General features: G+C 34.4%; 3 protein-coding genes and 2 long non-coding RNA genes across 9 annotated transcripts; 1 reads left to right on the forward strand and 4 right to left on the reverse strand.

Moving 5' to 3' along the window:
- The first annotated feature begins 5,425 nt into the window (after positions 1-5,425).
- LOC108459289 (MDIS1-interacting receptor like kinase 2-like) lies at positions 5,426-8,701 on the forward strand. The gene is made up of 2 exons (XM_017758634.2): positions 5,426-7,751; positions 8,010-8,701. Exons 1-2 carry the CDS (start codon positions 5,522-5,524, stop codon positions 8,441-8,443), a joined length of 2,664 nt encoding a protein of 887 aa, XP_017614123.1. The 5' UTR covers positions 5,426-5,521; the 3' UTR covers positions 8,444-8,701.
- Positions 8,702-24,387: 15,686 nt separating this feature from the next.
- Positions 24,388-29,368, reverse strand: LOC108458101 (ISWI chromatin-remodeling complex ATPase CHR11-like). Of its 5 annotated transcripts, XM_053019202.1 has the most exons (12): positions 28,934-29,368; positions 28,641-28,775; positions 28,140-28,328; positions 28,036-28,067; positions 27,852-27,928; positions 27,712-27,775; positions 26,959-27,049; positions 26,706-26,800; positions 25,698-25,751; positions 25,472-25,597; positions 25,341-25,387; positions 24,388-24,758 (listed from the first exon to the last, which is right to left on the reverse strand). In XM_053019202.1, exons 1-7 carry the CDS (start codon positions 29,028-29,030, stop codon positions 27,038-27,040), a joined length of 606 nt encoding a protein of 201 aa, XP_052875162.1. In that variant the 5' UTR covers positions 29,031-29,368; the 3' UTR covers positions 24,388-24,758; positions 25,341-25,387; positions 25,472-25,597; positions 25,698-25,751; positions 26,706-26,800; positions 26,959-27,037. The 5 variants fall into 5 exon arrangements, with proteins under 5 accessions (XP_052875162.1, XP_052875163.1, XP_052875164.1 ...); XM_053019203.1 differs by lacking the exon at positions 25,341-25,387; XM_053019204.1 differs by lacking the exon at positions 24,388-24,758 and having other exon boundaries at positions 25,192-25,387; positions 27,712-27,796; positions 27,899-27,928.
- Positions 25,265-26,295, reverse strand: LOC108459290 (CBL-interacting serine/threonine-protein kinase 9-like). The gene is made up of 4 exons (XM_053018552.1): positions 26,164-26,295; positions 25,698-25,751; positions 25,472-25,597; positions 25,265-25,387 (listed from the first exon to the last, which is right to left on the reverse strand). The coding sequence occupies exons 1-4, from the start codon at positions 26,293-26,295 to the stop codon at positions 25,265-25,267; spliced, it is 435 nt and encodes a 144-aa protein (XP_052874512.1).
- Positions 29,369-47,018: 17,650 nt separating the features above from the next.
- LOC128280773 (uncharacterized) lies at positions 47,019-53,133 on the reverse strand. Its single transcript, XR_008270923.1, has 2 exons — positions 53,103-53,133; positions 47,019-47,265 (listed from the first exon to the last, which is right to left on the reverse strand). It is a non-coding gene; the product is annotated as an uncharacterized LOC128280773 (long non-coding RNA).
- A 13,534-nt stretch (positions 53,134-66,667) lies between these two features.
- LOC128280771 (uncharacterized) lies at positions 66,668-68,872 on the reverse strand. The gene is made up of 3 exons (XR_008270921.1): positions 68,714-68,872; positions 67,756-67,797; positions 66,668-66,867 (listed from the first exon to the last, which is right to left on the reverse strand). It is a non-coding gene; the product is annotated as an uncharacterized LOC128280771 (long non-coding RNA).
- Positions 68,873-72,089: the final 3,217 nt, after the last annotated feature.

Here is a 72,089-nt window from a genome sequence, read left to right on the forward strand (position 1 = left end):
TATGTCAAGCAACCACAGGGGTTTGAGGTATCTGGCAAGGAAGACATGGTTTGTAAACTAAGAAAGGCCTTGTATGGCCTAAAGCAAGCTTCTAGAGCTTGGTATGCTCGAATTGACACTTACTTGCTCAGTTTGAATTTCCAAAGAAGTGTCAGTGAACCAACATTGTACATCAAGAAAAATGATTCTGAAACTCAGCTTGTGGTGTCATTATATGTCGATGATTTACTAGTCACAGGAGGTGATGAATCTGTTTTAACAGATTTCAAGACAAAGATGAGGAAAATGTTCGAGATGACTGACCTGGGGCTGATGACATACTTCCTAGGAATGGAAGTAAGCCAGAAACAAGGAAGAATTTTTTTGAATCAGAAATCATTTGCCTTGAAAGTGTTGACAAAGTTTTCAATGATGAATTGTAAGCCAACTCCTACACCTGTTGTAGTTGGGATGAAATTATCGAGCCATGAGGGTCATGAGGAAGTCTGTGAAACTACTTATAGAAGCTTGATTGGTTGTCTCTTATACTTGACTGCAACAAGGCCAGATATTATGTTTGCAGTAAGTTTACTCTCTAGATTCATGCACTGCTGTAATGTGCTGCATTTTCAAGCTGCGAAAAGAGTGCTAAGATACATTAAAGGTACTCTAAATCATGGTCTGTTATTTAGCAAGGCTGAAAAACTAAAGTTGACAGGTTACACAGATAGTGACTGGGCTGGTTCTAAAGACGATATGAAGAGCACATCAGGGTATGCTTTCACATTGGGGTCAGCAATGGTTTGTTAGAGTTCTAAAAAACAGTCTCTAGTGGCTCAATCGACTGCTGAGGCTGAGTATGTAGCTGCTACTAGTGCAGTAAACCAAGCTATTTGGCTGAGGAAAATCTTAGCTGATTTGAACTTATCTCAAGTAGAAGCAACAGAGATACTTTGTGACAACAAATCTGCTGTTGCAATTGCAAAGAACCCTGTCTTCCATGGTAGAACTAAGCATTTTGACATAAAGCTGCATGTGATAAGGGAAATGGAGCAAGCTTGTGAAATAAAACTGGTTCATTGCAATTCGGAGGCTCAAATAGCTGACATTTTGACTAAGGGTCTATGTACATCAAGGTTCAACAAGCTACGAAGACTTATGGGAGTTTGCAGCATGGAGCTCAAGGAGGAGTGTTGAAGCTGATCTCCATGCAGTTGGTATGAAGCAAGTACAGCTGGAAGCTGGCCATGAAAGCTCGTGACAAGCATGCAGCAACCTTGGTTTTGTGTTGTTGTTGGATTTGAACTAATGTTTTGTTCATTTTGAAGTCTGGTTTGCTATAAGCTTTTTGATTGATGTAATTTGATGTTGATGGAGCTGTTAACCAGCTTTGTGTTAATGTACAAGTTAAGTTGTTGTTATTTGAAAAGCTTAGTGGAAGTAGGTATATGTTTAGGTAGAAATTTGACTTGTAAGTTTTTTTTCTGATATATGTAATGGCAACATGCTAATGGTGAAGTATGAATGAAATCATCAGATTTTCTTCCATATGCTCCAATCTTTCTTTGTCTTCTAAGTTCTGTTCTTTATTCTTGACAGTAGCTGAAAGCTTGAGCTTCAAGCATTTTTCCTTCATATTTCACCCGGGTATAATATGTTGCTACTGGTGCTCTGTTTGAAATTCTTACTTTACCCGGTTAAAGTACTCAAATCCCTAACAATTAGGATAGAATCGACTGGTTCCTTAGTGGGAGACAAAATGATTGTCGACCGATGGCTTAATAGGGGCTTTGGTGATTATGCAAGAAGGGTTATCTATTTAGGTTAGAAACCTTAATCAGCAGAGGAAGATTCTTTTCAATTTTCATTTATATTATATTCTCATCTGCATCGTCTTCTTCAATTGCTCCAAAGAACAGAAAGTTAAAAGAAAGCTTTGCATAGGTTGGTAAATATGAGACCCGAGTAGAAAAAATAGAGGATCCAATAAGTTGGTAAGCTTCTAAGTTTTTTTGTACTTGTGAGTTAGAGCAAAAGAGAAGTAAGGATTCCTGAAAAGCGTCTGTATAATAATGGATTCGAGATTTTAAGGTTTGAACACCTTTAGTTTAACCGATATATATAGGTGCCATGTGTAGCTATTAGGATGAAGGAGGCTCTGACATTTGGACAAGCTAAGCTAGCAAGGACGAAGGATTTAAGGTGAGTTTCTACACTCTATTTTGGTTGTTTGCTACTTGAATATTCCACTAGAATGTCTGTTCTGAGTTCAGCTTAAATTCCATGGTTATGTATAAATATGGTGATTGAGTATGTTGCGCATGCATAGCATTGTATAAATATGTAAACGGTTGTAAGAATATTCTCTGGTTGTCAAACGGTTTGAATTGATGTATTGATAAGTGGCATGTTACATGTTATAGTAATGAGTATAATGTATTGCATAATTTGTATGATTATAAAATGTGGAGTATGGAGGGAGTCATTTTGACGGGTTAGCGAAGATAGGAATTTGACGGAATGAAGGAATGGACGGATTGATAGGGGATATGAGGGAGTTCGGTGGCATCATGGAATGGATAACTACTGGTCCTTTAGGGCAACATCGTGTTGACAGTTATCTACTGGTCTTTCGAGGCAACACCTCGAAAGGGATTTATTGATTCTCTGGAATAAAAAATCCATTGTTAGCCATAGCATGATCCAGTGGTGAACAGGTAACACTATGGCGAAATGGAGTTCACCAGGATAGTGAACCAGGAAGCTTGTGAGGGTATAAAAAAGGGAAGTCATTGTATGACTCACACATCAAGGAACCTGACATGATGATCATGGTGCGATTGCAAGCGCAGGCAAGTGTGCTAACAACAGGACCCGCCAAATTATGAAGTTAGGAAGAACTGGTAGAAGCGACTTGAATGCGATCATAACTAAAAAGAATGGGGTATTTCCTCTAAGGTATTGGCAAATAGGTATCCTTCATTAGGAGTCCACTAGAGTTACAAGGTAAACCAGCATGGGCTATGATAAAGTGAGACGATTATGCATATTGTAAGTCCTAAGTACTCATGGGTAAAAAGGTCGCTAGAAATAAAAGGATAATTTATCGGGAAATGTTAGAGGAAGCGGATGTCCGTCAAGGTCATATAGAACGGGGAAGTCCACTTGAGATTATCAAATATGGAAATTGACCAATGGAAATCTAGAAAGGAGACAATCCACCAGAAACTACTTATTAATGAGAGTATCTTAGTAAGAATGGTCTGACATAGGAAATCCTATGAGACTAACTTACAATTACGATACCACTAGGAAAAGGGTACTAATATATCACTCAAAATTCAAATTTTAGGCCACAATTGGGGGTATAATTAAGCAAGACTATCTTAAAAAGAAGGGTTTATGCACAGGCTAAGTCACAATAAGAGAATTATTGAGGTGATACAGAAAGCCTATATTAAATTCAATATGGAATAAAGAGGTTAGGGTATAAATTTGTAATTGTGGCGAGATATCAACTAATCCGCCAATGGTATTTGCCAATCTATAAAAAAAATTGTGTATATAATTATTGTTGATGAGTCAAAAAGAAAAAGGAAAAAAATGAAGTCTGAAATTAAGTGATCAGGGTCAAGTCCTAGAGGAAAGTGTTATTTAGGAGATCACACTTATGACTAAGTCAGTGGATACGTCTACCAATAGTTAGCTTAATGAACACAAGAGAACAGTAGTAAAAGTAAAATAACAAGTGATTCAACCTAAGTGTCTGCCAATTTTCCTTTGAGAAGAACGTATGGCGCTGTTGTTGCCAAATAAACTACAGAACCTCCTAAAATAAATAGGGAGATAAAAAATTATGCGTATCAATCATTTATTTATTTAACTTCAAGTCATTTGCAAACACTATAGTATAGACTCTCACTAAGTTCATGTGAATTTACATGTGTTTTACCTTGAATGTAGGGTCAAGGAGTGACTTGAGGATCGTGTGGAGGGATCAAGCCATACACTTCCAAGTCATATGCGAATGGTGTCATGACTATATCATGCATATAGAGGGGCACCCTGAGAGGCTACACCTCGGGGGATTAGTTAAGTGTATTGTTTTTATTTTAGTTTAAAGTTGTAGTATGTGCATACGTACAAGCTTAGCAGGACTAAGTGATCGTAAAACTTTAGTACTTATATAAAAGTGAATTTATTTAAAATAAATTTTTGAATCATGTTGTTGAATCAAGGAATTCTGTTTGATAAATATGAGTTTACAATTTGGCATTATCTGAGTCTTTAACGAAATAAATTTAGAAGTAATATTTTTATTATGGTTTGTTTGTGACATCTAGTGCCCGGATCCGGTGATCGGGTCGAGTATAGGGTGTTACAATTACCAATTTTTTCAATGTAGCACATAACATTTCCCATGTTATACTACAATTTCAACTAAAAAATTTTTTTTGTAATTTTATAATTAGGACTAAAATGACAAATCTTGTAAATATTGAAGGTTAAATTTGTTAATTTTTTAGGTTTAGGATCAAATTGTTAGAATCTGTAAATATTGGAGGGCTAAATTTGGTATTAGGCCAATAAAATAAAGCTCACATTAGACTTTCGTTAGGCAACCAAGGGAAAACTGACTAAAATGGAAAAAATTAATATTTGGATGACTAAAATAGAATGAAGTTAATAATTGGGTCACTATTTTTGTACTTTACCCTTTTCTTTTTGAAAACAAAATAGCGAGGAAATAGTTTTGTCAAGTAAAGTTGGGGCCACTTCTTTATAGCATTGCTTTTTTATAAACATTTAGGCAAATGTTAAATAAAGGCTAACAAAGACTTTGAACTTTCAAGTGAATAGTGGTAGACTGATTTTGGGAATTTTTTCTATTTGCCTTTCTACTTATGGAAATGGTTATTACTTGTTTTCTAAGTTGTTTTGGTCCTCAAGTATTTTCCAAGGCATCAATTGTAAATAATTAAGAGATATGATTTCAAATGTAATTTACTAGTGTATTAGAATACTGAAGCAACGTATTACTAACTTTAATTGCCGAACTGGAAGAGCATCAAAACTTATTTAAATTACCAATCAACTTGAACGAATTTGGATGGAGGAAATACTAGCATAATTCAACCACTTTGTTGATAATACTAGCAGTAAATTTACTAGACAAACTATAAAAGATTTATGAGCAATTTCTTGCTTTAATAAAAATACCATTAATGTCATGATTTTAAAATGACCTAATTTGAAATCAATGACCATAAAAGTGTATGAACAAGTTTACTAACACAGTCGACAATATAATCAGTGGAGTTTTTACTTCACTTTGGCCCACCACCTTTTGAGGGTGTCTCTAGGAATGATCTTCATGCAAAAAATTCTCATGGCAAGCCGTATCGACTGGGCTCAAACCAAAAGATAGAAGGAAGACCTTGACTTCCGAAGTAATGAACTTGTTTAAATTGGATTAAGTTATTACTAGGCTGGAAACCACTGACATACACCATTATCATAACCTACAGAAATAAGCTCAAAGATGGCTTCACCTGTTCATTTCACTACCTTTGTTCTATTTCATGTTTTGATTGCGGTCGTGGTTGCCATTGGTCCAACTTTGGGTACTGGTTCAACCACATTGGCGACAACATCCTCCCTAGAGATGGAAGCAGAAGCTCTCCTCCTAACTGGCTGGTGGCATTGGGACGTCAATCACACCCAGGAACATTGCGAATGGCAAGGTATATCATGCAATGAAGCTGGAAGCGTCACCCGCATTGATCGTCCATGGTTAAAGCTTACTGGAAGCATCCCGCCTCAAATAGGTGCTTTCTCATCCCTTAAGTACCTCAATCTTTCTCTCAATAATCTAACAGGTGAGTTACCTCAATCTCTTGGAAAACTTACACATTTAAAAGGGCTCAGCCTTTCCAATAACTCTTTTGAAGGTTCTATCCCTTTAGGCTGGGGAAACTTGAAGAGTTTGAAACTGTTGGACCTATCACATAATCAAATTACTGGTCCTATTCCTTCTACCCTGTGCAACTTAACAAACTTGAAACAGTTGGACCTATCTGGAAACCAAATTATTGGCCCTATCCCTTCTACCTTGGGCAACTTAACCAACTTAGAATTGTTGAACCTATCTGGAAACGAAATTACTGGTCCTATCCCTTCTGCCTTGGGTAAATTAACCAATTTAAAAGAGTTGGACTTATCCTTTAATCAAATCACAAGGGCAATTCCTCCAACTTTGGGTGGCTTAAACAATTTGGAATTTTTACACTTCACTTCAAACAAAATTAGTAGTTTCATTCCATTGGAATTAGGAAACATGACGAGTTTGGTTGAATTGCTTCTCAATGAAAACAAGCTGAAAGGCTCAATCCCTCATGAAATTGGAAACTTAAAGAATTTGGTTGCATTGAATTTAAGTAACAACAATCTCAAGCATCGGATTCCTCAATCCCTAACTACTTTATCCAAATTGAGCTACTTGTACTTGGATTCAAATTTTCTACAAGGTCCAATTCCTAGTGAAATTGGAAACTTGAAGAATTTGTTTGAATTGAATCTAAGTAAAAACAAGCTCAATGGTTTGATCCCTTCATCACTAGCTAATTTATCTAGATTGAGCTATTTGTTCCTTGATTCAAATCTTTTAAAAGGTCCCTTACCATCTCAAATTGGGGGTTGCTTGCAAATATTGTCTTTGAGTAATAATCATATAAATGGAAGCATTCCCTCTGAAATTTTCAGTTACGGTCGTCATACTCTTAATCTCAGTCATAACTTCATCGAGGGAGAAATACCGCATCAATTTGATAGCGATGATAACATCAACATTTTGGATCTTAGCCACAACAACCTAACAGGCATGATTCCTGATTTTTCGTGGCGGTTGGAAGAGCTCAATCTGTCCTATAATTCTCTAGAGGGACCTATTCCAGAATACTTGAGTTCTCAGTTTTCATCTGATTCATTTTGGGGAAACAAGTATTTATGTGGAAACCTACCAGATTTCTCTCCTTGCCCTTCTACACCTATCAACAAGTTAAAAATTGTTGAAATCATTCTTCCATTTCTCTGTTTTTTGGCCTTCTTGGCTTTAGGAGTTTTACTCTTCCTTAGATCCACAGCCAAAGATAACATTCCTGAACCAAATGTCACAAAAAATGGAGATTTGTTCTCAATCTTGAACTTTGATGGAAGAATTGCATTTGAAGATATCATTGAGGCGACCAACGACTTTGACATCCGATACTGTATTGGGATTGGTGGTTATGGTAGTGTTTATAGAGCACAATTACCAAGTGGAAAGATTGTTGCCTTAAAGAAACTACATCGTAGAGAATCAGAGGTCCTAGCTTTTGATAAGAGTTTCAAGAATGAGGCAAAAATGCTATCAGAAATACGACACAAGAACATAGTGAAGCTTCATGGATTTTGTCTCCATAGACGATGCATGTTTTTAATTTATGAATACATGGCTCGAGGGAGCTTATTTTGTGTCTTAGCAGACGATGTAGAAGCAATGGAGCTGGATTGGATCAAAAGAGTCAAGATAATCAAAGAAACAGCATGTGCTTTATCTTATCTGCATCATGATTGCCACTCACCAATAGTTCATCGAGACATATCAAGCAATAACATTTTATTGAACTCCAATCTTGAGGCTTGTGTCTCGGATTTTGGCACAGCTAGACTCATTGATCCTGATTCGTCTAATCAAACAATGCTTGTTGGAACCTACGGATATATTGCACCAGGTCAAGTTTCCAAACTTTGAGTCTGTTTTTGTTTTGTTATTCTACTATTTTATCTACTTTGGGTTCTAAGTATGCCTTATAGGTATTGAAAACTAGACCCCGATTCTTAAATCATAATGAAAAGTGGGATATTAGCTATTTTTCAAATGCTTGTGGTTAAAGACAAGCAACAGTTTATGGATATAGTGCCATGAATTATCACGTGCTGAAGTTCTTTTGTTATAAAGACTGTTGATTTTCTTTTGTTGTTCAATGCAGAACTTGCTTATACTATGGTTGTAACTGAAAAATGCGATGTTTATAGCTTTGGAGTATTGACACTTGAAACACTCATGGGAAAGCATCCTGGTGAACTCTTGGTGTCACTATCGACATCATCTTCCAAGAATATGATGTTAAGTGATATTTTAGATCCACGCTTATCGCTTCCAAGTGATCGAAGAGTGGCAAAGGATATTGTTTTCGCTGCAGCAATTGCCTTTGCTTGCTTAAGGTTGAACCCAAAGCTCCGACCAACAATGAAGTGTGTGTCTCAAGAGTTTCTTTCCCGGAAAAGACTGGTAGCAGATCGTCTTCAAGCTGTCTCTCTGTTGCAACTCAAGGACCATGATTTGTATATGGATGATGAAGGCAGAATTCAATCTCAGAATTTGGGGGAAATTGTTGAAATTCATGCTAGTTCTTCAACTTGATTTTCATCTAACAATGCAAGGCATCTTTGCGTTATTTTATCTTTTATTCCAGTCTTTCCATTCAATATCAATACTTCTAGTAGTGAATAGTGATTTAGAAATCATGTCTTATTAATCAGTACTTTTACAGAAGTTCATGGAGATTAGCAACCATGTTCTGCCAATCATTTTAACCTTGCCTAATGATTTTACCATAAACAGATGAAAGTATAAACAAAATCATTGGATATTTGCATATATTTGACAGATTGTTGCGAATTTGGATGTTGCAAATTCAGCAAAATTTAATTAAACAAGAACAATATTCATACACCTAAATAGTATCTAAAATTTCTGTTCGGTTTAATCAATTTGCGCGTCAAGTAGTTGTCGTAACCACGATGTCTGTACGATTTGGAGAATGAAATCTGATTAAAATAAAAATAATAGAATTAATTAAAATAGAAATAAAAGTAAAAATAAACAGAAATAAAATTAGATTTAATAAATCAATATGATGATATTCTAGCTTTAGGCTCAATTCTGATTTCAAGTTCAAACCGGTTCTTTATAGCAAGTGTTCTTCAACCAATAAATCAATTATAGTGATTGAAGATGCTTCAAACCACCAATCCTTTCATGTATAAATTAATTATGAAAACACCCAACAATTAACTCTTACCAAACGAATAACCACAAAACATGTATCCACAATTTAACTCTTTGATAACATTGTGAACTAAAAGTGCTCAACTCAAATTTGGTGTTGTGTTTATATTGAATCCCTAATAGTCAACCCTGTATAAGCTTATGCTATTTCCACATCATATATTTTTTTCTTCATGCGAACTATTCAACACGAGGAAACCGAATCTAAATATTTTTTTAAATGGGTATCCATGTAAAGCCCCAAAATATAGAGGGTTTGATGAAATAAATAATTAAGAAATAAGTCTTAGTCTTGATAGTTAAGTATTAAGTATACTCCCTGAGATCAAACTCCATCTTTCTCATTTCTTCTCTTTTTTTTCTAAGCAACCTAGGATGAATTTCACATTAGAATAAATAGTATTTAGAGTGTAAATATAATAAGTATGGGTAGTAACTTAATTGGTTAGGCCTTTTCATTCCTTTTGTTACATCCAAAGTTCAAGTCATGTCAACTTCACCCATTTCTATTTTATTTTCGGCAAAAGGGGTAAATTACTTAAAAGATTGAAAATCTAGCTATTTAATCCCATTTCCTAATTACATTAGAATTTTGATTTATTTCTTTTATTCCAATTAGAATTTCTCCCTCTAATCTATAAATATCTTCATCTTTTCTTTTCTCCCCCTTTTCTTTTTCATCATATTTCACATTATTTTATTATTGAAAATTATTTATTTACTTACCCTGGATCAAAATCATTTCTTGTGCAACCCGTTTCTTCACTGGTTGTTGAATTTATCATTGATTCCTTCGAAATTTCATCAAAGGTCTGTAAGTATTCTCATTTCCAATAAGTAGAACCCATAAATTCTAAAATAACATCGTTCTTGTTAATCTTTCAACTCAAATACGAATCTTTTACGAGTTTTCCCAAAAATCTTGATAATTTTGATAAATCTTGGAAACTATTGTTGATTCTCATATAAATCTCGTTTGAAGGACCCATTCCAAGTACCATGGATCATATCTAGGCACAAGGAATGACATTCAAGATCCCAGAGACAAGTGTGTGTTCCTTCGCGAGTAAATCAGGTGAAAATCGAGCCTGGAATAGGGCTACATAGCCAGCCACAAGGGCGTGTAGGCCACCCGTGTGGACCACACATCCCTATTAAACAACTATGTCCCCTTAAACCCCTAGAATTTTCACTTCTCACATGGCCTAGAACCCTCCACACGACCTGCTACACAGTCGTGTCTCCCCTATAGGTTGATTTTTCAAACAACCACAGTCTTTCACACGACCTAGCCACACGGTCGTGTACCCCTTCCAAATGGTCCAGTCACATAGGCATGTGTCCTTTGTAATTCAAAATTTACAGTTTTGACCTAAAATTTTATGTTTTGATCAAATTAGTCCCTAAACAAGTTCCGAACTAGTTTTAGTGAATTAAATTATGCAATTAGGTCCTTGATGATATGAAATATGTTAGAATCCCTGATTGATTAGAATCCCTGATTGATCGAATTAATATGAAATTTATTTTTCTTTATATATATTTGTATGAATTATGAATAGTATATGTTACTATTGTATCTATACTTGCAATCGTATGAATGATATGCCCTATGATACTGTTATCCCAAATATATGAAAAGCATGACTTTTGGCTATTGAGTTGATATGTTATAAGCATATTGATTGCTATTGTATTATCCTGTTAAAAGCATAATTAAGTGCTACCATATTAATCTATTTGAGGTTGCCATATTGCATTGTATGGGGTGGGACGATGTGAATGGAGGAAGTTGAGTAGTTTATCTACACCGTTGAGTGGTTTATCCACATCGTTTGAGCAAATTTTATCTGCACCATTTGAGTGGTTTAACCACACCGTATTAGTAGCTTCAATCTGCATACATGTTGTGCATCCACAACCTTCTGGTAGCTTGTTTGAAAAAAAAAATTGTTTTATCAAAAAAAAAACTCGGTAGTTCATCTACCCATTTTTATTACTGGTGGTTTATCCACAATGAGTGGTTCATCCACAACTATGAGTGGTTTTATCCACAACGATGTGTAAAGGTAGAGAAGTTCTGGAGAACTCCTACTGCGATATGTAGAGGTGAGATAGGAACATTTTCTTAGAAATTGAAATTGCATTGTACTTATAAGCATTTGCATTATTGAGAATATTGAGATATTATGATAATAAGTTAATCTGAAATACCAAAATTTCGAGTTGCTATTCAAATTGTGTTTATCCTTTGAACATTGAGATATATTATGTTGATGAATTGATCTGATTTACCGATATTCTATATGGTTACTTAATTATGGTTTATCCTTTGAAGTTGATATTTTGTATGTTTTGTCTATTGTTTGTACCGATTTTCTTGTGATGGAACTCAGACTGAGCTTCATAGCTCACTCACTTTTTTATTTCCATCTTTTTAGATAACCCACCAAGTTAGGACGCAGACTCAACATACGAAAAGCTCGTCTTGGGTTTATTTATTAAAATATTTTGGATTTATTATTTGAAATTTTCCTTTATTCAGGAACTGTAATATTTTATTTAAATCATGACATGAAACTTAAGTTTTGATTTTATTTAGCATGCATGACGTTTAACTTAATTTAAGATATGATTTTAATTTATTAAACATGAAATATAGTTTTAATAAAACTACGTTAAAAATCACTTTTCTGTTGCTTGGTCATAATTAAATTCTATCTAATAAGTAAGCTAGAAGTTAACTAAATTTTCAATGGTAATTATTCTTTTTCGAGAAATATTAAATTAATCGTATTTTGTCAATCCCATGAGTCGTTTTCTAAAAATAGACTAAGTTTTTTTTCCTAAAGATAAATAAATGTTTTAAAATGACTATTTTACAGGTTATCAATCGTACTAGGCTATTTCAATGGTCGATGTAATTTTTCGAATTCGGGTCTAACGTCTACACCAAGTTAAGGAGGTTACAATCCACATTGTTTCCGCAAGTTGCTAAGTAATAGAGTAGTATTATTTTGTAGTAATAGGTACCAGAAAACTTTTTTATTTTAATTTTCTCAATAAAACTTTATTAATAAAAAAAGTAGTATTGAAAGTAGCATTCAGATTGTTTTAACAAAAAAAAGTAGTAATTTCACTAACAATTTTACCATTAAAAAATTAGTAGAAATTGAAAAAAGAAAAGGTAAGTAGGGTGAGTGTTTGGTCAAAATGAGTAGAGTGAAAAAAATTTGAAATTAGTTAGTTTGATAAGTTCTATGATAAACCATAATATTTATGTAACACCCCCTAACCCCAAACCCTCCCTAAAATAGGGTTACAGAGCATTACCGGACTTATCGGACATTTACAATTAATATACACATAAATACCAACACAACCAGATACACTCATAATTTGCCAAATTTAAACATTTACATATTATCCAATATTTAATTCTATTCAAATATCAAATATCATCAAATAAATCAATTTCATACCAAATTAACCAAATTCTATTATATATCATAACCAAACCTAAATCTATTTATTTCATCCTTAAATTTACAATTTCTAAATGAGACACACACAAGACATCCTAGGTACATGCCTTTACCAATAATTAACACACTTTACCTTATTGAATTAGGAATCGGCCTAGGATGCTGATTCAACGTTCTATCATTACTTAACCTGGGCACGGAAACAAACCGTATGCTGAGTATAGGTATACTCAGTGGTATTTCTATAATCTGAACATTTAATAATATAACAAATACTTAAGATCATACTAACAATTACAATTATTCAATTATTTATTTCATAGATAAATTTCAACTACTTACCATATAAATTCTATATAAATCATATAATAAACACAATAACATAATTGTTCAATTCTTAAATAAATCCATTATTATTTATTCCATTCTTTCACTTACTAATCGGTATAGCTTTCCTTAATTTATTCACAATTCAATATCAATAAACTATATTCAACTATACACTTATCAATCATATTCCATTTTAATCCATTTTAATAACAGTCAATTTCATTTATATCATATCAACTTACTATCCCTAATAGCTTTCACTATATACATATGATTCATATATCTCAAATCACATTTCAATTCATCAAATGGCATCATATATCATCAATTCGAGCTCCAATCATTTCATGAACCTTTGGTTCATGTTTTCAATCTCATATCTCAATTTTCAATTCTCAATTCAATTTCTCGTTTCATTTCAATAGCTTGATCAATCAATTTTATTCGATTTATCTTTTCACTTATTTACCCCTATTAACAAGACTCGGACCTTGGCCGATACACGGATCCAACCAATCACACCAGTTTGGCACCCAATGCCTCATCGGATAGTTCGAAGCAAAGTTGACACCCAGTGTCTCATCGGCCTAGCCGAAGAAAGTTGGTACCCAGTACCTCATCGAATCTATCCGAAGAAATATAATGACATCCAGTGTCTCATCGACTCGAGGTCGAAGTATCTCTGAACTCTTCCAATCCTATGCCATGCCAACTATATCCGACCTAGCCTGATACTGTTAATAGGGTATTTGATTCATTTTCTCAATTCAATAATTCTTTCACCAATATAACATTCTAATAATCACATATATTCACACATTTTCACAATTTCATACTGTCGAAACCATTTTTAAATCGAGTTTTGGAAAATGAGAATCGACTTTAAAAAACAAAAATAGGAGTCGCCACGAACCTTTTTAGGTGTGATTGGATCACCTTTAAAACATTTTGTTTTAAACTCATTAGTTTTGGTCTACGCAATAAAAAGAACGGGTTCGGGAGTCGATTCGCATACAAGGAAGGATTAGCACCTCGTAACGCCCAAAAATTGGTACCTAATTAATTATCAAATGTCTTTAAGGTCGGAAATTTAAAATTTTTAAGATACAATCCTCTTTAAAATATTTTGATTTTGAAAATTGGGATTCACTTGTATCAAAATATTGATACTAAGTTAGCCTTTTTGGAAATCCCTATCTCGAAACGACAAAACGCCACATCCAGTAAGTTAGGACACAACGCTTTAAAATTCCAAGACAGTTGCTCGTTTTTTAAAAATCTTAAAAAACTTAGAAGGGTACTTGACTATTCGAACTCAACGAGAAAAGTTGCAACCCAATAATGTAACGCCCCAATTTTCGGGAATTCTGTGAATGTTGGCAAAATTTCATGCTTTAATTTTGTCATTTGTGAGTGAAATTATGAAATAGGACCTATGTGAAAATGTTTGAAAATGCTATAGGCTAAATTGAAGTGGCCAAATAAATAGGAGTGCAAAAAAGGAGGATTTGCATGACAAACCTCCCATTTTACATGAAGTGGCCAGCCATCATGTTGTTGTAGAGAAAATGTACACTTGATATCCATAATTTATGGTACAAATTGATACAAATTGATAATAGGTTAGGTAAATGTTCCATGATAATGGGTTAGGTAAATGTTTCATGATAATGGGTTAGGTAAATGTTTCATGATAAGAATTTCATGTCTTTTGTATTAAAGAATTAAATGGATGAAATATGAAGTTTTATTAAAAGAAAAAGGGGTGAAAAGAACAAAGTTTTGTCCATCTTTGTTCATCATAGCTGAAAGTTAAAGAAGAGAAAGGAGAGGAGAAAGCTCTTGAGTGTTCGGTCACTTAGGGAAGAAAATTGAAGGTAAGTTCATGGTAGTTGGCTTCTATCTTGATGTTCATGAGTTCTTCTTGATTCTACCTTAACTCTTGAAGCATATTTTGGTTTTTGGTTGTGTTGTGAGCATTTGGTCATGAATTAAAATGAAGGAAATGGTTGTTGTTTCATGTTCTTTTGATGAAAAATGGAAGATATGTGAAGTTGAGCCAAACAAATGAGCATGCATGTGCCTTAGATGCTAAAGGGAAAAATCGGCTAACATGTTGTGCTTTGAAATGATGAAATGGAGATTATGCTTAAGTAAAAATCATAGATATGTGATGATTGATTGGTGATATACATGTTTAAATAACATGCATGCAAGATAGGTGTATGAAAGAGTGATTTGGTAATAAATCTGCTTGGGACAGCAGTAGTAACGTGACTTTGGAAAATCACCATAAATTGTGGGAGATGAATTAGAAGCTGAATAAATTATGTAATTAAAGCTTAATGAGTCTAGTTTCAAATGAAATAAACTAGAACATATTTTGAATTCTGTACAATGAGAAATTTGATTTGTAATGAAGAGTGGTCAGATTAGTCAAACAGTGAAACATGGGAAAATTTAAGAAAAATATGGTATTGATTGGCCATACCAAAAATTCTGAAAATTTTATGGATAGAAGATATATGAGTCTATTTTCAGGGAAAATTAACAACACTTGATTTGGAGTTTCGTAGCTCCAGTTATAAATGATTTAGTGACTGTTGCTCAGGAAGACAGCTTGCAGTGAAATTATGATTATGTGGTAAACATTGACAAAATTTGTTAATGAGTTGCTTATTAATTTCTTATAAGCTTACTATGATCTGTAGGTGTGGTTGGCGAATATCGTAAGGGGTTAATCGTAGTTTGTATTTGAATAGTTAGATTAACGTGTTAGTAATCCAATTGTAGGCGGTTCGTGTGTGGATCTCGTCAAGATATCGTCGCAAACCGTGTGTAACTAACACCCTCTTTCTTAGTCTAGATCGGCAAAAGTCGAAAAGTCGAAATGCCAAAACCGGTATTTTGTAGATTTGCAGTGTGCGAATGCTCGTTAGGTAAATCAATTAATGTTTTTGGTAAGCTGCAATGTTTGACTGCAAAGTGCATGATTTTTGTGCCCTCGATATTTTTGGGCTTAATGGGCCAAAATTAGAATGATGGGCCAACGGGCCCAATTCGGTAAGAACCCTCGGTAGTGATTCTATTAGTACGTGAAAGGTAGGAATATGCATGGAAAACCCTAAAATAGATAAATTACTGAAATACCTTTAAAAGTGAAAAATTTACAGTTTTACCCTTAGTAGATAAATTACTGAAATACCCCTAGGGTTAAATTGACCTAAATGCATGTTTGACTGTTGTTATTTACTGCATGCCATGTTGTTATTATCTGATGCATGGGGTTGGGATATTGACGGAGAAAGTATTGAAAGTGGCTTGTCCACGTACTGGAAGCTTTGCCTCAATTTACTGTTAACTAGCGCAAGGGCAAGAATCGTGGAGTGTTTGGTGGGTGGGTTGAGCTATTCCTACATGGAGTGTAGGGCTGGTACAGTGGAGTGTAGTGGTTGGTGGGTTGAGTAGTCTCCTCAAATGGGCTTGCATATGTTTCTTGATGTTGCATGTATTTTGAAATGGGCTTATGGGCCATCTTGTTATCTCTGAATAAGGGCTAAGGCCCGGTTTATTGTAATCTGAAAGGGCTCTAGCCAGTACCACATTACCTTAATGGGCTTAGGCCCAATAGGCTTGAGTGACTTGGGCTTTGAATGGGTTTTCCTTACACACTGAGTTTCCCAAACTCACCCTTTTATTTTGATCCACGCAGAAATCCCCAACCATCGTGGGCTTGGAGTCGTGAGGGAATTGAGTGGCCACCCATTCGAAAGTTTGATTTTCTTCTGGTGAACTGGACATCATTTTATTTACGTTTGAAGTTTTGGGTTTTTAAATGTAATAAGGCCGCTTAATTATTTTTAATGGTTTTAATATGTATTACTAAGATAGGTATTACTTATTTTAACTGTTGAAATTGGATAGCTTTAGGGCGCATTTTCAAAAACAACAGTTGATTTCAAAACAACACGACAACAAGCAAAGCTTCCGCAATGAAAGTATTTTCCAAAATTAATCACTTTTCCTAAAATGACTTAATCAAATCGGTTTCCTAGAAATATCCATGACGTTAAGGTGTGGCAATGGCGGTATGCATGTCTAGGATTGGATCCGAAGGAGCTTGGTACTTAGCAATCGATGGACTCACCACCTCTTTTCCGATTTCCTACCGGTGCATGACTTCCATTCACTTTAACCTATAATGAAATTATCTTTAAAACACTAAGTAGGTTTTTCGGATCAACAATATAAAATGTTTTTAACGCTTCGATGTGGCATGTCGGATCCAGCCATAACGTCTGGGCCGGGTTTGGGGTGCTACATTTAGTGGTATCAGAGCCAGGTTACAATAACTTGACTGTGGATTGGGTCCAAAAAGGGTTTTCAAAACTTTATGCCAAAAAAGAGGTATTTTGGAAAAATTTGACTTTTGTAATTTCTGTTTAAAGGAGATAATCTCCGAACTTGTTTTTTTACACAAATGTTTGGAAAATGGATTTCAAAAGTCTAAATCTTTTGAATTTATCTGAAAACTGATGAGGTGGCACACTGAATCCCCGGCACCAAGGCTGTAAATACTATTCTATTTTATATACTAAATCAGCATCAGTAGTTAGTACTAAACCTTAGAGATAGTACTATAGATAATATAGTGTAAAGGCTACTAAACCGAGACTATGTAGGGTAAACTAAGCCCTAGGAAACTAAGACAAGAGCTAAAGCGTGGTTACGTGAGAACAACTCAAACCTTATCTGTTCATAAGATATTCGTAATAAATAAGTGGAAACGATAAACTAAGCGCATAAAATTCGTAATCAGATAAATCGATATGAGTACGAGAGCTACTCGGGGAAGAGGCCGTAGTCGAGGCCGTGATCGAGGCTGTGGTCGAGACCGAGGTAATACTCAAGCTGGATCTTCGTCTTCTGAACACATACCCGCTGGAGTAGCACGACCACCACCGGTGGATGAGAATGGGTCGTATGATTGGGCTGCGGGGGATAACGCTCTATCCCAGGCCATGTTAAGAGTTTTGGAAAGGGTGGCCAGAGCTAATATTGGGCCCATGAATAGAGGGTCCATTTCTGAGCAACTCCGGGCCAACGGAGCGGAAGTTTTTAGGGGTGTATCTGGAGTAGCCCCAAATGTGGCTGAGTACTGGCTGGAAGCCACAGAGCGGATTATGGATGACTTGGACTATTCAGTAGAGCAAAAGTTAAAATGAGCAGTATCCTTACTACGGGACGAGGCGTATCAGTGGTGGATCACTGTGAGAGAGGGTACCCCAGCTGAGAGGGTAACTTGGGAGTTGTTTAAGCAGTCCTTCAAGGCAAAGTATGTCGGAGTTGGCTATGTGGATGCGCGAAGGAAGGAATTCCTGAACCTGACCCAGGGTGGTAAGACCGTTGCTGAATATGAGGCAGAGTTTCTGCGATTGAGCCGGTATGCTAATGGTATTGTCTCTACCGAATACGAGCACAGTGTTCGCTTTGAGGATGGCCTCAGGGATGAGCTAAGGGTGATCATAGCTCCGCAAAGAGAGCGCGATTTTGCTGCACTGGTAGAAAAGGCTAAGATAGCCGAAGAGGTGAAGCAAGCTGAACGAAGGAACCGTGACAGGGATCAAAATCGGTTCAGGAGAGATGTTGGACCAACTGGTGCTGCAAACCGGAATGTTAAGAGAGCTAGGATGGAAGAACCAGTTCGAGCGGTTCCAGTTAGTATTGTTAGACCACAAGCTTGTGGAGATTGTGGTAGAATGTATCTGGGGGAATGTTGGAAACGTTTTAGGGCTTGTCTTCGTTGTGGATCAAAGGAACATAAGATTAGGGATTGTCCTAAGAGGCCAGCTCAGGCTCAAGTGGTTGAACAAAGGGCTGTGCAACCCGTGCAAACAGCGCGAGGTGGACCGTCGCCGTCGAGAGGTCATGGCCGAGGCCGCGGTGGCAATAGCCATGGACGTGGGGCACCTGGCAAGGGTACTGTTAACACTGAGGCTCGTCAGCCAGCTTTGGTATATGCTGCTAGTCGCCGCGAGGAGGGTGACGCACCTAACATCATAACTGGTACGTTTTTTATTTCTAGCATGCCGTATACTGCCTTGGTGGATGTTGGATCTACTTATTCCTATGTTGCATGTGCCATATCTGGGTCATTGGGTGTGCACTCTGAGGAGATTGTGAGTGGGGTATCTGTACTAAGTCCTTTGGGTCACTCGATTAGGGTAGACAAACTGTATAGGGATGTACCCTTAAAAACTCAAGGTAGGATTTTCCCTGGAGATCTGATGGAGTTACCGTTCGGAGAGTTTGATCTCATTTTGGGAATGGACTGGCTTGTTAAGCATAAAGCGACCCTGGATTGTGCTGCTAAACGAATGGTGTTAAGGACCACAAAGGATGAGGAGGTTATAGTGATGGGTGAGCGAAGGGATTATTTGTCCAATGTGGTGTCGGCTTTAAGAGCCGAGAAGTAGATTCGGAAAGGTTGTGAGGCCTATTTGGCATTTGTAAGTCAGTTGGAAGAGGAGGGACTGACAGTGGATAAGGTTAAGACTGTAAAGGAGTTCCAAGATGTTTTTCCGGAGGAGCTTCCAAGATTGCCTCCAAACCGAGAAGTGGAGTTTGGAATCGACTTATTGCCTGGAATGGCACCTGTGTTTATCGCACCGTATAAAATGGCATCGAAGGAGTTGGTGGAGCTAAAGGCACAAATTCAAGAGTTGTTGGATAGGGGCTTCATTAGGCCAAGCGTGTCTCCATGGGGAGCACCGGTGCTATTCGTGAAAAAGAAGGATGGTACGATGCGGATGTGCATTGATTATCGCCAGTTGAACAAACTGACGATTAAGAATAAGTATCCACTGCCAAGGATTGATGATCTGTTCAACCAGCTTAGAGGAGCTTCGGTATTTTCCAAGATTGACCTTCGATCTGGATACCATCAGTTAAGGGTAAAGGAAGTGGATATTCATAAGACAGCATTCAGGACTCGATATGGTCATTACGAGTTCCTGGTTATGCCGTTTGGGTTGACGAACGCACCTGCCGCTTTCATGGATCTAATGAATCGAGTGTTCCAACCTTACTTGGACCGATTCATGGTTGTTTTCATCGATGATATTCTGGTATACTCGGAAACCGAGGAGAAACATGAGGAGCATCTACGTATTGTGCTACAAGTGCTGAGAGAGAAGGAACTGTATTCAAAGTTTAGTAAGTGTGAATTTTGGTTGCGAGAAGTGGCTTTTGTAGGTCATGTGGTTTCTGCTGAAGGAATTAGAGTGGATCCTCGAAAAGTTGAGGCAGTTCTGGGATGGAAGCCACCAAAATCAGTATCGGAAATTCGGAGTTTTCTGGGTTTGGCAGGCTATTACCGAAGGTTCGTAAAAGGATTTTCTCTGATTGCTGCACCATTGACGAAACTGTTAAGAAAAGGGGTAGCATTTTTCTGGACTGAGAGTCAGCAAAAAGCTTTTGACCATTTGAAAAAGGTATTGACTGAAGCACCAGTGTTGATTCAACCGGAGTCTGTGAAGGGCTTCACTGTGTACAACGATGCGTCACATGTGGGGTTAGGATGTGTACTGATGCAAGAGGGTAAGGTGTCATGATAAGAATTTCATGTCTTTTGTATTAAAGAATTAAATGGATGAAATATGAAGTTTTATTAAAAGAAAAAGGGGTGAAAAGAACAAAGTTTTGTCCATCTTTGTTCATCATAGCTGAAAGTTAGAAGAGAAAGGAGAGGAGAAAGCTCTTGAGTGTTCGGTCACTTGGGAAGAAAATTGAAGGTAAGTTCATGGTAGTTGGCTTCTATCTTGATGTTCATGAGTTCTTCTTGATTCTACCTTAACTCTTGAAGCATATTTTGGTTTTGGTTGTGTTGTGAGCATTTGGTCATGAATTAAAATGAAGGAAATGGTTGTTGTTTCATGTTCTTTTGATGAAAAATGGAAGATATGTGAAGTTGAGCCAAACAAATGAGCATGCATGTGCCTTAGATGCTAAAGGAAAAATCGGCTAACATGTTGTGCTTTAAAATGATGAAATGGAGATTATGCTTAAGTAAAAATCATAGATATGTGATGATTGATTGGTGATATACATGTTTAAATAACATGCATGCAAGATAGGTGAATGAAAGAGTGATTTGGTAATAAACCGCTTGGGACAAAGCAGACGATAACGTGACTTTGGAAAATCACCATAAATTGTGGGAGATGAATTAGAAGCTGAATAAATTATGTAATTAAATCTTAATGAGTCTAGTTTCAAATGAAATAAACTAGAACATATTTTGAATTCTGTACAATGAGAAATTTGATTTGTAATGAAGAGTGGTCAGATTAGTCAAATAGTGAAACATGGGAAACTTTAAGAAAAATCTAGTATTGATTGGTCATACCAAAAATTCTGAAAATTTTATGGATAGAAAATATATAATTCTATTTTTAGGGAAAATTAACGGCACTTGATTTGGAGTTTCGTAGCTACGTTATAAATGATTTAGTGATTGTTGCTCGGGAAGACAACTTGCAGTGAAATTATGATTATGTGGTAAACATTGACAAAATTTGTTAATGAGTTGCTTATTGATTTCTTATAAGCTTACTATGATCTGTAGGTGTGGTTGGTAGAATATCGTAAGGGGTTAATACGTAGTTTGTATTTGAATAGTTAGATTAACGTGTTAGTAATCCAATTGTAGGCGGTTCGTGTGTGGATCTCGTTAGCATATCATCGCAGCATGTGTGTAACTAACACCTCTTTCTTAGTCTAGATCGGCAAAAGTCGAAAAGTCGAAATGCCGAAAACCCAGTATTTTGTAGATTTGCGAGTGTGCGAATGCTCGTTAGGTAAATCAATTAATGTTTTTAGTAAGCTGCAATGTTTGGACTGCAAAGTGAATGATTTTTGTGCCCTCGATATTTTTGGGCTTAATGGGCCAAAATTGGAATGATGGGCCAACTGCCCAATTCGGTAAGAACCTTCGGTAGTGATTCTATTAGTACGTGAAAGGTAGGAATATGCATGAAAACCCTAAAATAGATAAATTATTGAAATACCTTTAAAAGTGAAAAATTTACGCTTTACCCCTAGTAGATAAATTCTTGAAATACCCCAGGATTAAATTGACCTAAATGCATGTTTGATGTTGTTATTTATTGCATGCCATGTTGTTATTATCGATGCATGGGGTTGGGATATTGACGAGGAAGTCTTGAAAGTGGCTTGTCCACGTCTTGGAGGCTTTGCCTCAATTCATCGTTAATCGAGCAAGAAGGCTACAATCTGTGGAGGGTTTGGTGGGTGGGTTGAGCTATTCCCACATGGAGTGTAGAAATTGGTACGGTGGAGTGTAGTGGTTGGTGGATTGAGTAGTCTCCTCAAATGGGCTTGCATATGTTTCTTGATGTTGCATGTATTTTGAAATGGGCTTATGGGCCATATTGTTATCTGAATAAGGGCTAAGGCCCGTTTATTATAATCTGAAAAGGGCTCTAGCCAGTACCACTATTACCTTAATGGGCTTAGGCCCAATAGGCTAAGTCGACTTGGGCTTTGAATGGGTTTTCCTTCCACACACCGAGTTTCCCAAACTCACCCTTTTTATTTTCATCCACGCAGGAAATCCCCAACCATAGTGGGCTTGGAGCTGTGAGGGAATTCGGAGTGGCCACCCATTCTGAAAGTTTGATTTTCTTCTGGTGAATTGGAAATCATTTTATTTACGTTTGATGTTTTGGGTTTTTAAATGTAATAAGGCCGTTTAATTATTTTTAATGGTTTTAATATGTATTTCTAAGATAGGTATTACTTATTTTAACTGTTGAAATTGGATAGCTTTAGGGCGCGTTTTCAAAAACAACAGTTGGTTTCAAAATAACACGACAACAAGCAAAGCTTCCGCAATGAAAGTATTTTCCAAAATTAATCACTTTTCCTAAAAATGACTTAATCAAATCGGTTTCCTAGAAATATCCATGACGTTAAGGTGTGGCAATGGCGGTATGCATGTCTAGGATTGGATCCGAAGGGAGCTTGGTACTTAAGCAGTCCGATGGACTCACCATCTCTTTTCCGGTTTCCTACCTGGTGCACAACTTCCATTCACTTTAACCTATAATGAAATTATCTTTTAAAACACTAAGTAGGTTTTTCTGGATCAACAATATAAAATATTTTTAACGCTTCGATGTGGCATGTCGGATCCAGCCATAACGTCTGGGCCGGGTTTGGGGTGCTACAAATAAGTTAGGGCACTACTTTTCTCGAAGCTTCCAAACACCAAGCATTGCCTTTTTATTTTTGAAAACTTTGAAGTCTCGTTTTTAAAACTGATGCATGAAGGAGCATATTAACATAACATACGAGATAACATGTTATAATAATAGGTAAGTAAAAGCATAACAGCATAAATATCATACACTAACCAACACATATATAAGAAATAAAACATGCCAATTTTTAAATAAGAAAAACTATACATAAAACACAATGCATATTTAAGAAGAGTAGGTAAAATCCTAAACATATAATTCAACATATATTTAAACACAAATGATGCATGATATACAATTTTAACACATATATTAAAAAAATGCATTTGAAAATAAATTATAAAGGTCTAAGATATTACATAACATATAAAATACATAACATAACAATAATACATTAATTCTAAAGCAAAAGCAAATATTGTATAATAATAAAAAACGTAAGTTTTTTTTTAAAAAGAATATATGTATAATACAAACGGTTGATAAATAGAATGAGCATATAAAAATGTGATATTTAATGATATAATATAAAAATATATTTATAAGAATAATAATTATATAAAAATATAAAATATAATGGTTTAGAAAAATAATGTATAAAATATCAAATATGTGAAAGAATTTATATTTACAATAAAATAAGTTTAGAATAATATGAAATAAGTGATTAATGATGAAATATACGTATTATACAAATTATTATGTTATAATATCTTCAAAATGTGTAATAATAGAATATAAGTAAAGTAATTATTTACATATAAATAAAAATAAGTATATAATACAAGTTAAAACTTTTAATGATAACAATATATAGATAAAAATATTTAATAGTATAAAATGACATAATAATATAAAATAAATATAATATATAATATAAAAGTATATATGTGAAAATAATATATAATATATATAAATAATATGAGTAATATATAAAATAATTATATAATATATAATATAAAAATAAAAATAAAGCAAATAACAATAAAATTTATATTTATATAATAATAGAAATAAATATATAGGGTTAAATTTGAAGTTCAATAAAATTACAGGGTAATTTAAAAATAAAGTGAATTAAGGTCCTAATTAAAACACGCGTAAAACAAAAGAGACTCATTGGGCAAATCGCCTATTCCCAAAAGCAATGCGTTTTAATTCGGACTTAAAATTACTATTGTAAAGACTAAATCAAAACTGAAACAAAATATTAGGGCTAAATCAAAATAAAATGAAACATAATTGTAAATACAAAAAAGGCGGAAGGACCAATTGGGTAATTAACCCAATCTTTAAAAACACGCGGATCCTTCCCAGGTAATCGGGTCAACGCGCGGATCCTTAGTCTTAATACGACGTCGTTTTAAGCTTATTAGTTTAAGCTAAAACGGCGTCGTTCTGTTAGGGCTAGATAAGCCAAACCTTTAGTTTTAAATCATTTGAAATCTGTTCTAAAAAAAAAAAGGAAAAACTCTCTGAAAGAGAGTTGGGGAGAGGTAGTCGAAGGGTCACCGGACCTCCATCCGGGAGTCTGCACGTGCTCACGCGCCCCCGTCGTCTCCACCGCCACTGCAGCAAAATTGACTTTTAGCAACGTTTTTTAAGGTAAAAGCGCCGCTAAAACTATTTGCGGCGTATTTAAAAGCGCCGCAAAAAACGCCACTATAGATGACGCCACTAAAGTTTGTGGCGTTTATTTAAAAAAAACGCCGCTAAAGGTCATGACCTTTAGCGGCGCTTTTCTCACAAACGCCCCTAAAGGTCATGACCTTTAGCGGCGCTTTTCCCACAAACGTCGCTAAAGGTCATGACCTATAGCGGCGCTTTTCGCACAAACGCCGCTAAAGGTCATGACCTTTAGCGCTTCCCACAAACGCCGCTAAAGGTAATAAAATTTAAAAAAAATAAAAATCATGAAAAATATAAAAAATATTTAAAATTCATTATCAAAATAAATTTTCTATTAAAATTTTAACTAAAAATATTAAAATAAAAATAAAAATTTAGAATCAAAACTAAAATAAATAATAAAAATTAGATTAAATATAAAGATATCAATGAAATAAGGACTTAAATCATAACCATGTAAAATATAAGATATTATCATCAAGATTTACATCCTCATCTTGCTCAAATTTTGGTGGCTTGTACCTTTTCTTAAACCATTCATCTTGTAGAATTTCAAGAATAGTTATACGCTGCCAAAAAGAACATGCAGAATTTCAACCAATTTTAATAAAGTTCTCATCTAAACAGATTGGCCAAATCTGAAGGGTACTTACTTTCTTATACAAGCCTATAAAGCTTGGCTCATCAAAAGGCAAATAACCAGCCATGAGAACAAAGAGAATAACTCCGCAAGACCAAATATCAGATGATGTACCATCATAACCTTTATCTTTGAGCACCTGAAAATAAAAATATCAGATACCAAAATAAAAAGGGGAAAAAAAAAAAGAAGAGTTGCAGCAATACAACTAATTATTTTCTAAGTTCATGAGTGAAAACCTCCGGAGCAACATAATTTGGAGTCCCGCAAGCAGTGTGAAGCAACCCATCCTCCTACATTTTCAACGTGTCAAAGAAAATAAAAGATTACACTACTAGACATGAAGCTTTCTATCTTTTCCTCCATTATTGATAGTTAACATTTATAAGATGTTACTGCCAACTAAATGCCTTGACCATCTGTTTCAACCATTTTCCCATACAAATTATTGGTTTATAAATGGATTTTACCGTTTCGCCATACGAATTCCATCATATCTTCTTAATATGGAAATTTTACCATTTTCGTCATACAAATTATTGTTTCAAATGTTCATATCATGTTGTATTTTAATCGTTTTTCTTATATATCGTATCCAAAATTATCAAATATAATGTTTACTACAATGTTAAATTAGACTGCCTATAATATTAACTCTGAAATTCATGATGACTATAAAATTCCGCTTCGCGGTCCAGAACTGACAGAACATGTCGCAGAGCACTGAACAGTGGATAACCACCTGTTCGATCTGCAAAGTAAAAATCCCTCTGCTTCTAATTTGACATGAAGTTCACTAGGACCTTCGATATAGTAGCAATAAACAGCTATTATCATAGTTCAGCCAGGAATCATCCATGTACATGTACATTCACATATAATGTATATATATACACTAATAGATATACTCAACCTATTCTTTCTTCTTCATATTTTAACTTTTTAAACAAGACTGGACAAACAACCATGACATGCAACATGATGATGGCTGTCAAAGTACAAGGCTAACTCTCACAGGACAAAGATTACCTCAACTTATTCCTAGTATCTTTAATAAATGAGATAAGGATGATGCATCCATAAAGGAAATTGGGGGAAAAAAGCCAACAACAACTGTTACTTTAAGACCCAAGATCAAGATTGTATGCTAGGACACTGCCACATAAACCTAAAGACTTTAACTACATAAAGGCTTTCCAACCTAATGAGAACATCAGATGAATTCAATGTACAAAAAATGAATGCACCTGATGTTAAAATCAATGCGTAAAAAGTCCCCATCAGAACAATTTTCAATAATAATAGATGTCGAGGTGCTGACTGTTAAATATTTATTCAGTTCCTGCAAAATATATATCAGAAATTATAATTAAGGGGAATGGCAACGACTACTGAGATAAAAATATGTCAGATAAATGTTGTTTGGATAAAAAAAAAATCAACTCTACACACCAACCACGTCAAATTAGACCGAAGTTGAAGAACAGAAAAGCTGTTTACCATTCCAAATAAAAATATCATAGCCAATGCAGTTGCAATGGACAACCATGCACCCGATACCGATGCCTCTGTCAAATCTCTAGGGATTTTCCTGCAGAAAAATAAAATAATAATTGATGAAAATCATACTACCACGACACTTAACATTTACTTAACCATACAATAGATATCCTTGAAAAAAAAAACAAAAAAAAACCTTTAAGAAAAGAAATTTTAACCAAGAATTTCAGCAGATGACTTATGCTATAATTGGTAACCTCAACGTGAAATTGAAATTTGAAATGCATGTATAAATTAAGGTTAAATTTTGAATTCATTGCTTAATGTATATATTAATGAATTTAAAAAGTAAACATAAATGTTATATTTACGTATATTTTATTACACAAATTACACAAATTACGTAGTATGTAGTCCTCATTTGAATCCAACAAAAGAAAAAAGAACAATCACACAGTCATTGTCTAAAATATTAGCTCCATCATATAAACTACTATGTATTTCTACCAAAATATTAGCTCCAAGTTGATTTTCCTCAATCATATAAACTACCATGTATTTCTACCAAAAAACAAACAAAGTGGTGAAGTTGAAGCCACAGAGTAGCAAAGTTGTTGTATTGGCATCGCAGACCAAAAGGGTGCTGATGATACTTGATTTTATTCAATCTTATAAACAATTATACATTTCTATCAAAAACAAACAAAGGGGTTCAAGCACATGTTGAAATGGAAATGGAAATTAGAATCTTACTCTCTTTGACTGTTCCGTAAAGCCAGCACAGTACCTCATCAGCAAATGCCAGGTAGACTCTTCCCTAACAGCCAAGTGCGGCACCCTTTAAAAAACAAATAATGCAAAATTTAATTAGATTGCTGAAATAACCAACTTACTTCCGCTTCCGCTCTCTTTTTGAGGGCTCAATCGAGTTTTCACTTACAATTTTCTTGATGTCAAACTTGTTCTCGTCCTTTAAAAAGAATAAAAACAAAAATCAGCCATTAACAAAGGGAACTCCTAAAGCACCGAACATAGCAAAATGCAAACATAAGGCACAAAAAAGAGTAATGATTTTACCTTGTCATCATCAAATTCATACAATTCAGCAGCTACAAAAGAAGAGCAATGTTAATTGCCTGAAAAATGAATTCACAAGTAAAAAAGGAGCAAGAGAGGCTTACTATCATCCATCTTGGATTTAATTGCATCCTCAGTAAATTTCTTCATCTTGGCATCAAGTTCCGCTGTCGCTGCTTCTCCCTTGGCAATGATTCTATCAATGTCTTCATCCGTAATTGTGCTATCCTTGGAGCTGAAGACCATTTCAGCACCAAACCTCACCATTTGAAGCAACTCATCTTTGTTAACAGCTGCACAAAACAAGAAATTGAATGCTACCAGGCAGACTCAAAGAATTGTTGCATCAAGTTAAACAATTGCACTGCAAAAGTTAAACTCTTAAGCCCTAAAATAGAGCGAAATAGCTTACGGTTCTCATAGATAAGTAGATGAATCAGAAAAATAGCATTTATGATTTAATAAAGAAAACCCTAAACCGCAAAATCAAAGCAGTGTGATTTTTTAAACAAAGGCGAAACCCTAGTAGTGAAGTAAATAAAAATAAAAATAATAAAAAGATAAAGAATTTCATATAAGCAAATGAGAGGGTGAAGGAAAAATACCATGCTTGAGCATTTTGAGGAGGGCGAGAGAGGAGATATAGACCTGCTCCGAAGAATCAAGGGTCGGGGAATCCGGCGGCGGATGACCCAAAGCGCCGCCAGCACCGGCGAACATCCTTTGCAAACGGTCCAATCCTGACATTATCGATCAGAGTTTTCAGAAGACTTTTCTTTGGTAGCAAGACAAATGAAACCTTGGTGGGGTGTGAAGGCTTGACATATTTTTCATATGTAGAACAAAAATATAAGTAAAAATTGACCCAAAAAGGAAAAAATATAAGTTCTAAACTTACCAGAACTGGTAACAAGATGGTCTCCTGTTGTATATGGAGGTCCAGGTTCAGCACCTTGGAAAAGGTATGGGTGATTACAACATTTGCGCAACTGCATTGCAATGTTCAGAAGACGCTTACGCTCTCCACCAGCATTTACAACCTCAAGATCTTTTGCAGCAAATCCCTATAGTACTGTTTCTGCATCTGGGACATTCCCACTTTCAGGATAATTTCCTTTTTGGGAGGCAAACCTTTCTCAACATCGGATTTCAATCTACGAAGGAGAAACGGCCGAAGAACCTAAAGATGCAGAGACAAAGAATGTTGCTGGAAATGGGAAATTTGGGGGCAAATTTTGAGAGTTATTTGGGGGATTTGGGGACTAACGAGCGGCTAATCAAAAATTGGGGATTTTGATTTTTTTTTTCGGCGTTTTCATTAAAAACGCCATTATAACTCAATTTTTGTCCATTATTGATTAAATTTAATTTTTTTATTTTTAACATTTTTTTATTTTCTCTTTTGGAATTTTTTTATTTTGAATATTGAACTTTTTAATTGAAATATGGACTAAAATATTAAATTTTAAATTTTACGTTTTTATTTTTAATTTTTAATTTTTAATTTTTAAATTTTAATTTTTAATTTTTAATTTTTAATTTTTGAGTTTATTTTTATTTCGGTTTAATGTGTAATTATAGACGTGAAATTCTAATTGTGGTTTAAATGTATAGTTGAAACTTTAATTTTGATTTAATCATACACATTTAAAAAAAATACATCAATATATTTTTATATTGAATAAATATAAATACAAATGTGAACCTAGTTAGTGAATTCAAGAGCCAAAATTATATTATCCTAAAAACAATATATATATATATATATATATATCAAATTAATACTTTATGTGCAAGATGAGATAATTGTATTGCTAATTAAAATTATTAAAATTAATTTAATTTTACAATAATTTAAGCCATTCCTTTCTGTATTCTATCCATCCTTCCATTTATATACGTTTAGATCTCCTCCTCTTAACTCATATTGTAACGCCCCAATTTTCGGGAATTCTGTGAATGTTGGCATAGGTTTAATTATGTTAGTGGGCCTCTAGAAAGCCCAAGCTTAAGATAGAACCCGACAATTTTAGTTAATTTTTGTTCCATAAGAAAAAGGGGGTGAAATTATGAAATAGGACCTATGTGAAAATGTTTGAAAATGCTATAGGCTAAATTGAAGTGGCCAAATAAATAGGAGTGCAAAATAGAAGGATTTGCATGACAAACCTCCCATTTTACATGAAGTGGCCAGCCATCATGTTGTTGTAGACAAAATGTACACTTGATATCCATAATTTATGGTACAAATTGATACAAATTGATAATAGGTTAGGTAAATGTTCCATGATAATAGGTTAGGTAAATGTTCCATGATAATGGGTTAGGTAAATGTTTCATGATAATGGGTTAGGTGAATGTTTCATGGTAAGAATTTCATGTCTTTTGTATTAAAGAATTAAATGGATGAAATATGAAGTTTTATTAAAAGAAAAAGGGGTGAAAAGAACAAAGTTTTGTCCATCTTTGTTCATCATAGCTGAAAGTTAGAGAAGAGAAAGGAGAGGAGAAAGCTCTTGAGTATTTGGTCATTAGGAGGAGGAAAATTGAAGGTAAGTTCTTGGTACCTTGCTTCTATTTTGAGGTTCATGAGTTCTTCTTGATTCTACCTTAACTCTTGAAGTATATTTTGATTTTTAGTTGTGTTGTGAGCATTTAGTCATGAATTAAAATGAAGGAAATGGTTGTTGTTTCATGTTCTTTTGATGAAAAATGGAAGATAAGTGAAGTTGAGCCAAACAAATGAACATGCATGTGCCTTAGATGCTAAAGGGAAAAATCGGCTAACATGTTGTGCTTTAAAATGATGAAATGGAGATTATACTTAAGTAAAATCATAGATATGTCATGATTGATTGGTGATATACATGTTTAAATAACATGCATGCAAGGTATGTGTGAAAGAGTGATTTGGTAATAAATCTGCTTGGGACAGCAGCAGTAACGTGACTTTGGAAAATCACCATAAATTGTGGCAGATGAATTAGAAGCTGCATAAATTATGTAATTAAAGCTTAATGAGTCTAGTTTCAAATGGAATAAACAAGAACATATTTTAAATTCTGTACAATGAGAAATTTGATTCGTAATAAAGAGTGGTCAGATTAGTCAAACAGTGAAACATGAGAAACTTTAAGAAAAATCTGGTATTGATTAGCCAAACCAAAAATTATGAAAATTTTATGGACAGAAGATATATGAGTCTATTTTCAGGGAAAATTAACGGCACTTGATTTGGAGTTTCGTAGCTCCAGTTATAAATAATTTAGTGACTGTTGCTCAGGAAGACAGCTTGCAGTGAAATTATGATTATGTGGTAAACATTGACAAAAATTTGTTAATGAGTTGCTTATTGTTTTCTTATAAGCTTACTATGATCCGTAGGTGTGGTTGGCGAATATTGTAAGGGGTTAATCGTAGTTTGTATTTGAATAGTTAGATTAACGTGTTAGCAATCCAATTGTAGGCGGTTCATGTGTGGATCTCACAAGATATCGTCATAAGCAAGTGTGTAATCGACCCCTCTCATAGACTAGATTGGCAAAAGCGAAAAGTCGAAATGCCGAAAAGTCGGTATTTTGGGAATTTTGAGTGTCTGAATGCTCGTAAGATAGTTGGGTTTGTATATTTGGTAATCTAAAGTAATAAACCGCAGATACGCGATTTCAGTACATTTTGATAATTTGGGCTTAATGGGCCAAAGATCGGGTTCATGGGCCAACTGCCCAATTCGATAAGTATGCTGTAAGTGTTCGATAGTACGTAAATAGTTAGGATATGCATGAAAACCCTAAAAGTAGCTAAATTACTATAATACCCCTATGTATGGAAAATTACTGTTATACCCCTAGGTGCAAAATTACCGTTATACCCCTAGGGTTAATTTTGACTGAAAAGCATGACGATCTGATTCTGTATGATGTATGCCATGATTATATATCTGTTGCATGGGGACATGGGTTATATTATGGAGGAAGCGTTTTGGTGGCTATGCCACAAATATCTGATCTGGTGGCTCTGCCACAAATATCTGATCTGGTGGCTCTGCCACATATATCTGTTCTGGTGGCTCTACCACGATTATCTGTATCTGGTGACTCTATCACATTATCTGTTCTGGCAGCCATGCTGCAAATTCTGTGGTGTGTAGCGGTTGGGTGGGTCGAGTTGTCTCCCCACACGGTGTAAGGTTGGTATGGGGGTGTATACGGTTGGATATGGTTGGGTTTCTGCATAAACATGTAATATCTGCTCGTTTCGCTATGGGCCTATGGGCTTTATTCTCAATTGCTCGGGCTAAGGCCAACTTATTCTATTTCGTAGTTTTAGCTGATATAGGCTATGGTTGGGTTATTTTACACATCGAGTTTCCCAAACTCACCCCTTTTATTTTCATCTACGCAGAAATCCCCAACCATAGTGGGCTTGAGTCGTGAGGGAATTTGAGTGGCCACCCATTCGAAAGTTTGGTTTTCTTCCGTGAACTGGACATCCTATTATTTACGTTGAGGTTTGGGTTTTAAATGTAATAAGACCGCTTAATTATTTTTGATGGTTTTAATATGTATTACTAAGATAGGTAATACTTATTTTAATCATTGAAGTTGGATAGCTTTAGGCGCGTTTTCAAAAATAACAGTTGATTTCAAAATAACACGACAACAAGCAAAGCTTCCGCAATGAAAGTATTTTCCAAAATTAATCACTTTTCCTAAAAATGACCTAATCAAATCGGTTTCCTAGAAATATCCATGACGTTAAGGGTGGCAATGGTGGTATGCATGTCTAGGATTGGATCCGAAGGGAGCTTGGTACTTAAGCAGTCCGATGGACTCACCACCTCTTTTCCGGTTTCCTACCTGATGCACAGCTACCATTCACTTTAACCCTTAATGAATTAATCTTTTGAACATCAAGTATGATTTTTTGGACTTAGAATGGAAAAAAAAATTTTAACGTTTTTGATGTGACATGTCGGATCCGGCCATAACTTCTGGGCCGGGTTTGGGGTGCTACACATATCAACCCTTATTAAAAATTAAACCAAAAAAATCTAACTTAATTAACCTCGGGGACGAGATTAAAACTAGTAAAAGAATATAAAAGAATATTTGTTTTAATTTAAATGCAGGTGTAGTAGTGAGTTGAAATTAGTGAAAAGAAAAATTATTAATCTAACATTATGAATTTGTGCCCATATGACATTAATAGTTAATCTGTGGTGATAAGTGATAACTTTTCAAGATGTCATGTAACAGTATAAATTTAAAAATTTAAAAAAATTCTTTAAAAAATTAATAAAAAAGAATAAAATTTTTTTCAAGGTTAATTTTTATGCAAAAACAAAATTATATATTTTAAAAGTTTTAAATTTTATATATGCCACATAGCATATTAAGAGGTTATCATCTGTCACTAATGGATTGGTTATCAGTGCCACATCAATATAAATTAACGATATCAGTGCAGAGGTACCAACCTAAATGACAAAATACAAATTTAGGTGTCAACTAGATCCAAAAAAATGTTCAAGTACCAACTAAATACTTTTGAATAAGTTTAAGGGACAAACTACATATTACCCATTCAACTAGATCCAAAATACATCATTTAAAACATTTTCCACAAAATATCCCTTCAATCCATTAAACAATATAACACCTTATTAATATATAAAAATATTTTTTATCAAAATCAAGATATCTATTATCGATAACAATAATTAATTATAGGGTTTAGGATTTAATTATTGAATATGATTCACTTGAGATTAACATACTATATACCCATGGTTATTAAACCTTAAACCATAAAATCCTAAACCATAGACCTTAAACCTTAAATATTAAACTGTAAACCAAAAATTAAATTTAATCAATATTAAGTATTGCTTCCATAATTTATTATGAACATAAGCTTTTACATTAATATATATGTATATATACATCAACATCCATGTGATGTTTTTTGGGGTTTAAGGTTTTAGAAGCTATAGTTTAGTGTTTAGGGGTTTAGTATTTTAGGGGTTATAGATTAGTGTTCATGTTTTTTTTGGGGTTTAGAGTTTTAGGAGTTATATGACTTTTAGTGGCGTTTTACCGAAAGCGCCGCTAATGCTCCGACTTTTAGCGGTGTTTTACCGAAAGCGCCGCTAATGCTCCGACTTTTAGCGGCATTTTATCGAAAGCGCCGCTATTGCTCCAACTTTTAGCGGCGTTTTACCTAAAGCGCCGCTATTGCTCTAACTTTTAGTGGCGTTTTACCTAAAACGCCGCTATTGTTCTATGTTTTACAATTTTTGCGGCGTTTTTTGATAAAACGTCGCTAAAAACCTATTTTCCTATAGTGCGCACATGGTGGTCGGAGGTTTAAGAAACCTCCCTTTTCAACATCGATTAAAGGTATCATTTTCCCTTTTCATTACTTGCAGTATATATATGTACATATATTTAAAATATTTCACCTTCGTGTATCTCGATCAATTGTAGTACCCGATTTTGTATACGTATGTAAAAATAAAATTTTATTGAATCTGTGTATGTATTCCAGAAACGTAAGAATCGGTCCTTTACATCTTCTCGGTTTGGGCTTTTTATAGCCACTGAAAAAGAAAAAAGAAAAAAATATTTACAATCTTTGATTTATTTCCTGCCATATTTGTTTTGTTTCTGCTGTGGTTCTTCCCTTCTTTTGCAGGCATCAACGGAGAATCTGGCAGTGAACGTGCTGGTGTGGATTCGAGCACCGATTACGGAGGCAAAGTCATGGCGCTGATGACGTGAGAGATGAGCAGACGCGTCCGTTGGGATGGTTTCTGGAAGCTTCTGTTTGCGGCGCGAGGAGAAAAAGCTAGGGTTGGAAACCCTAGCTGGTAATTTTAAGTTTTGGGCCTCTGCTACTTGGTTTTGGTTTAGTCCTGGGCTAGGTAGGGTGCAACCGGTCTGTTTGGGTGTGTGTATAATGGGTCTGGGCTATTTTGGGCCAGTAGTGTTTTAGGACTTGGGTCTGATGTGGGGTTTGGGTCAGTCCATTATGTTTAGACGTTGGGCCCCATTGTTTTGGGCTTTGTAACCTGGACCTTTAATGGACTGTTTAAAATAAATATTTATTTACTTATTTTCTTTTATTTTATTTATGCCCAGTCAAATTTGGGCTATTACACATACATTTTCATTCAATTCAACAAAAAATATTTCAATTATTCACATTAATTCTGTAGCACCCCAAACCCGGCCCAGAAGTTATGGCCGGATCCGGCATGCCACATCAAAAACGTAAAAAAAAAAAATTCCATTCTAAGTCCAGAAAATCGTACTTGATGTTCAAAAGATTAATTTCATTATAGGTTAAAGTGAATGGAAGCTGTGCACCAGGTAGGAAACCAGAAAAGAGGTGGTGAGTCCATCTGACTGCTTAAGTACCAAGCTCCCTTCGAATCCAATCCTAGACATGCATACCGCCATTGCCACACCTTAACGTCATGGATATTTCTAAGAAACCGATTTGATTAAGTCATTTTTAGGAAAAGTGATTAATTTTGGAAAATACTTTCATTGCGGAAGCTTTGCTTGTTGTCGTGTTATTTTGAAATCAACTGTTGTTTTTGAAAATGCGCCCTAAAGCTATCCAATTTCAACAGTTAAAATAAGTATTACCTATCTTAGTAATACATATTAAAACCATCAAAATAAATAAGCGGCCTTATTACATTTAAAAGCCCAAAACCTCAAACGTAATTAAAAGGATGTCCAGTTCACCGAAGAAAATCAAACTTTGAGCGGTGGCCACTCCGAATTCCCTCACGACTCCAAGCCCACTATGGTTGGGGATTTCTGCGTGGATGAAAATAAAAGGGTGAGTTTGGGAAACTCATGTGTAAGGAAAACCCATTCAAAGCCCAAGTCAGCTCAAGCCCATTGGGCCTAAGCCCATTCAGTAATATAGTGGTACTGGGCGAGCCCTTTTCAGATTATAATAACCGGGCCTTAGCCCTTATTCAGATAACAAGATGGCCCATAAGCCCATTTCAAAATACATGCAACATCGGTAAACATATGCAAGCCCATTTGGGAGACTACTCAACCCACCAACCACTACACTCCACCGTACCACCATACACTCCATGTAGGAATAGCTCAACCCACCCAAATTTAACACTCCACGCTGCAACCTTGCTTCTCAATTATCGAAGAATTGAGGCAAAGCCTCCAAGACGTGGACAAGCCACTTTCATACTTCCTCGTCAATATCCCAATCCCATGCATCGATAATAACAACATGGCATGCAATAAATAACAACAAATCAAACATGCATTTAGGTCAATTTAACCCTAGGGGTATTTGGTAATTTGCACCTAGGGTATAACAATAATTTTCCATACATAGGGGTATTATAGTAATTTAACTGCTTTTAGGGTTTTTCATGCATATTCCTACTTTTCACGTACTAACAGAATCACGTACCGAGGGTTCTTACCGAATTGGGGCCAACCCATCATTCCAATTTCGGCCCATTAAGCCCAAAAATATCGAGGGCACAAAAATCATGCACTTTGCAGTCCAAATTTTGCAGCTTACCAAAAACCTTAATCGATTTACCTCACGAGCATTCGCACACTCGCAATCTACAAAATACCGATTTTCGGCATTTCGGCTTTTCGACTTTTGCCGATCTAGACTAAGAAAGAGGGTGTTAGTTACACACCTGTTTGCGACGATATGCTGACGAGATCCACACACGAACCGCCTACAATTGGATTACTAACACGTTAATCTAACTATTCAAATACAAACTACATATTAACCCCTTACAATATTCGGCCAACCACACCTACAGATCATTGTAAGCTTATAAGAAAACAATAAGCAACTCATTAACAAATTTTTGTCAATGTTTACCACATAATCATAATTTCACTGCAAGCTGTCTTCCTGAGCAACAGTCACTAAATCATTTATAAATGGAGCTACGAAACTCCAAATCAAGTTCCGTTAATTTTCCTTGAAAATAGACTCATATATCTTCTATCCATAAAATTTTCAGAATTTTTGGTTTAGCCAATCAATACCAGATTTTTCTCAAAGTTTCCCATGTTTCACTATTTGACTAATCTGACCACTCTTCATTACGAATCAAATTTCTCATTGTACAGAATTCAAAATATGTTCTTGTTTATTTCATTAGAAACTAGACTCAATAGGATTTAATTACATAATTTATTCAGCTTCTAATTCATCTGCCACAATTTATGGTGATTTTCTAAAGTCACGTTACTGCTGCTGTCCCAAGCAGATTTATTACCAAATCACTCTTTCATACACCTATCTTGCATGCATGTTATTTAAACATGTATATCACCAATCAATCATCACATATCTATGATTTTTACTTAAGCATAATCTCCATTTCATCATTTCAAAGCACAACATGTTAGCCGATTTTTCCCTTTAGCATCTAAGGAACATGCATGCTCATTTGTTTGGCTCAACTTCACATATCTTCCATTTTTCATCAAAAGAACATGAAACAACAACCATTTCCTTCATTTTAATTCATGACCAAATGCTCACAACACAACTAAAAATCAAAATATACTTCAAGAGTTAAGGTAGAATCAAGAAGAACTCATGAACCTCAAAATAGAAGCAAGGTACCAAGAACTTACCTTCAATTTTCCTCCTCCTAATGACCGAATATCAAGAGCTTTCTCCTCTCCTTTCTCTTCTCTAACTTTCAGCTATGATGAACAAAGATGGACAAAACTTTGTTCTTTTCACCCCTTTTTCTTTTAATAAAACTTCATATTTCATCCATTTAATTCTTTAATACAAAAGACATGATATTCTTATCATGAAACATTTACCTAACCCATTATCATGGAACATTTACCTAACCTATTATCATGAAACATTTACCTAACCCATTATCATGGAACATTTACCTAACCTATTATCAATTTGTATCAATTTGTACCATAAATTATGGATATCAAGTGTACATTTTGTCTACAACAACATGATGGCTGGCCACTTCATGTAAAATGGGAGGTTTGTCATGCAAATCCTCCTATTTTGCACTCCTATTTATTTGGCCACTTCAATTTAGCCTATAGCATTTTCAAACATTTTCACATAGGTCCTATTTCATAATTTCACCCCCTTTTTCTTATGGAACAAAAATTAACTAAAATTGTCGGGTTTTATCTTAAGTTTGGGCTTTCTAAAGGCCCACTAACATAATTAAACCTATGCCAACATTCACAGAATTCCCGAAAATTGGGGCGTTACAAATTCATAATTCAATACAATTCAATTCACTTTTCAATATCAAATATTCAAATATCACAAATCTCATATATTCATTTCAATTTCCTCATATTTCCAATCAATATAAATTCAATGAATTCATCGCATACCAAAATCAATCCATAACAATTGTAAAACATCATAATTCTAACACTAACAATTGCCATATGTATATAAATATAACAAATAATGACTAAGTTCGGATTATAGAAATACAAATAGTATTTTCTCGAGCTAACTCCCGTTGTCTTTGCCATTTTTCCTTGCTTAGCCAAGATTTCCCGAGACAACATTAACTACAGGAATTAAAACAATTCATATTCGTCAATTCACTACTAATTTATATATAATTAATATAATTTCTATTCAATTTCTATTTTAATTTTAATTTAATCTTAACTAAATTCAATTACTTTTCTATCTCAATTCATACTTCATTTCTATTCAAATTTTGTCCAAACTCATACTTAACTATTGAATTTCCAACATATTTTCCTTGTACAAGCCCAATTTTGGGCCCAAAACCCAAGCCCACTAAATGCCCACTGAACCCACTAAGCCTAAAACCCAAATAACCTAGCCCAATACATTAAAGAAAAATAAAGGAAAACCTAAAACCCTAGCCGTTCAGCACATGCTTCCCATCCCATCCACCGTCTTTGCTGCAGCACCGCCCCATCAAGTCCACCGCCACAAGCACCTGCAATGCATTAACGAGACAAGATAGAAACCAAGAAGCAAGTTGTAGAAAAAATGCCTATAAAAGGCTGAATCCATTACCATTTGTAACATTCGGCATTAGTGAAATAAGAACAACATTTTGGTTTTAAATATGTATAAAAAACAGAAATCCCAGAAATATCAAAAGCAAAAAAACAGTCCCAACAGAGAGTCAAAATCCAATAGCCGAAGGTGATTATCATCGTTAATTCCTTTCTTTTTTTAGCCTATTTACATATATACACATACATATTATAAATATATTTAAAAAAAAAAAGGGAGAAATTTTACCTCGGAACGATTTCCGGCCACCATGTACGGTGGCCGGCACGGCGGCGATCGGCCTACTCCTCACCGGCTTCTGGGCTGACAGACCAAGAGTGAGAGAGGATTTGAGTTTTTTTTTAAAAAAAGGGGAGAGGGGAAATGAAAAAATAGAATAAATGGCTTATATAGGCCGGCAAAACGCACCGTTTTGCCCGGCCATTTTAAAACGCAGAAACGACGCCGTTTCAAGCAGTGACCCGAGGACCCGACCCGCCTATGCCCAGGGTCCGCGTGTTTTTGGACTAAGGGGTTATTTGCGCCCTTAGTCCTTCCGCTTTTCCAAGGCTTCACAATTGAGTCTTATTTAATTTTAATTTGGCCCTAAAATTTACTTCGTTTTCAATTTGGTACCTTTGCGAACGGCGCCGTTTTAGTAGATCAGGATATTTACTCCTTTGGTCCCTCCTGGTTGCTCACGTGTTCAAATTAATCCCCTTTTTCCTTCATTTATTTTAAATTCGCCTCAAAATTCCACTATTGATTCAATTTCATCCTTTTTTACTTTTCCTCATTATTCTAATTTAATTTTAATATTATTTATAATATCATATTTTATTATTGTTGTATTTTTATTAATAGTTCATTATTATCATTTTATTATATATATATATATGTTATAAAGTATTATTAATAGTTTCAATATTATTATTCTTATTAACGCATATGTATGTTAATATTATATTTTGTCTATATTTTTTATATACATAGGTATATATATATATGTGTATTCCTCCTTTTAATACTATGTATATATTTTAATATATTACGTGTATGTTTTATTTTGTATACTATGTATATATTACGATATGCTTTTAATATTATTAGGTATTTATTTATATATTTATATAATATTATTAATAATTGTTTTTTACATTATTACCATTTCTAATATATATGTATCGTATATGCCTTTATATATGGTATGCATATATTGCTCGTATTATTAGTTATATGTATATCTATTTTCAATATGTTTATGTAATGTTTTAGTATTATCATTATCTTTGTATTGTTACTATCGTTATTATATCTTTCATTGTCGTCACTATTGAATTATTACTTTCATCATTATTATTATTACTAACATGTATATATACTATATATTTTATTATATTACGATATCGTTTTTATATATACGCTATGCATATGCATTTTTAAATATTGTATTATTATTATGTATATATATACTTTTCTCATATATTTCTTATTACTTCTATTATTATGTATGTACCTTAATATATATATGTATATACTACTGTCGTTATCATTGTCATTTTATTTTGCCATTTTTTTTTTTTACATTTATCTATTTATTTGCTTGCGTATTCAATTACTTCATTTTCCTCACATGTTTATTTACATTTGTTTAGCCTCGTCATTATATCATCTTTTACAACTGTTCATATTATTGCTTTTGACACTATCGCACCCGTCATTATGTTATTATTCATTTGCTCTTATGTTTACTATAAATCACGATTTTACTCAAAACATTAATAATTTTCCCATAAAAGTAAATATTCCGTATTTAGTAATTCGAGACAATCGTGCCCTAACTTACTGGGTCTCGATTTGTCTCATTCAACCTAAATAAACGGAATATTCTTTTAAATCACGATACGAGTCTAAAAAATGCTTATTTTCGGAGCTCCGAAGTGTGGTGCCCTAACTTACCGGGTATGACATTTTGATACCCCGAAATAAGATCTTTTGCAAATAAAGGTAATGTTCGGTATTCAGAAGTTCGAGGAAACGTGCCCTAACTTACTGGGTTTCGATTTTCCTCGTTCGCCCTAACTAACCGAATATCCTTTTAAAAGAAGGTAAAATACATCGATTTTAAATAAAAAAGCAAGCTCATTCTCAAAAGTTCGAGATGTCGTATCCTAACTCACTGGATATGACGTATCGTTGCCTCGAGACGAGAATGTCTGTAGCATTTTAATGTTTATTTTACAAAAGAGGGATTGTATTTCAAGGTCTTTCAAGTTCTCAATTTTCGACAATTAAGACACTAATTAATTAACTAGGTACCAATTTTGGGCGCATCGAGGCTGCTAATCCTTCCTCATGCGTAACCGACTCCCGAACTCATTTTCTGATTTTCGTAGACCAAAAATTATCGTTTTAGTAAATCTTCACTTTTATTAAAATGATTAATTTAAGGTGATCCGATCACACCTCATCAAAAAATATTGGTGGCGACTCCTCTATTCGTTTTTCATTTTCAAAAATCTAAGTCAATTCCCGTTTTACCAAAAAAATGGTTACGACGTTCCTAATTTCAAAATTTCATCAATTTAGTCCCTACAATATAAAACTTGTGAATTACTTTACAATTCAATCCTTATTTCATTTCTAACTTGAATTCCTATCAATCTAACCCCTAATTCATCTTTTTATTCAACATGAACAATATTTAGAAATCTAATAACTTTCAAAATATTAATTTAATTTCATCAAAACTTTGTTCTAAAGCTTTTAAAACATCAAAATTAAGTGAAAAGGGCTATATTAACTTACCAATTAAACTTTAAAGCTTCAAACCTTAAATTTTCTCTTTTCTTTCTTTTCTTTCTTTTTCTCCTTCTTTCTCCCCTGTTTCACGTTTGTCTATTCTATTTCTTTCATTTACTTTGTTTTATTTTATATATCTATAATATAATAAGTTAATAAATATCTATTTAATAATCAATATTTATTTTACATTTGTATACATTTTATTATTACACATGTCATAAATTTTACCATACATTTGTCATAAATTAATATATTTATTACATAAAAATCTCATAATATAATTATTTAATTAATAAATATCTTTTACTAAATAATAAATATCTTATTTAATATCAAATACTAATATTACAATTGTACACACTTATATTTTCACATTTGTACCAATAAATTTATTACAATTATCATTATTTAATTTATTTATCAAACAAAAATCTCACTATTTAATTATTTAATTAATAAATATCTTTTATTCTAAAATTAAGTAAATATATAATTATATTCCAAGTGCTCAAATACATATATTACACTTGTACAATTTTATCATCATACATTTGTCTTTATTTCAATTTATTTAACAATAATAATAATAATAATAATAATTAATAACTAATATATAAACCATAATAATAATTATAATATATTTATATATGACTTAAGAAAAATCTTATATTTTAATTACATGTATGCCTCTTCTATTGTCAATGGCTTAATTGCCATTTTAATCCTTTTATTTTCTTTTAATCTACAATTCAACTTTCATCCTTTATTCAACTTAGTCATTTTTCTTAATTTCTCTTAATTAAGCTAAATTCACTTAATTAAATCCTAGTTAATTACTCAATTAACTTCGTAATTATTTTTAATAAATATTTTCTAATTCATTTTTCAGAAACAGAGACCCGAAAATACACTTTTCCTATAACCTTAAAGTTCGGGTCGTTACAATATACATATTTTTTATCCCATGCTTGGCATATTTTTGGTTGATTTATCATAAGATTTTGGTGAATTTGATGCTCCTAATCCTTTAAATTCATGTCTTATACTTAGGTGAGCATAGGAAGGTGAAAAGAGCAAGAAATGGGACAAAACCGGACAAAATAGGCTCATCTCAGTATTTCACACGGCCTAGGCACTTCCACACAGGTAAACCACACGCCGTGTGTCATGGCCGTGTAGACTATATGTAACACCCCAAACCCGGCCCAGACGTTAAGGCCGAATCCGATGTGCCACTTTGAAGTCCTTTTTAGTGTTTTAAAAAGCCGACTTTTGTCAAACTAACCAAGTGAATGGAAGCTGGACACCAGGTAGGTATCCATAATAGAGGAGGTGAGCCATGAAGGCTGCTTAAGTACCAAGCTCTCCGATTGGATCCAATCCTAGACATGCCCACATCCATTGCCACACTTGGTTATAACAAGTTGAAATTTCTTTGAGTGATTATCTTTGGTAAATCTAATATTCGTGACGTCGTGTTATTTTAAAAAAAACAAGTATCGTTTTGAAATCACGCCCTAAGTCTAGCCCATTTGAATTAGTATCCATCAATTTAAAGTTTTTTTATAATATAATCCCAGAAAATCAAAGAAGAAAATAAAGTTAAAATGGGCTTATTACAACCCAAAAATTAAATAGTAATTAAAAATAACTTAAGAAAACCAGTCTCTTTTTCAATCCCAAAAGTATTCACCATGGCCACTGAATCCCTCCGGCTCCAAGTCACCCACATCAAGGCTCACTGCAAGGTTAAAGAAGGGTGAGTTTGGGGAAACTTAGTGTAAGGAAAACCCATTCAAAGCCAAGTCACTCAAGCCCATTGGGCCTAAGCCCATTCAGTAACAATGGTACTTGGCCGAGCCCTTTTCATTATAATAACCGGGCCTTAGCCCTTATTCAGATAACAATATGGCCCATAGGCCTATTTCAAAATACATGCAACATCAATAAACATATGCAAGCCTATTTGGGAGACTACTCAACCCACCAACCACTACACTCCACTCTGCACCACCATACACTCCATGTGGGAATAGCTCAACCCACTCACCCAACACTCCACAGCTTGTAGCCTTGCTCGCTCAGATTAACAAAGAATTGAGGCAAAGCCTCCAAGACGTGGACAAGCCACTTCCAAGACTTCCTCCGTCAATATCCCGGTCCCATGCATCGATAATAACAACATGGCATGCAATAAATAACAACAATCAAACATGCATTTAGGTCAATTTAACCTAGGGGTATTTCGTAATTTATCTCCTAGGGGTAAACGTAAATTTTCCACTTTTAAAGGTATTTCAGTAATTTATCTATTTTAGGGTTTTTCATGCATATTCCTACCTTTCACATACTAACAGAATCACTACCGAGGGTTCTTACCGAATTGGGCCCGTTGGCCCATCATTCTAATTTTGGCCCATTAAGCCCAAAAATATCGAGGGCACAGAAATCATACACTTTGCAATCCAAACATTGCAGCTTACCAAAAACATTAATCGATTTACCTCACGAGCATTCGCACACTCGTAAATCTACAAAATACCGGTTTTAAGCATTTCAGCTTTTCGACTTTTACCGATCTAGACTAAGGGCCAGTTCTTCATTGCTTTTGAAAAGTGCTTTTGAGAAGTGCTGTGGAAAAGTGCTTTTGAGAAGTGCTTTTGAAAAGTTTGGTTTAAAATTTGAATATTTAGCATTGCTGTCAAAAAGTGCTTTTGAGAAATAAAATGTCCATTTTAGACATGTTATTATCAAGTAACAAATATACATTTAAATAATATTTAAATTAGTTAATATTATTATATTTTAGTAAGAATATAAAAATTTATTATAACTTCTTGTTAATATTTTAATATATAAAATATAAATTTTAAATATTTTAAGCAATAAATATTAATTATTTATAAAATTTAATTAGAATATATAAACTATATTTTAAATATTTAAATATAACTATTAAATATTTGTAATTAGTATTTTTAAAAATATTTTTTATTTTTAATTAATAATTTTAACATATTTGTAATTAATTATCAAGAAAAAATGGAAAGTACTATATTATTGGAGGGTGAAAAGTAATTAATCACTAAAAGTGCTTTTGGGAGAGGAAAAGCTAAAATTTTAGCTTCTTGTTTAAGTGCTTTTGAAAAGCACTTCTGAAAAGCTAAAAATTTCAGCCAAAAGCAGCTTGTTCTGCATAGCTTTTCTTCCAGAAGTGCTTTTGAAGCCAGAAGTGCTTTTGAAAAGCAATGAAGAACTGGCCCTAAGAAAGAGGGTGTTAGTTACACACCTGTTTGCGACGATATGCTGACGAGATCCACACACGAACCGCCTACAATTGGATTACTAACATATTAATCTAACTATTCAAATACAAACTACGTATTAACCCCTTACAATATTCGGCCAACCACACCTACAGATCATAGTAAGCTTATAAGAAATCAATAAGCAACTCATTAACAAATTTTTGTCAATGTTTACCACATAATCATAATTTCACTGCAAGCTGTCTTCCTGAGCAACAATCACTAAATCATTTATAACTGGAGCTACGAAACTCCAAATCAAGTGCCGTTAATTTTCCCTAAAAATAAACTCATATATCTTCTATCCATAAAATTTTCAGAATTTTCGGTATGGCCAATCAATACCAGATTTTTCTTAAAGTTTCCAATGTTTCACTGTTTGACTAATCTGACCACTCTTCATTACAAATTAAATTTCTCATTGTACAGAATTCAAAATATGTTCTCGTTTATTTCATTTGAAACTAGACTCATTAAGCTTTAATTACATAATTTATTCAGCTTCTAATTCATCTCCCATAATTTATGATGATTTTCCAAAGTCACGTTACTGCTGCTGTCCCAAGCAGATTTATTACCAAATCACTCTTTCACACCTAACTTGCATGCATGTTATTTAAACATGTATATCACCAATCAATCATGACATATCTATGATTTTACTTAAGTATAATCTCCATTTCATCATTTTAAAGCACAACATGTTAGCCGATTTTTTCCCTTAGTATCTAAGGCACATGCATGCTCATTTATTTGGCTGAACTTCACCTATCTTCCATTTTTCATCAAAAGAACATGAAACAACAACCAAAAACCAAAATATGCTTCATGAGTTAGGATAGAATCAAGAACTTACCTTCAATTTTTCCCCCTCCTAGTGACCGAATATTCAAGGGTTTCCTCCCCTATTTGCTCTATCTCAAATTCGGCTATGAAGAACAAAAAATGAACAAAAACCTTTCTTTACTTCCTTTTGTTATTCTTATCACTCAACATTTTATGACACATAAATGATATACTAATATTTGTGCCATACTCATGCCATAATTCCAATAAAAATATGTCCATAATGCTTACCATGCCCATCATCCATTAACTATTAAAATGCTAATGCCCATCATCCATTAACTATTAAAATGCTAAAATGCATACATTATCAACTATCCATCACCTTGGCCGGCCACTACATTAAAAGTGAGGAATTTGACATGCAAATCCTCCTATTTTGCACTACTATTTATTTGGCCACTACAAATTAGCCTATAGCATTTTCAAACATTTTCACATAGGTCCTATTACATAATTTCACTCCCTTTTTCTTATGAAACAAAAATTAACTAAAATTACCGGGTTCTATCTTAAGCTTGGGCCTTCTAGAGGCCCACTAACATAATTAAACCTATGCCAACATTCACAGAATTTGTGTAGCACCCCTAAACCCGGCCCAGACGTTATGGCCGAATCCGACATGCCACATCGAAGCGTTCAAAACATTTTATATTGTTGATCCAGAAAAACCTACTTAGTGTTTTAAAAGATAATTTCATTATAGGTTAAAGTGAATGGAAGCTGTGCACCAAGTAGGAAACCGGAAAAGAGGAGGTAAGTCTATCGGACTACTTAAGTACCAAGCTCCCTAATTCGGATCCAATCTAGACATGCACACCGCCATTGCCACACCTTAACGTCATGTATATTTCTAGGAAACTGATTTGATTAAGTCATTTTTAGGAAAAGTGATTAATTTTAGAAAATACTTTCATTGCGGAAGCTTTGCTTGTTGTCGTGTTATTTTGAAATCAATTGTTTTTTTTTAAAAAAAAACGCGCCCTAAAGCTATCCAATTTCAACAGTTAAAATAAGTAATACATATCTTAGTAATACATATTAAAACCATCAAAAATAATTAAGCGGCCTTATTACATTTAAAAACCCAAACCTCAACGTAAATAATAGGATGTCCAGTTCACTAGAAGAAAACCAAACTTTCAGAACGGGTGGCCAATCCGAATTCCCTCACAGCTCCAAGCCCACTATGGTTGGGGATTTCCTGCGTGAATGAAAATAAAAGGGGTGAGTTTGGGGAAACTCAGTGTGTAAGGAAAACCCATTCAAAACCCAAGTCATCTCAAGCTCATTGGGCCTAAGTCCATTCAGGTAACAGTGGTACTGGGCCAGAGCCCTTTTCAGATTACAATAAACTAGGCCTTAGCCCCTTATTCAGATAACAGTATGGCCCATACGCCCATTTAAAAATACATGCAACATCAGTAAACATATGCAAGCCCATTTGGGTAACAGTGGTACTAGGCCAGAGCCCTTTTCAGATTACAATAAACTGGGCCTTAGCCCCTTATTCAGATAACAGTATGGCCCATAGGCCCATCTCAAAATACATGCAACATCAATAACATATGCAAGCCCATTTGGGGAGACTACTCAACCCACCAACCACTACACTCCACCCGTACCAGCCATACACTCCATATGGGGAATAGCTCAACCCACCCAACCCAACACTCCACAATTGCAGTCTTGCTTGCTCATTATCAAAGAATTGAGGCAAAGCCTCCAAGACGTGAACAAGCCACTTTCAAGACTTCCTCGTCAATATCCCAAATTCCATGCATCGATAATAACAACATAGCATGCAATAAATAACAACAATCAAACATGCATTTAGGTCAATTTAACCTAGAGGTATTTCGTAATTTATCTCTTGGGGTAAAGCGTAAATTTTCACTTTTAAAGGTATTTCAAGAATTTATCTATTTTAGGGTTTTCATGCATATTCTTACTTTTCACGTACTAACAAAATCACGACGAGGATTCTTACCGAATTGGGCCGTTGGCCCATCATTCCAATTTTGGCCCATTAAGCCCAAAAATATCGAGGGCACGTAAATCATGCACTTTGCGGTCAAACATTGCAGCTTACCAAAACATTAATCGATTTACCTCACGAGCATTCGCACACTCGCAAATCTACAAAATATCGATTTTCGGCATTTCGACTTTTCACTTTTGCCGATCTAGACTAAGAAAGAGGGTGTTAGTTACACACTTTTTATGACGATATCTCGACGAGATCCACACACGAACCGCCTACAATTGGATTACTAACACGTTAATCTAACTATTCAAATACAAACTACGATTAACCCCTTACGATTCGCCAACCACACCTACAGATCATAGTAAGCTTATAAGAAAACAATAAGCAACTCATTAACAAATTTTTGTCAATGTTTACCACATAATCGTAATTTCACTGCAAGCTGTCTTCCTGAGCAACAGTTACTAAATCATTTATAACTGGAGCTAAGAAACTCCAAATCAAATGCCGTTAATTTTCCCTGAAAATAGACTCATATATCTTATATCCATAAAATTTTAAGAATTTTTGGTTTGGCCAATCAATACCAGATTTTTCTCAAAGTTTTGCATGTTTCACTGTTTGACTAATCTGACCACTCTTCATTACGAATCAAATTTCTTATTGTATAGAATTCAAAATATGTTCTTGTTTATTCCATTTGAAACTAGACTCATTAAGATTTAATTACATAATTTATGCAGCTTCTAATTCATCTCTCACAATTTATGGTGATTTTCCAAAGTCACGTTACTACTGCTGTCCCAAGCAGATTTATTACCAAATCACTCTTTCACACATAATTTGCATGCATGTTTTTTTTTTAAACATGTATATCACCAATCAATCATCACATATCTATGATTTTACTTAAGTATAATCTCCATTTCATCATTTTAAAGCACAACATATTAGCCGATTTTTCCCCTTAGCATCTAAGCACATACATGCTCATTTGTTTGGCTCAACTTCACATATCTTTCATTTTTCATCAAAAGAACATGAAACAACCATTTCCTTCATTTTAATTCATGACCAAATGCTCACAATACAACTAAAAACCAAAATATGCTTCAAAAGTTAAAGTAGAATCAAGAACAACTCATGAACCTCAAAATAAAAGCAAACTACCATGAACTTACCTTCAATTTTCTTCCCCAAGTGACCGAACATTCAAGAGCTTTCTCCTCTCCTTTCTCTTCTCTAACTTTAGGCTATGATGAACAAAGATGGACAAAACTTTGTTCTTTTCACCCTTTTTTTTTTAATAAATTTTCATATTTCATCCATTGAATTCTTTAATATAAAAGACATGAAATTCCCATCATGGAATATTTACCTAACCCATTATCATGGAACATTTACCTAACCCATTATCATGGAACATTTACCTAACTCATTATCAATTTGTATCAATTTGTACCATAAATTATGGATATCAAGTGCACATTTTGTCTACAACAACATGATGGCTGGCCACTTCATGTAAAATTAGAGGTTTGTCATGCAAATCCTCCTATTTTGCACTCCTATTTATTTGGCCACTTCAATTTAGCCTATAACATTTTCAAACATTTTCACATAGGTCCTATTTCATAATTTCACCCCTTTTTTCTTATGAAACAAAAATTAACTAAAATTGACAGGTTCTATCTTAAGCTTGGGCCTTCTAGAGGCCCACTAACATAATTAAACCTATGCCAACATTCACAGAATTCCCGAAAATTGGGGCGTTACAACTCTACCCTCCTTAAAGAAATTTCGTCTTCGAAATTTACCTAATCCAACTAGTTGAGGGTATTGTTGACGCATAGTCTCTTCTGATTCCCAAGTACCTTCTTCCTTTCCATGATTACGCCAAAGTACTTTCACTAACGGGACAGATTTCCTTCTGAGAACCTTAACATCTCGAGCCAATATTTGCACAAGCTCCTCCTCAAAGGTCAAATCAGTCTGAACTTCAATTTCTGCAACTGGCAGGACATGAGCAAGGTTAGAATGATAACGCCTTAACATGGAGACATGAAAAACATCGTGAATCCTGTCTAACTCTAGAGGCAATTCCAACTAATAAGCTACTGGGCCTCCTCGCTTCAAAACCCAATAAGGCCCAATGAACCGCGGATTCAACTTGCCCTTCTTACCGAACCTTAATATCTTCTTCCAAGGAGAAACCTTTAAGAAGACCATATCATCTACTGAGTACTTAATCTCTTTACGCTTCAAATCTGCATACGACTTTTGCCTATCAGATGCTTCTTTTAACCGGTCCCTAATTATTCGACCTTATCCTCGTGATCGACTACCAACTCGGTCCAAGAAATTGTCGCTCTCCTAGTTCGGTCCAACAACTAGGTGTACGACACCTTAAATCCATACTGAAGGCTTCATACGGTGCCATTCGAATACTCGCCTTGTAACTGTTATTGTATGCAAATTCTGCCAACGGCAAGTAATCCTCCTAACTACCTCGAAAGTCAATCACGCATCCCCTTAACATGTTCTCCAGAATCTGAATAACTCTTTCCGATTGACCATCAATCTAGGGATAGAAAGCCGTACTAAAATTCAATAGCGTCCCCAACGCCTCATGCAACCTTTGCCAAAACCGAGATGTAAATCTGGGATCCCGATCAAAAATAATTGAAACTGGGACTCCATGAAGTCGTACAATCTCCGCCACATATAGCTTGGCTAACTTTTGAAGTGAAAAGTCAGTACGAACAGGTATGAAATGGGCCGATTTGGTCAACCTATCCACAATCACCCACACCGAGTCTTTCTTCGATGGTGTCAAGGGTAGCCCACTCACAAAGTTCATGGTTACCCTCTCCCACTTCTAAAGTGGTATCTTCACTGGCTGCAAAAGTCCATAAGGTAATTGATGCTCAGCTTTCACTTGCTGACATGTCAGACATTTCCCTACGAATTCCGTTACTTCTCGTTTAAGTCCAGGCCACCAGTATAATTCTCGCAAGTCGTGATACAACTTATTCCCTCCAGGATGCATGGCACATAGTCCCCCATGAGCTTCCTTCAATATTGTTTGCCTTTCGGAAACATAGAACTCCATCACCATTTAAACCGAACTCAGAAGTTTCCCCTTTCTTAACTTGTTGAAAACGAGCGACCAAAGACTCATCGTTCAACTACTTTTCCTTAATCTGATCCACCCAGGTTGGCCTCACTTGCAACTCAGCCAACAGGCTTCTATCATACAGACTCAGACGAGCAAACATTGCTCTCAGATCAGATACAGTTCTACGACTTAGAGCATCGGCTACCACATTAGCCTTGCCTGGTGATACTCGATCGAATAGTCATAATCCTTAAGCAACTCAATCCATCTCCTTTGCCTAAGGTTTAGCTCCTTCTAAGTTAACAAATACTTAAGACTCTTGTGGTTTGTGTATATAATACACCTCTCCCCGTACAAGTAATGTCTCTAAATCTTAAGTGCAAATATCACTGTTGCCAACTCTAAATCATGAGTTGGATAGTTCTCCTCATGAGGCTTAAGCTATCGTGATGCATATGCAACCACCTTACCCTCTTGCATTAACACGCAGCCCAAACCCACGTGTGATGCGTCACTGTACACAGTAAAATCCTTCCCAGACTCTGGCTGAATTAACACAGGTGCTTCAGTCAGAACTTTCTTCAACTTCTCAAAAGCCTCCTGCTGGGTCTCAGTCCATACAAACAGTACCCATTTCCTTATGAGTTTTGTCAGATGTGCTGCCATCACAGAAAAACTTTCCACAAACCTTCTGTAGTATCCTGCCAACCCTAGGAAACTTCGAATTTTCGACACCGTCCTAGGTGGCTTCCACTCCAAAATTGCTTCAATCTTTCGAGAGTCCACCTTAATCCCTTCGGCAGAGACCACATGTCCTAAAAAGGTTACCTCCCTCAACCAAAATTCACACTTACTGAACTTTGCAAAGAGTTCCTTCTCCCTTAACACTCGCAGCACTATACGGAGATGCTCATCATGTTTCGCTTCAGTTTCAGAATATACCAAGATATCGTCAATAAAGATGACTACGAACTGATCCAAAAATGGTTGGAACACACGATTCATCAGATCCATAAACGCTGCAGGAGCGTTCGTTAGTCCAAATGGCATAACCAAAAACTCGTAATGACCATACCGAGTCCTGAATGTCGTCTTTTGGATATCTGCTTCCTTGACCCTTAACTGATGATATCCAAATTGAAGGTCGATCTTGGAAAATACAGAAGCTCCTCTAAGCTAGTCGAATAGATTGTCAATCCTTGGCAGTGGATATTTATTCTTAATCGTCAGTTTTTTTAACTGGCGATAATCAATGCACATCCGCATCGTACCATCCTTGTTAAGCCATGTTATTAGGATTGATCTTACCAAGGATTGATCTTACCTAAACCTAATAAGCCATGTTATTAGGATGTTGAAATTTGAAAACCAAGATCATTGCTAGTGCTAATTAATAAAAACAACAAAACATCTAAACGTTGCAAGACAATAAGTCAGGAAAAATAGGGCATGCTTTCAATACATATAGGCTAGCTCAAAATGTTCCTAAGTTGCCAAACGGACTACTAGAGCAATGAAATTTAACAGGACTTGAGACAACTAGAGTTCCTTTCTTTCTACCTTTTCCTTTCATTTTGTCCTCCATATAAATTAATTAGAGCTATAATTTCTATTGCAAAATAAAAATAAATACCAATTGCGATCATAAACATTTAAATACTTGTGCACATAACGAGATGAATTATTTTAAGGAGCAATTAGTATAAAAAACTAAGGAGTTGTTTCAAGGAACAAAATAATAGATACTGAGCATGTTCGGTAAAAATTAACTTTGGAACAAAACTAACAACAATTTTAAGCTCAAACTTATACATTTATTCTATTATAGAATTAAAACAACAATCTTATATAAAATAATAATATAATATTTAATAAATATTCATAAAAATGAATAAAATATGTAATTACATATTAAATTAAATGAAATAAGCACCTTGGTAAAAACAGTTTGAGTACATATGATGGTAAAAACAAATAAGCACATTGGTCATACGCCAAAGTATCACAAAGTTCATCAGGAATAAAGCGTACAAAGATAGGACCTTGAGTACATACCTGTCCCGCTTTTGTGGAGGCAGTAACATCGACATATAAGGAATAACCATGTGCTTAGCTCGCTTGCACAAGCGATATTAGTAAATCCACATGCTTTCAAGTAGAAAAATTTATTCAAGGGGTTACTGTTTATGAATGGAATGCTTGTTAAGTGCCATCTATTAAAGACTACTTACAGTTTTCTCAAATCCTTTGCGAACTAGTGGATCACATTCAATAACATCATATCTTCTATTGCCTTTGCTGGTAAAGGATAAACACACAAAAAAAAAATTCTATTGTGAGTTATAAGTTATGAGTTAAGGCACAAATAATGAAATATAAGCATTATGTAAAGAATAAATAATTTAGCAAGTCCATCAGCCATGGTTCTTGAAGAACTCCATGACTTAAGATTCACTCTTTATTCAAAAAATCCAAATAAAGCTAATATTATTGAGCATGCAAGCATACAAGTACTATATCCACGTCTAATTCATTTTCAAAGGATAAAATAGGTATTATATGACCCCCCCAAAAAAAAAGAATGAGCATTCCTGCACAAAGGTATGTAAGCTATCTATTTTTTTGAGAATAGAATCTCATGTGCAAAATAAATTGAATAAAAGACAATATTGCACTGTTTGGTAGTAAAAATTAAACATTCCCCTTTTTTCTAAAATTTCAAAAATTTCAACAAGAATAAGAAAATTAATTAACCTATTTCTATCATGAAGACTCCTGCCTAAAGAAAATGTGGATGGGAAAAGCAGAAGTTTGGGATAGCATTTTACTTGCTGAAGTAATAAGAGGTTCCACCTTAATAGCCCAGCCTATTTTTAGTAAATATATTATATTAACTTAATTGATAATAGCTGATAGTGCTGCTCATAAGTTATTATTTCAATTGCTTGAGTAGATGGAGGAATTAAAGGGTTGGAACAAGAAATATGTTTTAAATGCACTCAAAGTGGTGCTTAATTATCCAAAACAGAATTGCCATAAAATTGGTTAGATAATATTTAGATAAATAATATAAGCATAAATACTTTCAAACAAAAGGCAAAAGAAATTTGAACCAATCTTATAGAGAAAGGCTAAGATATGCCACAGTTGTGCAGAAGCTAAAAGGCTAAGCCAAAGTATTAAGAAAATAGTTCATTATTCGATTTTGTCAACCCTCAGTTACCCGACAATGGTAAAGAATCAACCCCTAAAGAAATTGTCTACACATGAGTGCACATTTTCACCATTTTCCTGGACACAACAAAATGTTTTCTAAGTACCTACACGACAACAAAAATTCCAAGCAGAACAATTTCCAAGCACCAACTCTAATCAAGTTGTACTTAGATTATTAGATCTATAAAAAGAAAAGAAAAGAAAATCCTAGTACGTACCTTGGGTCCTCTTTCAATATTTACCAACAAATTATAAAATTATATTAATTGTGAAGTAGCATGTAAATATAGAAATTCATGGATGGAGGGTGAGAATAAGAGCAAACAATAAGTACAGTTTACCCAAGAACCAAAGCTCCTTTCAAATTGCAGATTAGGTAAATAAAGGATTTTAGCAGGTCTTAGAATCAGACAAAAAAGCAAAGTTTATATGATATTCACACCCAGATTTAGTTCATACAATTTAATCAATTGAAGATCAGATTTGCATCAAAGAACCAACATGCAAAAGTAAAGATATGGAATATAGGATAGTATTAAATCCTACACACAAAATAATACATGGATACTGACCTCTTACAAAAATAATTGTCAATTCAAGTACCGATAACAAAAACTCCCCTTATAACATTTTAAAAAAATGAACAAAAACAATAAATAAACAAAGATTAAGAAAGGAAATCTTTCATGGAAAAGCAGATCAATTAATTTCAAACATAAATGATCAGTATAAGAGATAGAATAAAAGCCTGCATATTGCATTGATAATGATAAATCTAAAATCATATACTTATCAATGCATGAACATGGTAATATTTCCTTCTATATTTTGCCTGTAAACGTAGTGTAATTGTACAACCATCAAAAGAAGATTCGAAGAATTGAACATTGTACTAAACATGCGTGGTACATTATGAACAGATTGAGGGGTATTGTTATCTACTTAAATAGATCATTGCCACCAAAACAACCTCAAGAACTGCAATGGTCAATCAGAAACTTCATGCATGTCAAAAAAAAAAAACCCTCTTCCGACTATAGATAAACAAAATAGAAACAAAGACATCAAATAAGACCCGAACAAAGCAACAAGTTAAACGACAGAACCTTCATTTGGCATTGAGAGAAGCGAGGACAGTGTTGTACTCAGAGACATTGTTAGCATAGTTTCGTTTGGCTTTTGTTCCAGTTAAATCTGAAAAATGGCGATGACCCAGTGAACGAAGCAGAGTCTTGTTGGGACCTGTTTTTGACATTGCTTGCTTTCAAGTAAAAACAACAGCATCGCTTAAAAATAACAGATATCTTGGATTCTATTTTCCATGAAAATTGAATCTAATAGAAATTTGGGTTTACCAAAATTGCTACCAACAATGCAGTGCCAAGTAGGTCCATATTTCTTGTCAAATTCTTTCTTAATGTACTCTGCTACATCTTTCTTTACATTGTTCTTCTCGAAAGCCTACTCAAAACCCCCAGAAGGAAAAACCACTCCAAGTCAGCAAATTTACAGTATTTACTAACAAATCAAGATCAAATGAAAAAAAACCCAGAAAATAATTCCAATAAAAAAGCCATAAAAATTAGGAATCTTGTAAGGTAGATAAAAGAGCTAACGGAGATGGCGATATTGACAGCCTCTTTTGCATGTCGTCTTTCATGTCGGCACTTTTGATGATAACTTTCTTGGGTTCTACAGAAGCGCGGAGAAGGCTTCAATTCATCGATTTTCCGTTGTTTCACCGTTAGAGCTCGGTGGTGCTTCTCTTAACGCTTTAGTACTCATCCTGTTTTTTTTTTTCGTTTTCAAATTCCAGAGCCAAAAGAAGAGAAAAGAAAAGAGAGACTCGGTTTCCACAAAATTCAGTTTGCAACAATGGGATTTTTGTTTTAGAAGAAAATGAAAACGGAAAATTGGAAACGATTCATGTGGGTGCTATACTTTGGAGAATGAATTGAAGTCATTAACTGTTGAGAAAAGAGAAAGCAACGAGCGGGCAACCAAAAGTTATTTTAGGGATTGAGAGGATTTTAATTTCACCTTTTTGCGTTTTTAAAAACAACGCCACTATAGTTTAGTTTTTTTATGCGTTTTTTATAAAAACACCATTATAGTTTAATTTTTGTGGTATTTTTTTAGAAACGCTATTATTGCTTAATTTTAATTTTTTGTCATTTTAATATTTTTTTATTTTTCTTTCAAAATTTTTGTGATAAGATTATCATTTTTAGAATTTTTTAATTTTAAATATTTAAATTTTAACTAAAATATAGATTAAAATATTAAATATTATTTTTTAGTTTTTAGTTTTTAATTTTTAATTTTTAATTTTTAATTTTTAATTTTTTGAGCATTTTATACTTTTAAATTATCATATAAAATAAAAAAGGAAACTTTAATGAAATAAAATGAAATCGATGAATTAAAAAATACAAAATGACACAACAATACAAGCATTATTCTTTTAAGTATGGTCTGCATTAGTTGCTTAGATTTTTATATAAATGACATTTAATTATATGTATACACCTAAATTTTGATAGAGATACATCTCGTAATTATATATGAATTTCAGTTTAATATGTAATTGTAGACGGTTAAATTCTAATTATGGTTTAAATGTATAGTTGAAACTTTAATTTTGATTTAAATCATACACGTTTTAAAAATAAATACATCAATAATATATTTTTATATTGGATAAATATAAATATTTATGTATGCAATATATAAATATAAAATGATGTTATATCAATAATTGTGTTAATAATTTACAGGAACTGGATCAAATTAAAGTTCATATATACAATTGCACACTAAACCATTGTTAGAAAAATAAACATTTACCGGGATAATCATAAACATAATCTCTAAACCTTAAAAATATAACACTTAACCCCAAACCCATAAACCTTAAACCATAAACCATAATCCATAAACCTTAAAATAGTAACTCATACACTTTAAACCCTAAATAATATACCCTAAACTATAAACCCTAAACTATAATGATAATTAATTCAATATTTTAAAATTAATACTATCTCTTTTAAAATTATATAAGAAAATATTTATCATATAAATTAAAAAATACTAATTAATCTAAACCCTAAACTTCTAATCCTCAAATCCTAAACCCTAAATCCTAAAATATGAACCATGAACCCCTGACCCTTAACCCCTAACACCTAAACCTTAAACCCCAACCTTAAACTACCCTTAAACCACCCTTAAACCATGATCCCTAAACCCATAATTCATAAACCTTAAAATAGTAACTCATAGACATTAAACCCTTAATCGTATATCGTAAACCCTATACTATAATGATAATTAATTCAATATTTTAAAATTAATACTATCTCTTTTACTATTATATAAGAAAATATTTAACATATAAATTAAAAAGCAATCAGTCATATACCAAAAATCTTTAAAATTATTTTAAAAATAGTATTTTCATTTTTTCATTTTTAACAAATATTTTTCTATGTTTTTACTTTCAATTTTTTATCGTGCCATTATTTTTTCGAAGAATTTAAATATTTAATTAAAAATAAATTTTATTTTAATATAAATAAGCCAGTTAAACAATAAGTAAATAGATGAAATGTTTTTTTTTTGTGGTGCTTTTTAAAAACGCCGCTAAAGATCGAGCATTAGCGGCGTTTTTTATAAAGCGCCGCTAAAGGTGTACCTATAGTGGCGTTTTTAAAAGTGCCGCTACAGCAACTAAAAGGTCAATAAATAAACGACGTCGTTTTGCAAAACTCTTTTGCGGCGCTTTTTAAAAAATGCCGCTAAAGGTGTACCTATAGCGGCGTTTTTAAAAAGCGCCGCTAAAGCCACTAAAAGGTCAATACAAAACGACATTGTTTTGTAAAACTCTTTTGCGGCGCTTTTTGAAAAACGCCGCTATAGGTGTACCTATAGCGGCGCTTCTTAAAAAACGCCGCTAAAGATGTACCTATAGCGTTTTAAGAAGCGCCACTAAAGCCACTAAAAGGTCAATACAAAGCGACGTTGTTTTGTAAAACTCTTTTGCGGTGCTTTTTGAAAAACGCCGCTAAAGGTGTACCTATAGCGGCGCTTGTTGAAAAACGCCGCTAAAGGTGTACCTATAGCGGCGCTTTTTAAAAAACGCCACTAATGTTCGTTCTTTAGTGGCGTTTTTCATTAAAACGCCGCTAAAAACGCTGCTAAAAACTTGTTTTGCTGTAATGACATATGCAAGCCCATTTGGGGAGACTACTCAACCCACCAACCACTACACTCCACCCGTACCAGCCATACACTCCATGTGGGGAATAGCTCAACCCCCAACCCAACACTTTCTGATTGCAGACTTTGCTGCTCGATTATCGAAGAATTAAGGCAAAGCCTCCAAGATGCGTGGACAAGCCACTTTCAGTACTTCCTTCGTCAATATCCCAGTCCCATGCATCGATAATAACAACATGGCATGCGATAAATAACAACAAATCAAACATGCATTTAGGTCAATTTAACCCTAGGGTATTTGGTAATTTATCTTTTAGGGTAAAGCGTAAATTTTCCACTTTTAAAGGTATTTCATAATTTATCTATTTTAGGGTTTTTCATGCATATTCTTACTTTTCACGTACTAACAGAATCACGATCGAGGGTTCTTACCGAATTGGGCCTGTTGGCCCATCATTCCAATTTTGGCCCATTAAGCCCAAAAATATCGAGGCACGTAAATCATGCACTTTGCGGTCCAAACATTGCAGCTTACCAAAAACATTAATCGATTTACCTCACGAGCATTCGACACTCGCAAATCTACAAAATATCGGTTTTCGGCATTTCACTTTTCACTTTTTGCCGATCTAGACTAAGAAAGAGGGTGTTAGTTACACATTGCTTTGCACGATATCTTGATTTGAGATCCACACACGAACCGCCTACAATTGGATTACTAACACGTTAATCTAACTATTCAAATACAAACTACGATTAACCCCTTACAATATTCGGCCAACCACACCTACAGATCATAGTAAGCTTATAAGAAAACAATAAGCAATTCATTAACAAATTTTTGTCAATGTTTACCACATAATCGTAATTTCACTGCAAGCTGTCTTCCTGAGCAACAGTCACTAAATCATTTATAACTGGAGCTACGAAACTCCAAATCAAGTGCCGTTAATTTTCCCTGAAAATAGACTCATATATCTTATATCCATAAAATTTTAAGAATTTTTGGTTTGGCCAATCAATACCAGATTTTTCTTAAAGTTTTGCATGTTTCACTGTTTGACTAATCTGACCACTCTTCATTACAAATCAAATTTCTCATTGTACAGAATTCAAAATATGTTCTTGTTTATTCCATTTGAAACTAGACTCATTAAGATTTAATTACATAATTTATGCAGCTTCTAACTCATCTCCCACAATTTATGGTGATTTTCCAAAGTCACGTTACTGCTGCTGTCCCAAGCAGATTTATTACCAAATCACTCTTTCACACATACCTTGCATGCATGTTATTTAAACATGTATATCACCAATCAATCATCACATATCTATGATTTCACTTAAGTATAATCTCCATTTCATCATTTTAAAGCACAACATATTAGCCAATTTTTCCCCTTAGCATCTAAGCACATGCATGCTCATTTGTTTGGCTCAACTTCACATATCTTTCATTTTTCATCAAAAGAACATGAAACCACAACCATTTCCTTCATTTTAATTCATGACTAAATGCTCACAACACAACTAAAAACCAAAATATGCTTCAAGAGTTAAGGTAGAATCAAGAAGAACTCATGAACCTTAAAATAAAAGCAAACTACCATGAACTTACCTTCAATTTTCTTCCCCAAGTGACCGAACATTCAAGAGCTTTCTCCTCTCCTTTCTCTTCTCTAACTTTAGGCTATGATGAACAAAGATAGACAAAACTTTGTTCTTTTCACCCCTTTTTTTTTAATAAATTTTCATATTTCATCCATTGAATTCTTTAATACAAAAGACATGAAATTCCCATCATGGAACATTTACCTAACCCATTATCATGGAACATTTACCTAACCCATTATCATGAAACATTTACCTAACCCATTATCGTGGAACATTTACCTAACCCATTATCAATTTGTATCAATTTGTACCATAAATTATGGATATCAAGTGCACATTTTGTCTACAACAACATGATGGCTGGCCACTTCATGTAAAATGGGAGGTTTGTCATGCAAATCCTCCTATTTTGCACTCCTATTTATTTGGCCACTTCAATTTAGCCTATAGCATTTTCAAACATTTTCACATAGGTCCTATTTCATAATTTCACCCATTTTTTCTTATGAAACAAAAATTAACTAAAATTGCCGGGTTCTATCTTAAGCTTGGGCCTTCTAGAGGCCCACTAACATAATTAAACCTATGCCAACATTCACAGAATTCCCGAAAATTGGGGCGTTACAATTTGCGAAAATTGGGGTGTTACACTATAAACCAACTCAGAATTACACACGGCTTGAGCACCTTCACACGGGCGTGCCACACGGCCGAGTTCTTGTCGAGCCCAAGTCTAATTCTACTCGAAAAATGATAATTTTGAGGGTTTTGAAGCATTGCAAAGTCTATATAAACACCCTAGAAGAGGATTAAAGGGACACGCAAAGTAGAAGGCAGAAAAGACTCAAGGATAGCCATCGGAAGCAGGATCTACTTCAAGACTGAAAATCTCCATTCAATTTCCTAAGAAGTTTATGTTTTGTTGTTTTCCCAATCTTGAGATGTTTTCCATTATTATGAACTAAACTCCCTAAATACCTAAGGGAGATGAAACCTAAGACAAATCTTATTACCATTTGATTTATATGATAAATACTTGTTCTTATTCTTAATTGTGAGTTTTAATCCTTGTTTTAATATTCCAGGATATTAATTCAGGTTTTTTTGATGTGTTTATTCAGTGGAGCAAAAGTCCCTGTTTAAGAGTAGATCTTCCATAATTAAGCGGAGTTGCATGCAATCCTAGAGATAGGACGACATAAATCTACCGGATTAGAGTCAAATCTAATAAGGGAATCTATAGATCGAGTTAATGCGACAATAGGGGTTTTAATTAGAAAGAGATTTCAATTAATCAACATAGAGTCAGTTGTTTTTAGTCTCGAGAGAGATATTAACATAAATCAGGGATTTCTATGGATTAAGTCAAGTGAATAAATCATCTAAGTCAGAAGTAATAAGTGAAGTCTAGGTGAATTCTTCCTTAGGTATTGTTTTCTTCATCGGTTTTCCAAAAATATATTTTCCAACTTTAATCTCTATTGTAATCTTAGTTAATTAGATAATTAGTCTTAGTTAAAACATCCCTTTAATTATTAGGCTAGATAATAAAAAGATAGTAATTACTAGTACTTTTAGTCCTTGTGGATACGATATTTTCGGTCTCACCATAACTATACTACAGTTCAATAGGTGCACTTGCCTTAGTCGAATTTTTAGTTAGTTTAGTGACCATCATTCTATTTTATCATTCTAACTCAATTTGAATTTTTTTTAATAGAGTGAGTTAAATAAATTTGAATCGAGTCGAATAGAATAAATTTATTTGAGTTAAATTTTTAAAAATATTAAATAGGCCAAATCGAAATGTTGTTGATAATATACTAAATTTCAAGTTAGAGCACATAAAGTTGATTCCATATGTCGAAACTATTTTAATTTTGAAAACAGGGATCGACTTTTTAAAACGAAAGTTGGGAGTCGCCACTAGGGGTGTGCAAAATTCGGGTAAAACCGAAAAAATTCGGTTAACCGACCGAATTTGGTTAATCGGTCGGTTAACCGAATTAATTCGGTCGGGGGTCGGTCAATAATTTTTTGAGTTTTCGGTTAACGGTTAATTCGGTTTGAAACTGGTCGGTTAATCGAATATTTTCAGTTAACCAAAAATATTTATAAATAAATTTATAATATATAAATAATCCACTATTTATTCAAACCCAATTCAACATAAACCCAAATACCCAATCTAATATATATTTACCCAAGTACCCAACCCAACCTAATCATAAAAATTACAAATAATTTAATAAATAAAAATAAAAATCTAAAAATAAAAATAAAAATAAAATAAAAACATATAATTTTATACAAATAATTCGTTAATTCGGTTAATTTGGATAATTCGGTTAATTCGGTTAATTCGGTTAATTCTGTTAATTCGATTAATTCGATTAATTCGGTTAATTTTATACTTATTTTAACCAAAAGTAAAAAAAAATATAATTTTCGGTTAATTCGGTTAACTGACCGAATTAACCGAAAAAATTTTGGTTCAGTTAACGGTTAAAAAATTTGAAGGGTCGGTTAATTCGGTTAATGTTATTTCGGGTCGGTTAACCGATTGAACACCCCTAGTCGCCACCAATCCTCTTTGTTTAGGTGTGATCGGGTCACCCTATGGTCGATCATTTTAATAAAGCATTTTGGTTTATTAAAACAATGTTTTTGGTCTACGAAAAAACTAGAAGACGGATTCGGGAGTTGGTTACGCGTGAGGAAGGATTAGCCCCCTCGCAACGCCCAAAATTGGTAACGTATTGATCAATTATTGTCCTAATGTCGAAAATTTGAAAAAGATTTTGAAATTCAATTCCTTTAAAATATTTAGATAACTTGAATTGGACGCCGAGATTCTCTCGTTCAAGAGGGATAAAATATCATGTCCAGCACGATTGGACACAATATTTCAAATCCTCAATACAAGATCATTTCGTAACTTCCAAAACTCATGCATTTGAAATTTCAAAAGGATATTTGGTTATTTGGCCAAACGGTAAATCACAACCCAGCATGATTAGGCACGATTTATCGAATTTCCAAATACGAAATATTGCCTTATTTTAATCTAAGAAACATGGATGAAATTTCCAAGGGATATTCCATGTTTTAGTCGAACGAAAGATTGCAACCCAGCACAATTGGGCACGATCCCTCAAACTTCCAAACACGAAACATTGCCTTATTCTAGTTTGAGAAAACACGGATGAAATTTCAAAAGGATATTCCGTATCATAGTCGAATGAAAGAAAATCAAAACCCAACACGATTGGGCACGATCTTTCAAACTTCCAAACATGAAATATTGCCTCGTCTCAGCTTAAGAAAACATGGATGAAATTTTAAAGAGGATAATCCGCATTTTAGTCGAATGAAAAATCGAAACCTAGCACGATTGGGCACGATCTCTCGAAGTCCCCAAATACGAAATATTGCCTCGTTTTAATTTTAACAAAACATGGATGAAATTTCCAAAGGATATTCCGTATTTTAGTTGAACGAAAAATCGAAACCCAGCACGATTGGGCACAATTTCTCGAACCTCCAAACACAAAATAATTCCTTAAGTTGAGAGGGTTCGAGTTGACAATGATAAAAGTCGAGTTAAAACGTACTTGTTTGATTTGTTTGGAGATAAAAGGCTATCGACATTTAGAAAGTATGGGAATCACAATCATGTTGCATTACCAAGAAATAAAACATAATTATATGCACCAAATCTAATTACTGATTGCGACACATGATGGGCAAAACAGTATGAAAATTAGGAGTCAATGCGATATAATTGATTTAAAGACTATTAAATATGTACAGAAAAAATACAAATGTTAGAATTCAAAATAACTTGTTATAGCCCAATTTTGCCCCATGACCCATTTACACTAAACCCAATACCCAACCAAACTAAATAACCACTACCCAATTTTGACCCACCTAAAATTTAACAACCAACACCCTATTAACCCAACAGAAACCCAAACCCCAGCCTAACCCACAACCCAAACCCATCAACTAACAGCCAAATACCACCAAACCCTAGCCCATCCCAATCAAATCAGCAACCAAACCCTAGGTGCGCCGCACCTAGGGTCTTCAGCCTTCTGCCGTCTGCCATGGCCACCAACTCTGCAGCACCGTTCAACTGCTCCTGCAAGACAAAAAAAGAGACAAGCACGTAACCAAATAGCAAAAATAGGACCTTTTTGTAAAGCCTTTAAAAGGCCGATTAAAAAACTTTGTAAAAGGGGGGGGGATAATTTTTGATACACGAAAACAGTAGATTCAGCCATTTTAATACCAAGCAATAGATTTCATATATCAAAGACAGACATAAACACCAAAGCAGTGAACATCATAATATAAGAATCGAAATCGGAGAAGTAGGAGGTGACGTTCCGTCCTTTAAGCTTTAAATCTTTTTTTCCTCTTTTTTTCTTTTTTCTTTTCTTCCTTTATATAAGCAAATATAGACACATATATATATAAACTACGAAAAAGGAGAGAAAATTACCTTTTTTGAGGTTCCGACCACCGTGGACGGTGGCCGGCGGCGACGGAGCTACGACGGTGCGCGGTGGCCCTCTTGGCCGGTTTCTGGGCTTCCCCAGAGATAAAAATCCCCTCCCCCTTTGTTTTTTTTAAAAAACCCGGATAAAATGAAAATTTTAAAGGATTTTTGACTTTTAAAGGCCCCCAAAGCGGCGTCGTTTTGAGGCTGGCCTTCAACGCCCAAAACGACGTCGTTTTGAGCCTTTGACCCAATCTCCCGACCCATTCCAAAGAGGATCCGCTTGTTTTCTACAGAAGGACTAATTGCACCTTTAGCCCTTCCGCTTTTTTACTAGTTGCAATCAAGTTTTCTTTTAATTATAATTTGGCACCGTTGTTTTGTTCTGAGTTCATTCTGGTCCCCGTGCTGCGCTGCGTTTTGACCAGGGGATTTATTGTGTTTTTGGTCCCTTCAGGTTGCATGCATGTTATAATTTCATCCCTTTGTTTTTATTTTTATTTCAAATCAACCCCAAAACTTTGTTTTTTATTCAATTTTAGACCTTTTAGTTTATTTTCATTCCTTTACTATTAAATTAATTAATTTTGATATTTTCTATTATTATACTTTCTATTATTTATTGTTATTTATTATTATTATTATTATTATTATTATTATTATTATTATTATTATATGTTTTATTATATACATATAGACATACTTTTTACTATTTTACATTATTATATTTATTATTTATTTTAACATATTATTATTTTATTTTCTTTATATCATTATTATACTTAGTTTTTGTTTATATATTATATTTTCTCTTTTTTTTTTACTTTTATATTTACTATTTTCATTATATTTATTCATTACTTATTATTATTTATGTATATATACTTTTAAATCCCATATTACATATAGACATTTCTAATATGTATTTCTTTAAATAATATTATTACATATATGTTTTAGTACATATATATACTTATACTTGTGTATATTCTTTAAACATGTGCTATATGTATATTTTTCTTCTATATTATGTATATGTATTTCTAATGCTATATTATGTTTTCATGTATATTATGTATATACCTCTAATACCATATTATTTGTATATTTTATTTTTCATATCCTCTTGAATACTATTACATATATATATCCTTTTAATACCACATCATATATATACTATTATTTTATTTATTTTTATTCCTATTATATTTATTATTAATATTAGTATATGTATTTTATTATACGTATATATATTTTTATAAATAGTATTATTTTCATATATCCTTATATTTATTATTATACTTATTATTTTATTCTAGTATTATTATGTATTTATTTTAAAATATATGTATATATTTGTGTAGTACTATTAATGTATATAATTTTTATGTTATTAGTATTTATAATGTATCTTGTATATGTTCATTTTATATATTATGTAGGTATATATTACGTATGTATTTTAGTATTACTATGTATACACTTTTCACTCTTATCATTACAAATACTTTAATATTGTAGCACCCCAAACCCGACCCAGAAGTTATGACCGGATCCGGCATGTCACATCAAAAACGTAAAAAAAAAAAATTTCATTCTAAGTCCAGAAAATCGTACTTGATGTTCAAAAGATTAATTCATTAAGGGTTAAAGTGAATGGAAGTTGTGCACCAGGTAGGAAACCGGCAAAGAGGAGGTGAGTCCAACGGACTTCTTAAGTACCAAACTCCCTTCGGATCCAATCCTAGACATGCAAACCACCATTGCCATACCTTAACGTCATGTATATTTCTAGGAAACCGATTTGATTAAGTCCTTTTTAGGAAAAGTGATTAATTTTGGAAAATATCTTCATTGCGGAAGCTTTGCTTGTTTTCGTGTTATTTTGAAAACAATTACTGTTTTTGAAAACGCGCCCTAAAGCTATCCAATTTCAACAGTTAAATATAAATCTTACCTATCTTAATAAAACATATAAAAACCATCAAAAATAAATAAGCGGCCTTATTACATTTAAAAGCCCAAAACCTCAAACGTAATTAAAAGGATGCCCAGTTCACCAGAAGAAAATCAAACTTTCAGAACGGGTGGCCACTCCGAATTCCCTCACAGCTCCAAGCCCACTATGGTTGGGGATTTCCTGCGTGGATGAAAATAAAAGGGGTGAGTTTGGGGAAACTCAGTGTAAGGAAAACCCATTCAAAGCCCAAGTCAGCTCAAGCCCATTGGGCCTAAGCCCATTCAGGTAACAGTGGTACTGGGCCAGAGCCCTTTTCAGATTACAATAAACTGGGCCTTAGCCCCTTATTCAGATAACAGTATGGCCCATAAGCCCATTTCAAAATACATACAACATCAGTAAACATATGCAAGCCCATTTGGGGAGACTACTCAACCCACCAACCACTACACTCCACCCGTACCAGCCATACACTCCATGTGGGAATAGCTCAACCCACCCAAACCAACACTCCCAGATTCTTGACCTTCTTTGCTCGTTATCAATAAATTGAGGCAAAGCCTCAAGACGTGGACAAGCCACTTTCAGTACTTCCTCCGTCAATATCCCAATCCCATGCATCAGATAATAATAACATGGCATGCAGTAAATAACAACAGTCAAACATGCATTTAGGTCAATTTAACCCTAGGGGTATTTCGGCAATTTATCTCCTAGGGGTAAAATTGTAAATTTTCCACTTTTAAAGGTATTTCAGCAATTTATCTATTTTAGGGTTTTTCATACATATTCATACTTTTCACGTACTAACAGAATCACGTACCGAGTGTTCTTACCGAATTGGGCCTGTTGGCCCATCATTCCAATTTTCGCCCATTAAGCCCAAAAATATCGAGGGCACAGAAATCATGCACTTTGCAATCCAAATTTTGCAGTTTACCAAAAACATTAATCGATTTACCTCACGAGCATTCGCACACTCGCAAATCTACAAAATACCGGTTTTCGGCATTTCGGCTTTTCGATTTTTGCCGATCCAGACTAAGAAAGAGGGTGTTAGTTACACACCTGTTTGTGACGATATGCTGACGAGATCCACACACGAACCACCTACAATTGGATTACTAACACGTTAATCTAACTATTCAAATATGAACTACGTATTAACCCCTTACAATGTTCGACCAACCACACCTACAGGTCATAGTAAGCTTATAAGAAATCAATAAGCAACTCATTAACAATTTTTTTGTCAATGTTTACCACATAATCAAAATTTCACTGCAAGTTGTCTTCCTAAGCAACAGTCACTAAATCATTTATAACTGAAGCTACGAAACTCCAAATCAAGTACCGTTAATTTTCCCTAAAAATAGACTCATATATCTTCTATCCATAAAATTTTCAGAATTTTTGGTTTAGCCAATCAATACCAGATTTTTCTCAAAGTTTCCCATGTTTCACTGTTTGACTAATCTGACCACCCTTCATTACGAATCAAATTTCTTATTGTACAGAATTCAAAATATGTTCTTGTTTATTTCATTAGAAACTAGACTCAATAAGCTTTAATTGCATAATTTATTCAGTTTCTAATTCTTCTCCCACAATTTATGGTGATTTTCCAAAGTCACGTTACTGCTGCTGTCCCAAGCAGATTTATTACCAAATCACTCTTTCACACATACCTTGCATGCATGTTATTTAAACATGTATATCACCAATCAATCATCACATATCTATGATTTTACTTAAGTATAATCTCCATTTCATCATTTTAAAGCACAACATGTTAGCCGATTTTTCCTTTAGCATCTAAGGCACATGTATGCTCATTTGTTTGGCTCAACTTCACCTATCTTCCATTTTTCATCAAAAGAACATGAAACAACAACCATTTCCTTCATTTTAATTCATGACTAAATGCTCACAACACAACTAAAAATCAAAATATACTTCAAGAGTTAAGGTAGAATCAAGAAGAACTCATGAACCTCAAAATAGAAGCAAGGTACCAAGAACTTACCTTCAATTTTCCTCCTCCTAATGACCGAATACTCAAGAGCTTTCTCCTCTCCTTTCTCTTCTCTAACTTTCAGCTATAATGAACAAAGATGGACAAAACTTTGTTCTTTTCACCCCTTTTCCTTTTAATAAAACTTCATATTTCATCCATTTAATTCTTTAATACAAAAGACATGAAATTCTTATCATGAAACATTTACCTAACCCATTATCATGAAACATTTACCTAACCCATTATCATGGAACATTTACCTAACCTATTATCATGGAACATTTACCTAACCCATTATCATGGAACATTTACCTAACCTATTATCATGGAACATTTACCTAACCTATTATCAATTTGTATCAATTTGTACCATAAATTATGGATATCAAGTGTACATTTTGCCTACAACAACATGATGGCTGGCCACTTCATGTAAAATGGGAGGTTTGTCATGCAAATCCTCCTATTTTGCACTCCTATTTATTTGGCCACTTCAATTTAGCCTATAGCATTTTCAAACATTTTCACATAGGTCCTATTTCATAATTTCACTCCCTTTTTCTTATGGAACAAAAATTAACTAAAATTACCGGGTTCTATCTTAAGCTTGGGCCTTCTAGAGGCCCACTAACATAATTAAACCTATGCCAACATTCACAGGATTCCCAAAAATTGGGGCGTTACAACTCTACCCTCCTTAAATAAATTTCGTCCTCAAAATTTACCTAATCCAAACAGATGAGGGTATTGCTGTTGCATCGTCTCTTCTGGCTCCCAGACTCAGAAGTTTCCCCTTCCTTAACTTGTTGAAAACGAGCGACCAAAGACTCATCGTTCAACTATTTTTCCTTAATCTGTTCCACCCAGGTTGGCCTCACTTGCAACTCAGCCAACAGACTTCCATCATCATGCAGACTCAGACGAGCAAACATTGCTCTCAGATCAGATACAACTCTACGACTTAGAGCATCGGCTACCACATTAGCCTTGCTTGGGTGATACTCGATCGAACAGTCATAATCCTTAAGCAACTCAATCCATCTCCTTTGCCTAAGGTTCAGCTCATTCTGAGTCAACAAATACTTAAAACTCTTATGGTCAGTGTATATAATACACCTTTCTCTGTACAAGTAATGTCTCCAAATCTTAAGTGCAAATATCACTACTGCCAACTCTAAATCATGAGTCAAATAGTTTCCCTCATGAGGCTTAAGCTATCGTGATGCATATGCAACCACCTTACCCTCTTGCATTAACACGCAGCCCAAACCCATGTGTGATGCGTCACTGTACACAGTAAAATCATTCCCAGACTCATTGAATTAACACAAGTGCTTGATCGAACTTTCTTCAACTTCTCAAAAGCTTCTTGCTGTTTCTTAGTCCATACAAACGGTACTCCTTTCCTTATGTGTTTTGTCAGAGGTGCTGCCATCACAGAAAAACCTTCCACAAACCTTCTGTAGTATCCTGCCAACCCTAGGAAACTTCAAATTTCTGACACCGTCCTAGGTGGCTTCTACTCCAAAATTGCTTCAATCTTTCGAGGGTCCACCTTAATCCCTTCGGCAGAGACCATATGTCCTAAGAAGGTTACCTCCCTCAACCAAAATTCACACTTGCTGAACTTCGCGAAGAGTTCCTTCTCTCTTAACACTCGCAGCACTATACGGAGATGCTCATCATGTTTCGCTTCTGTTTCAGAATATACCAGGATATCGTCAATAAAGACGACTACGAACTGATCCAAACATGGTTGGAACACACGATTCATCAGATCCATAAATGCTACAGGAGCGTTCGTTAGTCCAAATGGCATAACTAGAAACTCGTAATGACTATACCGAGTCCTGAATGCTGTCTTATGGATATCTGCCTCCTTGACCCTTAACTAATGATATCCAGATCGAAGGTCGATCTTGGAAAATACAGAAGCCCCTCTAAGCTGGTCAAACAGATCGTCAATCCTTGGTAGTGAATACTTATTCTTAATTGTCAGTTTGTTCAACTGGCGATAATCAATGCACATCCGCATTATACCATCCTTCTTCTTCACGAATAGTACCGGTGCTCCCCTTGAAGACACGCTTGGCCTAATAAAGCCCCTATCCAACAACTCTTGGATTTGAGCATTTAACTCTACTAACTCCTTCGGTGCCATCCTATATAGTGCGATAGACACAGGCGCCATTTCAGGCAACAAGTCTATTCCAAACTCAACTTCTTGATTCGGAGGCAATCTTGGAAGCTCCTCCGGAAAAACATCTTGGAACTCCTTTACGGTCCTAACCTTATCCACTGTCAGTCCCTCCTCTTCCGACTGACTTACAAATACCAATTAGGCCTCACAACCTTTCCGAATCCACTTTTCGGCTCTTAATGCCGACACCACATTGGACAAATAATCCCTTCTCTCACCTATCACCATAACCTCCTCATCCTTTGTAGTTCTTAACACCATTCGCTTAGAAGCACAATCCGAGTCGCCTTATGCTTAACAAGCCAATCCATTCCTGAATGAGGTCAAACTCTCCGAACGGTAACTCCATCAGATCTCCAGGAAAAATCTTGCCTTGAGTTTCTAAGGGTACATTCCTATACAGTTTGTCTATTCTAACCGAGTGACCCAAGGGACTTAGTACAGATACTCCACTCACAATCTCCTCAGAGCAGTCCAAGTCATCCATAATCCGTTCTGTGGCCTCCAACCAATATTCCGCCACATTCTGGGCTATACCAGACACGCCCTTAAAGATCTCCGCTCCGTTAGCCCGAAGTCGTTCAGAAATAGATCCCCGAACTCCATTGCCCGTACTTGCCCTGACAACCCTTTCCAGAACACGAAGCATTGCCTGTGACAGGGCATCATCCTCGGCACCGCGGTCATGAGACTCTACCTCTATTGCCAGTGGTACCGGTGCATCCACAGCCGGTATATGTCTCCAAGACGAAGATCTCGCTCGAGCACTTTCTCGACCCCGTCCACGGCCTCTTGCACTCATATCGTATTATCTTAAGTACAAATTTTTATGCATCAATTAATATTCCAGTGTTTATTACAGATGTTTTATGAATCGAGAAGAGTTGAGTTTGTTTTCGTAGAATCGAAGTCTAGCTACAGTTTCAATCTCTTATCAGATTTTCCTATGGTTTCAGTATCATCCTATCTAGAGTGTCCTAATAGGGTTTCAGTACAGACAGATAATTCAGGAAAATATTCAGAAAAATTCAGAATACTTACAGACTTGAGCCGGAGATTCGGAATGCCACCTTCTAAAGATCTAAATTTTAAAAATCAAGTTTTTCGCATTCTTTATAAAATTTTCGCTTTCGAAAAATCTTTGTTTTTGTAAACCCCTTCCACAGCCGAGTTGTTGCAACCTAG

This window comes from Gossypium arboreum, chromosome 9 (genome assembly GCF_025698485.1).
Source record: "Gossypium arboreum isolate Shixiya-1 chromosome 9, ASM2569848v2, whole genome shotgun sequence".
Classification (NCBI taxonomy): Eukaryota; Viridiplantae; Streptophyta; class Magnoliopsida; order Malvales; family Malvaceae; genus Gossypium; species Gossypium arboreum.

What these genes read in the sequence shown, in the direction of transcription:
- LOC108458101 (XM_053019203.1), bottom strand. Translation starts at nt 29,030, where the DNA reads ATGCAGTTGCGCAAATGTTGTAATCACCCATACCTTTTCCAAGGTGCT. An exon ending in CCATCTTGTTACCAGTTCTG is followed by an intron (nt 28,776 to 28,933) that starts GTAAGTTTAGAA and finishes CGATAATGTCAG; the next exon opens with GATTGGACCGTTTGCAAAGG. An exon ending in CCTCAAAATGCTCAAGCATG is followed by an intron (nt 28,329 to 28,640) that starts GTATTTTTCCTT and finishes TGTTTTGTGCAG; the next exon opens with CTGTTAACAAAGATGAGTTG.
- LOC108459290 (XM_053018552.1), bottom strand. Translation starts at nt 26,295, where the DNA reads ATGATAATAGCTGTTTATTGCTACTATATCGAAGGTCCTAGTGAACTT. An exon ending in CAAATTATGTTGCTCCGGAG is followed by an intron (nt 25,598 to 25,697) that starts GTTTTCACTCAT and finishes TTTTATTTTCAG; the next exon opens with GTGCTCAAAGATAAAGGTTA. An exon ending in TTATAGGCTTGTATAAGAAA is followed by an intron (nt 25,388 to 25,471) that starts GTAAGTACCCTT and finishes TCTTTTTGGCAG; the next exon opens with CGTATAACTATTCTTGAAAT.
- LOC108459289 (XM_017758634.2), top strand. Translation starts at nt 5,522, where the DNA reads ATGGCTTCACCTGTTCATTTCACTACCTTTGTTCTATTTCATGTTTTG. An exon ending in CTACGGATATATTGCACCAG is followed by an intron (nt 7,752 to 8,009) that starts GTCAAGTTTCCA and finishes TGTTCAATGCAG; the next exon opens with AACTTGCTTATACTATGGTT.